Source organism: Bufo bufo, chromosome 6 (assembly GCF_905171765.1).
Source record: "Bufo bufo chromosome 6, aBufBuf1.1, whole genome shotgun sequence".
NCBI classification, from domain to species: Eukaryota; Metazoa; Chordata; class Amphibia; order Anura; family Bufonidae; genus Bufo; species Bufo bufo.
Window position 1 is genome coordinate 14,905,691 of NC_053394.1, and position 72,089 is coordinate 14,977,779.

Genomic DNA, 72,089 nt, shown 5'->3' on the forward strand with positions numbered 1-72,089 from the left:
GTCACCCACCAATCGAACAGATGATTTTTAAAAATTTCGGTCCTTGTCACCTATGCAGAGCAGGGGTTTATTCACAGCAAAAATGGTAAAATGTCACCCAAGAATGTAACAGAAAAATTTGTGAAATGTATTTACTTGTCTACTAGGTAGAGCAGGGGTCTATCACAGCCAAAAATTGGTGAATGTAACCCGAAAATGTAACAGACAAATTAGTGAAATTTGTTTACCTGTCTACTAGGTAGAGCAGGGGTATATCACAGCCAAAAATTTGTGAATTTCACCCGAAAATGTAACAGACAAATTAGTGAAATTTGTTTACCTGTCTACTAGGTAAAGCAGGGGTATATCACAGCCAAAAATTTGTGAATTTCACCCGAAAATGTAACAGACAAATTAGTGAAATTTGTTTACCTGTCTACTAGGTAGAGCAGGGGTATATCACAGCCAAAAAATGGTGAATGTCACCCAAAAATGTAACAGACAAATTAGTGAAATTTGTTTACCTGTCTACTAGGTAGAGCAGGGGTATATCACAGCCAAAAATTTGTGAATTTCACCCGAAAATGTAACAGACAAATTAGTGAAATTTGTTTACCTGTCTACTAGGTAAAGCAGGGGTATATCACAGCCAAAAATTTGTGAATTTCACCCGAAAATGTAACAGACAAATTAGTGAAATTTGTTTACCTGTCTACTAGGTAGAGCAGAGGTATATCACAGCCAAAAATTGGTGAATGTCACCCAAAAATGTAACAGACAAATTAGTGAAATTTGTTTGCCTGTTTACTAGGTAGAGCAGGGGTATATCACAGCCAAAAATTGGTGAATTGCACCCGAAAATGTAACAGACAAATTAGTGAAATTTGTTTACCTGTCAACTAGGTAGACCAGGGGTATATCACAGCCAAAAACTGGTGAATGTCACCCGACTAGGGATGAGCGAACCCGAACTGTATAGTTCGGGTTCGTACCGAATTTTGGGGTGTCCGTGACACGGACCCGAACCCGAACATTTTCGTAAAAGTCCGGGTTCGGGTTCGGTGTTCGGCGCTTTCTTGGCGCTTTTTGAAAGGCTGCAAAGCAGCCAATCAACAAGCGTCATACTACTTGCCCCAAGAGGCCATCACAGCCTTGCCTACTATTGGCATGGCTGTGATTGGCCAGTGCACCATGTGACCCAGCCTCTATTTAAGCTGGAGTCACGTAGCGCCGCACGTCACTCTGCTATGATCAGTATAGGGAGAGGTTGCAGCTGCGACATTAGGGCGAGATTAGGCAGATTAACTCCTCCAAAAGACTTCATTCTGTGATCGATCTGCAGCTGTGGATCATTGAAGTGCTATTATTGACTTGCTCACTTTTTTGAGGCTGCCCAGAGCGTTTTTAGATCACTTTTTTTCTGGGGTGATCGGCGGCCATTTTGTGACTTGTGGTGCGCCAGCACGAGCTATCACCAAATGTATTTAACCATCGATAGTGTGGTTATTTTGTGCTATATCCTACATCAGCTGCAGGCTGAGCCTGTGTCACCGAAGTGCATTTAACCATCAACAGTCTGGTTATTTTTTGGCCATATACTACATCAGCTGCAGGCTGAGCCTGTGTCACCGAATTGCATTTAACCATCAACAATCTGGTTATTTTTTGGCCATATATTACATCAGGGGCAAGTTGAGCCTGTCACCCAGCGCCTAAAAAATAGACCTGACATTTCTATTCAACCAAATCTGCACAGTTTTAGCTGGTCAAGTTATTTGTAGTGACCGTCAAAGCAGACTTTTTGTTCTGGGTTGAAAAAGCATTCCCAAATTTGCCATTCTGAAAATAACTAGTTTATGGTATTTCAGGCCTACTTGAAATCTATCCCAAAAAGAAAATCTTCCATTAAAGTTATTGATAGTATCATTCAGAAAAACCTAAGACACACGCTAGCGTGCTGATAGAAGTGTCATTCTGTGATTAAACCTATAACTGTCACACAGCGCAAAAAAAAACAGGTCTCACATCTCTATTCAACCAAATCTGCACAGTTTTAGCTGGTCAAGTTATTTGTAGTGACCGTCAAAGCAGACTTTTTGTTCTGGGTTAAAAAAGCATTCCCAAATTTGCCATTCTCAAAATTGTGGTGAACGGGAACAATGAGGAAAACATCTAATAAGGGACGCGGACGCAGACGTGGACATGGTCGTGGTGGTGTTAGTGGACCCTCTGGTGCTGGGAGAGGACGTGGCCGTTCTGCCACAGCCACACGTCCTAGTGAACCAACTACCTCAGGTCCCAGTAGCCGCCAGAATTTACAGGGATATTTGGTGGGGCCCAATGCCGTTCTAAGGATGGTAAGGCCTGAGCAGGTACAGGCATTAGTCAATTGGGTGGACGACAGTGCATCCAGCACGTTCACATTATCTCCCACCCAGTCTTCTGCAGAAAGCGCACAGATGGCGCATGAAAATCAAGCCCATCAGTCTGTCACATCACCCCCATGCATATCAGGGAAACTGTCTGAGCCTCAAGTTATGCAGCAGTCTCTTATGCTGTTTGAAGACTCTGCTGCCAGGGTTTTCCAAGGGCATCCACCTAGCCCTTCACCAGGGGTGGAAGAGATAGAATGCACTAACGCACAACCACTTATGTTTCCTGATGATGAGGACATGGGAATACCACCTCAGCACGTCTCTGATGATGACGAAACACAGGTGCCAACTGCTGCGTCTTTCTGCAGTGTGCAGACTGAACAGGAGGTCAGGGGTCAAGACTGGGTGGAAGACGATGCAGGGGACGATGAGGTCCTAGACCCCACATGGAATGAAGGTCATGCCACTGACTTTCACAGTTCGGAGGAAGAGGCAGTGGTGAGACCGAGCCAACAGCGTAGCAAAAGAGGGAGCAGTGGGCAAAATCAGAACACCCGCCACCAAGAGACTCCGCCTGCTACTGACCGCCGCCATCTGGGACCGAGCACCCCAAAGGCAGCTTCAAGGAGTTCCCTGGCATGGCACTTCTTCAAACAATGTGCTGACGACAAGACCCGAATGGTTTGCACGCTGTGCCATCAGAGCCTGAAGCGAGGCATTAACGTTCTGAACCTTAGCACAACCTGCATGACCAGGCACCTGCATGCAAAGCATGAACTGCAGTGGAGTAAACACCTTAAAAACAAGGAAGTCACTCAGGCTCCCCCTGCAACCTCTTCTGCTGCTGCCGCCTCGGCCTCTTCTGCTGCTGCCGCCGCCTCGGCCTCTTCTGCTGCTGCTGCCGCCGCCTCGGCCTCTTCCTCTGCCTCTGGAGGAACGTTGGCACCTGCCGCCCAGCAAACATGGGATGTACCACCAACACCACCACCTGCGTCACCAAGCATCTCAACCAGGTCACACGGCAGCGTTCAGCTCTCCATCTCACAAACATTTGAGAGAAAGCGTAAATTCCCACCTAGCCACCCTCGATCCCTGGCCCTGAATGCCAGCATTTCTCAACTACTGGCCTATGAAATGCTGTCATTTAGGCTGGTGGACACACACAGCTTCAAACAGGAGGAGACCAATGTGGTACTCAGCAGAAGTGGCCCAAATCATTAAAAATAAAAAGCTAGCATTTTGTAATTATAAAAAAAGCCAGAGCAATGAACATAAGGAAATCTACAAGATTAGGCAGAGAGAGGCCAAGCAAGTTATAAGAACTTCTAAAGCGCAGGCAGAAGAAAAACTAGCTCAGTCTATGAAAAAAGGGGATAAGACATTCTTCAGATATATAAATGAAAAAAGGAAATTAAAACAAGGAATAACTAAATTAAAAACAAAGGACGGAAGGTATGTAGAAGAGAATAAAGGGCTAGCCGACTGCCTTAATGAATACTTCTGTTCAGTTTTTACAAAAGAAAAAGGAGAAGGACCTCCACTAGAAAGAATGACTATTAAATCGTTTGATGCATGTATCTTTACAGAGGAAGATGCTCTAAGTTTGCTGTCTAAGGTGAAGACAGATAAGTCACAGGGGCCTGATGAGATACACCCAAAATTATTAAAAGAGCTTAGTGGTGAGCTGGCAAAACCGTTAACAGATTTATTTAACCAATCATTAATAACAGGAGTCGTCCCGGAAGATTGGAAATTGGCAAATGTCGTGCCCATTCACAAGAAAGGTAGTAGGGAGGAATCGAGCAACTATAGACCAGTGAGTCTGACATCAATAGTAGGCAAATTAATGGAAACCCTATTAAAGGATAGGATTGTGGAACATCTAAAATCCCATGGATTGCAAGATGAAAAACAACATGGGTTTACTTCAGGGAGATCATGTCAAACAAATCTTATAGATTTTTTTGACTGGGTGAATAAAATAATAGACGGTGGAGGTGCAGTAGACATCGCATATCTAGATTTTAGTAAGGCTTTTGACACTGTCCCACATAGAAGACTTATCAATAAACTGCATTCATTGAGCATGGACTCCCATATTGTTGAGTGGATTAGGCAGTGGCTGAGTGACAGACAACAGAGGGTTGTAGTCAATGGAGAACATTCAAAACAAGGTAATGTTACCAGTGGGGTTCCACAGGGATCTGTACTGGGACCGATTTTGTTTAATATCTTCATAAGTGATATTGCAAAAGGCCTCGCTGGTAAGGTTTGTCTTTTTGCTGATGACACAAAGATATGTAACAGGGTTGATGTTCCTGGAGGGAAACGCCAAATGGAAAAGGATTTAGGAAAACTAGAAGAATGGTCAGAACTCTGGAAACTGAAATTTAATGTGGATAAGTGCAAGATAATGCACCTGGGGCGTAAAAACCCAAGGGCAGAATATAGAATATTTGACACAGTCCTGACCTCAGTATCTGAGGAAAGGGATTTAGGAGTAATTATTTCAGAAGACTTAAAGGTGGGAAGACAATGTAATAGAGCAGCAGGAAATGCCAGCAGAATGCTTGGATGTATAGGGAGAGGTATAAGCAGTAGAAAGAGTGAAGTGCTTATGCCGCTGTACAGAACACTGGTGAGACCTCACTTGGAGTATTGTGCGCAGTACTGGAGGCCATATCTCCAGAAGGATATAGATACTCTAGAGAGAGTTCAGAGAAGAGCTACTAAACTAGTACATGGATTGCGGGATGAAACTTACCAGGAAAGGTTAAAGGACCTTAATATGTATAGCTTGGAAGAAAGAAGAGACATAGGGGATATGATAGAAACTTTTAAATACATAAAGGGAATCAACTCGGTAAAGGAAGAGAGCATATTTAAAAGAAGAAAAACTACCACAAGAGGACACAGTTTTAAATTAGAGGGGCAAAGGTTTAAAAGTAATATAAGGAAGTATTACTTTACTGAGAGAGTAGTGGATGCATGGAATAGCCTTCCTGCAGAAGTGGTAGCTGCAAATACAGTGAAGGGGTTTAAGCATGCATGGGATAGGCATATGGCTATCCTTCATATAAGATAGGGCCGGGGGCTATCCATAGTATTCAGTATATTGGGCAGACTAGATGGGCCAAATGGTTCTTATCTGCCGACACATTCTATGTTTCTATGTTTCTATGTCACTTGCTGTCCCACAGTATGTTGTTCCCAGCCGCCACTACTTCTCTAAGAGAGCCGTGTCTTCCCTGCACAAACAAGTGTCCGATAAAATCAAGTGTGCACTGCGCAACGCCATCTGTGGCAAGGTCCACCTAACCACAGATACGTGGACCAGTAAGCACGGCCAGGGACGCTATATCTCCCTAACTGCACACTGGGTAAATGTAGTGGTGGCTGGGCCCCAGGCGGAGAGCTATTTGGCGCACGTCCTTCCGCCGCCAAGGATCGCAGGGCAATATTCTTTGCCTCCTGTCTCCTCCTCCTCCTACTCGGCTTCCTCCTCTTCTTCCACCTGCTCATCCAGTCAGCCACACACCTTCACCCCCAACTTCAGCACAGCACGGGGTAAACGTCAGCAGGCCATTCTGAAACTCATATGTTTGGGGGACAGGCCCCACACCGCACAGGAGTTGTGGCGGGGTATAGAACAACAGACCGACGAGTGGTTGCTGCCGGTGAGCCTCAAGCCCGGCCTGGTGGTGTGCGATAATGGGCGAAATCTCGTTGCAACTCTGGGACTAGCCGGTTTGACGCACATCCCTTGCCTGGCGCATGTGCTGAATTTGGTGGTGCAGAAGTTCATTCGCAACTACCCCGACATGTCAGAGCTGCTGCATAAAGTGAGGGGCCGTCTGTTCGCGCTTCTGGCGTTCACACCCTGCCGCTGCTCGCCTGTCTGCGCTACAGCGTAACTTCGGCCTTCCCACTCACCGCCTCATATGCGACGTGCCCACCAGGTGGAACTCCACCTTGCATATGCTGGACAGACTGTGCGAGCAGCAGCAGGCCATAGTGGAGTTTCAGCTGCAGCACGCACGGGTCAGTCGCACTGCGGATCAGACCCACTTCACCACCAATGACTGGGCCTCCATGCGAGACCTGTGTGCCCTGTTGCGCTGTTTCGACTACTCCACCAACATGGCCAGTGGCGATGACGCCGTTATCAGCGTTACAATACCACTTCTATGTCTCCTTGAGAAAACACTTAGGGCGATGATGGAAGAGGAGGTGGCCCAGGAGGAAGAGGAGGAAGAGGGGTCATTTTTAGCACTTTCAGGCCAGTCTCTTCAAAGTGACTCAGAGGGAGGTTTTTTGCAACACCAGAGGCCAGGTACAAATGTGGCCAGACAGGGCCCAATACTGGAGGACGAGGAGGACGAGGATGAGGAGGAGGTGGAGGAGGATGAGGATGAAGCATGTTCACAGCGGGGTGGCACCCAAAGCAGCTCGGGCCCATCACTGGTGCGTGGCTGGGGGGAAACACAGGACGATGACGATACGCCTCCCACAGAGGACAGCTTGTCCTTACCTCTGGGCAGCCTGGCACACATGAGCGACTACATGCTGCAGTGCCTGCGCAACGACAGCAGAGTTGCCCACATTTTAACGTGTGCAGACTACTGGGTTGCCACCCTGCTGGATCCCCGGTACAAAGACAATGTGCCCACCTTACTTCCTACACTGGAGCGTGATAGGAAGATGCGCGAGTACAAGCGCACGTTGGTAGACGCGCTACTGAGAGCATTCCCAAATGTCACAGGGGAACCAGTGGAAGCCCAAGGCGAAGGCAGAGGAGGAGCAAGAGGTCGCCAACGCAGCTGTGTCACGGCCAGCTCCTCTGAGGGCAGGGTTAGCATGGCAGAGATGTGGAAAAGTTTTGTCACCACGCCACAGCTAACTGCACCACCTCCTGATACGGAACGTGTTAGCAGGAGGCAACATTTCTCTAACATGGTGGAACAGTACCTGTGCACACCCCTCCACGTACTGACTGATGGTTCGGCCCCATTCAACTTCTGGGTCTCCAAATTGTCCACGTGGCCAGAGCTAGCCTTTTATGCCTTGGAGGTGCTGGCCTGCCCGGCGGCCAGCGTTTTCTCTGAACGTGTATTCAGCACGGCAGGGGGCGTCATTACAGACAAACGCAGCCGCCTGTCTACAGCCAATGTGGACAAGCTGACGTTCATAAAAATGAACCAGGCATGGATCCCACAGGACCTGTCCATCCCTTGTGCAGATTAGATATTAACTACCTCCTCTTAACAATATATTATTCTACTCCAGGGCACTTCCTCATTCAATACTATTTTTAATTTCATTTTACCATTATATTGTGGGGCAACCCAAAGTTGAATGAACCTCTCCTCTGTCTGGGTGCCGGGGCCTAAATGTGTGACAGTGGCCTGTTCCAGTGGTGGGTGACGTGAAGCCTGATTCTCTGCTATGACATGAATACAGATTCTGCGCTGACATAAGGCCAGATTCTCTGTTACGGGACCTCTCTCCTCTGCCTGGGTGCCTGGGCCTAAATGTGTGACAGTGGCCTGTTCCAGTGGTGGGTGACGTGAAGCCTGATTCTCTGCTATGACATGAAGACAGATTCTGCGCTGACATAAGGCCAGATTCTCTGTTACGGGACCGCTCTCCTCTGTCTGGGTGCCGGGGCCTAAATGTGTGACAGTGGCCTGTTCCAGTGGTGGGTGACGTGAAGCCTGATTCTCTGCTATGACATGAATACAGATTCTGCGCTGACATAAGGCCAGATTCTCTGTTACGGGACCTCTCTCCTCTGCCTGGGTGCCTGGGCCTAAATGTGTGACAGTGGCCTGTTCCAGTGGTGGGTGACGTGAAGCCTGATTCTCTGCTATGACATGAAGACAGATTCTGCGCTGACATAAGGCCAGATTCTCTGTTACGGGACCGCTCTCCTCTGTCTGGGTGCCGAGGCCTAAATGTGTGACAGTGGCCTGTTCCAGTGGTGGGTGACGTGAAGCCTGATTCTCTGCTATGACATGAATACAGATTCTGCGCTGACATAAGGCCAGATTCTCTGTTACGGGACCTCTCTCCTCTGTCTGGGTGCCAGGGCCTAAATGTGTGACAGTGGCCTGTTCCAGTGGTGGGTGACGTGAAGCCTGATTCTCTGCTATGACATGAATACAGATTCTGCGCTGACATAAGGCCAGATTCTCTGTTACGGGACCTCTCTCCTCTGCCTGGGTGCCTGGGCCTAAATGTGTGACAGTGGCCTGTTCCAGTGGTGGGTGACGTGAAGCCTGATTCTCTGCTATGACATGAAAACAGATTCTGCGCTGACATAAGGCCAGATTCTCTGTTACGGGACCTCTCTCCTCTGCCTGGGTGCCTGGGCCTAAATGTGTGACAGTGGCCTGTTCCAGTGGTGGGTGACGTGAAGCTTGATTCTCTGCTATGACATGAAGACAGATTCTGCGCTGACATAAGGCCAGATTCTCTGTTACGGGACCGCTCTCCTCTGTCTGGGTGCCGGGGCCTAAATGTGTGACAGTGGCCTGTTCCAGTGGTGGGTGACGTGAAGCCTGATTCTCTGCTATGACATGAAGACAGATTCTGCGCTGACATAAGGCCAGATTCTCTGTTACGGGACCTCTCTCCTCTGTCTGGGTGCCTGGGCCTAAATGTGTGACAGTGGCCTGTTCCAGTGGTGGGTGACGTGAAGCCTGATTCTCTGCTATGACATGAATACAGATTCTGCGCTGATATAAGGCCAGATTCTCTGTTACGGGACCTCTCTCCTCTGCCTGGGTGCCTGGGCCTAAATGTGTGACAGTGGCCTGTTCCAGTGGTGGGTGACGTGAAGCCTGATTCTCTACTATGACATGAATACAGATTCTGCGCTGACATAAGGCCAGATTCTCTGTTACGGGACCTCTCTCCTCTGCCTGGGTGCCGGGGCCTAAATGTGTGACAGTGGCCTGTTCCAGTGGTGGGTGACGTGAAGCTTGATTCTCTGCTATGACATGAAGACAGATTCTGCGCTGACATAAGGCCAGATTCTCTGTTACGGGACCTCTCTCCTCTGCCTGGGTGCCTGGGCCTAAATGTGTGACAGTGGCCTGTTCCAGTGGTGGCTGACGTGAAGCCTGATTCTCTGCTATGACATGAAGACAGATTCTGCGCTGACATAAGGCCAGATTCTCTGTTACGGGACCGCTCTCCTCTGTCTGGGTGCCGGGGCCTAAATGTGTGACAGTGGCCTGTTCCAGTGGTGGGTGACGTGAAGCCTGATTCTCTGCTATGACATGAATACAGATTCTGCGCTGACATAAGGCCAGATTCTCTGTTACGGGACCTCTCTCCTCTGCCTGGGTGCCTGGGCCTAAATGTGTGACAATGGCCTGTTCCAGTGGTGGGTGACGTGATGCTTGATTCTCTGCTATGACATGAAGACAGATTCTGTGCTGACATAAGGCCAGATTCTCTGTTACAGGACCTCTCTCCTCTGTCTGGGTGCCGGGGCCTAAATGTGTGACAGTGGCCTGTTCCAGTGGTGGGTGACGTGAAGCTTGATTCTCTGCTATGACATGAAGACAGATTCTGCGCTGACATAAGGCCAGATTCTCTGTTACGGGACCGCTCTCCTCTGTCTGGGTGCCGGGGCCTAAATGTGTGACAGTGGCCTCTTCCAGTGGTGGGTGACATGAAGCCAGATTCTCTGCTATGGCATGAAGAGACTGATTCTCTGCTGACATGAAGCCAGATTCTTTGCTATGGCATGAAGAGACTGATTCTCTGCTGACGTGAAGCCAGATTCTCTGCTATGGGACCTCTGTCCAATTGATATTGGTTCATTTTTATTTTTTTAATTTTTATTTTAATTCATTTCCCTATCCACATTTGTTTGCAGGGGATTTACCTACATGTTGCTGCCTTTTGCAGCCCTCTAGGTCTTTCCTGGGCTGTTTTACAGCCTTTTTAGTTCCCAAAAGTTCGGGTCCCCAATGACTTCAATGGGGTTCGGGTTCGGGACGAAGTTCGGATCGAGTTCGGATCCCGAACCCGAACATTTCCGGGAAGTTCGGCCGAACTTCTCGAACCCGAACATTCAGGTGTTCGCTCAACTCTACACCCGACAATGTAACAGAAAAATTTGTGAAATTTATTAACCTGTCTACTAGGTAGAGCAGGGGTATATCACAGCCAAAAATTGGTGAATTTCAGCCAAAAATGTAACAGACAAATTAGCAAAATTTCTTTACCTGTCTACTAGGTAGAGCAGGGGTATATCACAGCCAAAAATTGGTGAATTTCACCCGAAAATGTAACAGACAAATTAGTGAAATAACATAAAAAAAATAAAAATCCGTACAAATAAAAAAATAATAATCTGGATGTATGAGGTGGAGTTCCATATGGAGTAGGAGGTTGAGGAGGCGGGGGACATAGCGGTGTAGGTGGAAGCGGTGGTGGAGGAGGACGAGGTAGCCAACACTGGTTTTTGGTTTTAATTTTATTTATTTTTTATTAGGGTACACCCCAAAAGAGTGGGAAATATCAAAAATACAACAACAATGAGCAATTGCGCTGCAGTATAACAATGGCTGGGTAAGGCTGATATACATGTCTATTCTGCACAAGGCATGGACAAGTCCTGAGGGATCCATGCCTGGTTCATTTTAATGAACGTGAGCTTGTCCACATTGGCTGTGGACAGGCGGCTGCGTCTGTCTGTAATGACGCCCCCTGCCGTGCTAAACACACGTTCAGATAATACACTGGCTGCAGGGCAGGCCAGCACTTCCAAGGCGTAAAGGGCAAGCTCAGGCTATGGGTCCAATTTGGAGACCCAGAAGTTGAAGGGGGCAGACCCGTCATTCAGTACGTGTAGGCGTGTGCACACATACTGCTCCACCATGTTGGTGAAATGCTGCCTCCTGCTAAGACGTTCCTGGTGGTGCTGGTTGTTGTGGCATGCTGACAAAGCTTTTCCACATTTCGGCCATGCTAACCCTGCCTTCTGAGGTGCTGGCGGTGCCCCAGCTGCGTTGGCGACCTCTTCCTGGTCCTCTGCCTTCGCCTTGTGCTTCCACTGTGCCCCCGCTGTCAGGTGGGAATGCCACCAGCAGCGCGTCTACCAGCGTGCGCTTGTACTCGCGCATCTTCCTATCACGCTCCAGTGAGGGAATTAAGGACGGTACATTGTCCTTGTAACAGGGATCCAGCAGGGTGGCCACCCAGTAATCAGCACAAGTTAGAATGTGGGCAACTCGGCGGTCATTGCGGAGATACTGCAGCATGTAATCGCATGTGTGCCAGGCTGCCCAGAAGCAACGACAAGCTGTCCTCTGTGGGAGGTGTATCGTCTGTGTCCTCTGTATCCCCCCAGCCACGCACCAGTGATGGCCATGAGCTGGTCTGGGCGCCACCCTGCTGTGAACACGGTTCCTCCTCCTCATCCTCCACCTCATCATCCTCCAGAACTGTGCCTTGGCTGGACAATTGTGTACCTGGCGTTTGTGGGTGCAGGAACCCACCCTCGGAGCCACTTGTGAATGACTGACCTGAAACCCTATGAAATGATCCCTCTTCCTCCTCCTCCTCTTGTGCCACATCCTCTTCCATCATCGCCAGAAGTGTTTTTTCAAGGAGGCATAGAAGTGGGATAGTAACTCCAGATAGATCGGTTCTGTCGCCTACTCGCACCTGAGGAAGGTGTTTCACTTGTGCGTGTAGCTGGCACAGATCAACCACATTCTCTCCCTGCAACAGGAGCTCCACCAGCAGCACCCTGACTGGGGCCACGTCCCTTTTTCAACACTCTCCTTATTCTCCGCAAATTTATGATTTTGACCAAAATGGGTGTTTTTTTTTTTATAACAGAAGATAACAGCAGTATCTAACGCGTGTATTTCACACTGACAAATGCAGAAAAGGATGCAAATTGAGTATTTTTCCCAAAATGGGTGTTTTTTTTATAACAAAAGATAACAGCAGTATCTAACAAGTGTATTTCACACTGATAGATGCAGCAAAGGATGCAAATTTAGTATTTTGCCCAAAATGTGTTTTTTTTTAAACCCAGAAAATTATTGCATTATTTCAAGCTTAAATTTCACACTGACAAATGCTGCATAGGCCCCAGATGTAGGGTATTGCCAAAAATGGGTGCTTTATTAAACACAGAAAATTATTGCTGTATTTCAAGCTTGTATTTAAAAAAGACAGATGCTGCAAACGCCGCAAAATTAGGATTTTGCCCTAAATGGGTGTTGACAGAATGTGACAGCAGTATCTAACGCTTTTATTTCACACTGACAGATGCAGAAAGGGCTGTAAAATTTAGTATTTAACAATGACAAATGCTGCAAAGGCCCCAGATGTACGGTCTTGCCAAAAATGGGTGATTTTTTTTAAACTCCGAATATTATTGCAGTATTTCAAGCTTCTATTGGACTGTCACAAATGCACATATGCTTTGCTGATGCACTGAACTTGCATAAAATGGCCGCCGCCACCCACCTAACAGACGGATAAAAGTTATTTTTCTGTGTCACTGGGCTCAGGGCAGGGTACAAAGATTGTGCACTGCACCCACACAACTAAATCTATGTAGATCGCTGAGTTCAGTTGGTGTTCTGATTTAAAGATTCTGTCCTATTCTCTCCCTCATAGCAGCAGCATCCTATCCCTACACTAATCAGAGCAGAGTGACGTGCAGCGCTGCGTGACTCCAGCTTATATAGAGGCTGCCATTAGTAGGCATGGCTATGATAGCTTCTAAGGGCACACAAGTTAAACACTTGTTGAATGGCTGCCCTGCAGCCTTTCAAAGAGCACCATTAAATCGCCGACCAACAAACACGAACTTTTACTGAATAGTTCGGGTTCGGGGTCCAAAAATCCTAAAGTTCGGTACGAACCTGAACTTTACAGTTCGGGTTCGCTCAACCTTATTGTGTCATTTTTAAGGTGCAGTGAACGCCACTAGCTGTCGTACCCCAACAATCAGTTATTAATCCCCTATCCTCTCCCCTTTAAGCATTATGATTTCCTTAGGATAGTCTGGTGATTCCACCTGAATAAATTTCAGGAGCTCTAAAGATGGCAGACAGTCATTAAGTGGTTAAATGCAGGTGAGCTCCCGGGTCTGAGCCGTTGATTTACATTAGTAGATCACCTCAATGCAACCAGATTATTCGGAAGTCTAGAAATCCCACACACTTCCACGGTCTCGATTGCCGTGTGCTGTCAAGCCAACCCAAGACGTCCTTGACCTTAAAAAAAGCATCGTCCTTAAACAGAAAAGAGAAAAAAAAAGAGAACAGTGTTTATCCCTCAAGAAATGTGCGAGCAATTCTCTTAATGTCAAGATATAAATAGGGCGCAGTATAAGCTGACAACCATTTTAGCCTCCGAGGCAGACTGCAGACACCTTGACCTCCAAGAAAAAGTGTCTGCAATTTCCAGAACTCTTCCAAAGTAACAGCCACCCAGTAATAAAAGACAAGACGTCTGCTAAATGATACAGTACAATGCATACAATGGGATAGGTGGAGGGAATTTTGGAAAGGTAAGAGTTAACTTCTACCCTACATGAGCCTCTTCCAAGGTTCCTGAATCCTTGGTTGGAAATTTCTTTTAGACGATGTTGGTGGAATTGTATGGAAAAGAGACAAGATGTCTATGCACATAGTGGCGTGTATGGATCCATTGAACCATACTATGGATAATAGACATTGTGTGTGCCTATGCATGGGACTGTCTTCTACCCTAAAAGGTACAATTCTAGGGGAAAATACCCTGGCATGTGAAGGAACATGGGCATTTTTTTTTCAATGAATGAGAAAAAAAAAATCTCCATATGAAATTGGAAGCAGATAGAGATAGAGTATGGCTCCATAGACTTCCAGGGGGGCCGGGAGTCAGGGAGACATTTATCAAGCCTTGGGTGCCAATGTTATGTTGCAAATTTTGGCACATGCCATTTTTGTAAAAAAAAAAATGCTAATTTTTGGTTATTTGATATATGGCTCTTGGTGGGCAGCAACGTGGGTGTGGGTAGCTAGACATGGATTATCAAATGTGACCTTTTAAGATGTCTCAAAAAGGCATAATTTTACTCCAGTAAATGGGCGATGGAGTGATATCTCTAGAGAAGGCCTGGAGCCTGTTTGCTTTGTCATAAAATCATCATTAAAGCAGCTGGGAGCAGAAGATGTAAAAAAAAAAACACATTAGGGCAAATCTGGATTTGAACTCCCGCCATTCAAAAAATGTCCCTCCTCTCTGTCGAGCAGCTACCAAACTTTTTAAAGATTGTATCAAATATAAACCATCCTTACCTGAAAAAGGTCCCCTTGCTGCATCCCACTGCAATGCGGCAGTACGCTGCAAAAAGAGGTCAAAAATGCACTTTTTAAATCATAAATGCATTCCTGTATTTTTATGCAAAGAGTTAATAGGCCATTGTCTCCCTCTCTCTATGTAGAGATGAGGAGTTAGACCAGTATGTGTGAGTGAATCTATGACTATACAGAGGACATTAGGTGTCAGAGCCAAGAGAAAACACTAGGCCAGAAATAGGTACCGACCAGAAAAAGGCCAAAAAGAGCTTTATATACTTGGAAAAGCATTTCATTGTTAGAAGGAGGTGTGAGTAGAAGCCCTGTGGAGATAAACTGCTCAGCAAAAGCTTCTAGAGTTCACAGCAAACATTGTCCAGTAGTGTAAAGTCTTTGGGCCTTGAACAGGCTTACAAAAGGGACAAAAAACTGGAGATGTCCACTATACTACATTGTGCAGAGGAAACCTGTAATAACTTTAACTGTGAGTACAGCAACCTGTACAAAAGGTGCAGAGAATAGTCTGCTGTTGGAGTCCACCCTGTGGTTGCATCTTACAACAGAAAGTGTTGCACCCTGATTTCTGAATGCCTATGCAAGATTCAGCTAGAAAAGTGCAATGTGAGGAAAATTACTTAAATAGATGTTTTGGTGTATTAACTTCCTTTGCATCCATGTAATCTGTAAGATCTGTGGAGTGCACTTGTGTAACATCTACCAGTCCATGCATGCTAGGAACTGTGACTGATGTACTTGATTATTCAGTAAAGATTTGTTCTATAGCAAATCTACCTCATCATTGTGTCCTCCACAGCTTCATGGGACCCTGACTTGCACCTCACAATTCCTCCCCATCAAGGACACCCTAAACCAACACTAGGCAAAAGAACCCCAAGTCCAACGTATGTCCCAATGGGAAGAAAGGGGTGCCCTTCCCATTACTGCACGGCCCTGGGGAGCATCAGAGTGAGTAATAACTAAGACCACCATTCATGCTGCTATCACTCCTATTCTCTCCTCTGCTCTCCTATCCTGGCCTCGCTGCACCCTGACAATGCCCTTCAAAGCTGGAGAAAACAATGAGCTGCCCATGTAATGCAGGAACGGGATGTGCCCTGCGGGTGGAATGTTGCACTTTAAAGCAGCAATCTGTTTAATAGAGGGGCTCCTGAGTGGGGGCTCTTCACCTTTTATATCCATTTTTTTTTTTTACACTTACCCTCAAATAAATTGAAAATGACCAGAACAAGAAGACCCCTAAATAGAGATCCCCCAATTCAATATTTAACAGCCATTGGGATACTTGGGCAAACTGATTTCCAAATTTGAGGTTTGCTTTGGCAAAAGTTATGAGATTAATTGGTGAACTGATTCACTAACTGGAGCAGCAAACTAGGCGAATTGGGAAAATGCTGAAACAGGAACGTTGCTTCATTCCTTGCTCCACTGAGGTTGGGGTTTCAGAATGTTCCCCACCACCCTTGGTCTACAGTATCATGTTCAGCAGGCTGGTTGTTGGATGGACAACTAATCATTTCATTGTCCTCTGCTGCACGTTTCTTTACTAATCCCTAGTGCAACAGTAAAATATTTAAATGCTAAAAATTACACCCTCCTTCCTCAATGCCGCCCTAGGTGACTGCCTTTTCCACCTACCCCTCATCCATCCCCTGGCTCATCAATACTCACTAGTCATCATTCCTAACTGACGAAGGTAAGTTTTAGTTTGCAGCCCCAAATATATGGTAGCAGTAAAACACTGGCAAATGGGAAAAACAGGAACAGTTATCGATCCATATAAACTCCACAGGAAAAAAAGTAAACCAATTTATCATGAGGAACTTCTCCAAAAACTTGAGGATAATGTTTTTTCTATATGTTTTTGCTTTTTTTAAGTATACTTCATGTAGAGTAACATGTCCTTCCTGTTTTTTTTTTCATATATAAAATTTTTTACTATCTAGTTTTTTCGACCATCCTGAAAAGGTCATTTTTCCTTTAGAGTCAGAAGAAATTTCTACCTGCCCTGAGGGAAAGAAGGGCACACTGTAGATAAAAGTGAGACAGCACCAAATGAACAAAACCCACTCACATTTTGTAACAGGTCTGGAATAATAGTGGTGTATAGTTTCAAGAGCGGGAAGTAAATGAGCCCTTGGGAATTACCTGAATTTCTGCATTGAAATGTGTTCTGATTATCATCTAGGTCACAGTTATAGACAGACACAATGTGACATACAATCAGATGTACAGTTCATGTCTTTTATTGACCACATTGGGTAATCATTCACAATGCATAAGTTAGCACTTGAGGTTAATAACTTGTAGATCTGCTTAAGCATCAATCACCTCCACCAAAGATTTTCTGTAACTGTATGTAATGACTGTAGATAGGGACAGACCAGGATAGTGAGTCCTTGAACTAGAACCCAGCCCACTCTGCCTACTTGCCCTAAACAGAAGATCCGCCACTGGACGACAGTCCCTACACTAATATTAGTGCAGGACAAACAACAACACACAAGACGGATAAACACAAAAGCAGAATCATACGCAATGGGTCGGAAGCAGATGGGCTACACAGTGCCAAAACGTGAGACAGAGGAGGTTAAGGAAAACGACCTGAGGTCTGAAGTATGGAATATCAAGAAGCAAATCAGGAATAGGGAACCAGGAACAATTCTAGAGAGGAAGGGGGTACTGGTTTCTGACAGTGATTTTGTTTAACTCCCTGTATTAAATGCAAGGGCGTAATCCATCTTTTTTTTTTCAACAAAGAAGAACCCAGCTCCCATAACAGACGGTCGAATATGTCCCTAATTGAGACTATCTTGAATATAGGCTTTTAGTTCCTGTAAGATAATAGATTCTGCCTTTAGGATGCTTAGCACCAGGAACATGTTCAATAGCACAATCATATTCACGATGTGGGGGCAAGATCTCGGAGGCCTTTTTAGAGAAAACATCCTGAAAACCCTTAATGTATTCGGGTAATTGACCTTTTTCAATTTCAATGGATAGACAACGATGAGAACATTAAGGCCCCATTTAACTAAATCCACAGCACTCCAATTAAAGACAGGACCATGTGCTCTCAACCAAGGTAATCCCAAAATAACATCAACAAACTTCTCATGATATACAAAGAACTTATTTCAGAATAAATAGAACCAACGGTCATGATTAATTCAGGAGTCACATACTCAATAAAGCCTCCGGCCAAAGGAGTTGTATTCACCCCAGAGATCGGAATAGATTCAGTTAGTCTAAGAAAATCTATTCTCAAACTTGACACAAAATCAAAATTAACAAAACTAGCTGCAGCCCCAGAATACACAAAAGCTAAACCAGAAACAGACCTTCCTTGTGAAGACAGATTAACAGGCAGCAGAACCCTGACAGTCATTTTGGGAAATACCTGTGTGTCTCAATGACCTCCTGGATCATCACTCAGATGTTGAAGTTTTCTGACTTTGGCCTAGTAGGGCAGGATCGCATGGGTTCCTCAGACTCATCCAGTGCCTTGGACACTGAAACTTGAGAGAAAGAGGAAAAGGAAGAAGACAAATGCAAAGACAGGCTGTTCATGCTAATATTCTCTTAAACGTTAATCTATACGGATAACTAAGAACATAGGCTCATCTAGAGACCCAGGAGTTGGATAGCTGACTAAAAGGTCCTTAAAGAGGACCTTTCATGGGTCCAGACATTATGAAATAAGTAGGGGGTTGTGTAGGGCATGATTCATGGATGTAATATCGCTTACTAGTGTATCTGTCTGGCGCTCCGTTCCCCCGCTGTGCCCCCCATTCACTTTGCCTGCCTGATTGTCATGGAAGGTGAGGGAAGGAAAGCAAACCAAACATAACTAACAGGTAACAAAACACCAGGCTAGGCCCCACAGCTAAGTAACAGGGAAAGGTCACCACCTGACAAACCCTAAGCCTTTCCCTGTCTGCTAACCACATGAACAAATCCCAATGGTAGAAGTGTTCATGTACTGGAACCTAATACCTGCTGCAACTGAAACAAACCCTAGGCTAGGGAGCAGGCGATATGACAACCAGTTCCTTGCAAGAGATAAAGGAACCAGTGTCTTCCTAAGGCCTAGCCAGGAAATACAACAAAAGGGAAGAAAAGAGGACTTATCTCAAGACGGACTGGGAGCAGGAGATCCACCAAGCACCAGCAGAGAACTTCAGAAGAAACTATAAACCGCAAGGGCTATAGTGAGAGGCGGAGAAAAAAAGCATCACTAACTAACAAATGAGCAGAACCTGTGAGGAGGTGGGATCCTGCCCAACACCACAACAAAGCAATCTGTCAGATAGGCCCACGTGCCGCAAGTCTGACAGATCTTCTCAAATCACTTGCAGGGCAGGGCATGACACTGATATGCCAATGAATAGCATCGGTACAGGGAGGAGGAGACTGCCCTGTTTCTCAATGGGCGTCTCCTTCTCCCTGGCTGTAGCGCAAAAAACTCGCCTTCTCCAATATCGCGGCATCTGAGGGGTAAAATGACGGGGGCGGCACTATCGCAGCTCCCTGTCATTGCATCCACTACTTACAATACAATGCGCTTCGTGACAAAGTAATTAGTCACAAAGCGATTTTTTTGTAAAGTTTGACGAATTAGCCCAATTGCACTTTTGAAAACTTCTTTAAAAGGACAGAGCAGCAGCAAGATTACCCTAACGAGACTCATGCTGTTGAATTCTCTTGGCTAAATCCTATACCAATTGAGCAAAACCCTCCACCTGAGTGGCTAACACTGCCAGGACATCCATATCAAAAACAGTGCAAGAACTGGATATATTTTTTTCGGCCAGTGATAATGTAATGACTGTAGATAGAAACAGATGAGGGAAATGAGTCCCTGAACTAGAACCTAGCCCGCTTTCCCTATCTACTTGCAGTATAAGACCTAAATAGTAGAACCGCAACTGGATGACAGTCTCTACACTAAGTGTAGGACAAACAGAAAAGCAGAGCCTTAATGGGTCAAAACCAGATGGGCTACGCAGTGCCAAAAAGTGAGATAGAGAAGGGTCAGGAAAGCAAGACGAGGTCCAAAGAACGGGATATCAAGCAGCAAATCACGAATAGGGAACCAGGAACAATGCTAGTGAGCCAAATAGGACTATCACTGGCAATAGTTACATGATAGGGGATTTACATAGAGAGCCAGGCCCTCGGACCAGAACCTGATTGGTTTGGTGACCTGACTCTCCCATAGGTCAGAAACCAAACACAAAAGGTAATTGGGAAGCTGTATTGTCATTCAGCACACTGCTCATCTCCCCAGTGCATCCATACTGAGGGGAGAAAGCAGAGAATTGCATCCTGTAACTTAGGGTCATGCCGAAGCTGAGGATTGCTCCGCTGGTAAGTTTATTACACTGCAAATACAATTTCCCCAACACTGATGAGGAATTTTGGACTATTCATGCCTGCAAACCACAATGCTCCCTCCACCAGTCTCAAACCACAATGCTCCGTCCACCAGCCTCAAACCACAATGCTCCGTCCACCAGCCTCAAACCGCAATGCTCCCTCCACCAGCCTCGAACCACAATGCTCCGTCCACCAGCCTCAAACCACAATGCTCCCTCCACCAGCCTCAAACTACAATGCTCCATCCACCAGCCTCAAACCACAATGATCCCTCCACCAGCCTCAAACACAATGATCCCTCCACCAGCCTCAAACCACAATGATCCCTCCACCAGCCTCAAACCACAATGCTCCGTCCACGAGCCTCAAACCACAATGCTCCCTCCACCAGCCTCAAACCACAATGATCCCTCCACCAGCCTCAAACCACAATGCTCCGTCCACGAGCCTCAAACCACAATGCTCCGTCCACGAGCCTCAAACCACAACACTCCGTCCACCAGCCTCAAACCACAATGCTCCGTCCACCAGCCTCAAACCACAATGCTCCGTCCACCAGCCTCAAACCACAATGCTCCCTCCACCAGCCTCAAACCACAATGATCCCTCCACCAACCTCAAACCACAATGATCCCTCCACCAGCCTCAAACCACAACGCTCCGTCCACCAGCCTCAAACCACAATGCTCCCTCCACCAGCCTCAAACCACAATGCTCCGTCCACGAGCCTCAGACCAAAATGATCCCTCCACCAGCCTCAAACCACAATGCTCCCTCCACCAGCCTCAAACCACAATGCTATGTCCACCAGCCTCAGATCACAATGATCCCTCCACCAGCCTCAAACCACAATGCTCCGTCCACCAGCCTCAAACCACAATGATCCCTCCTCCAGCCTCAACCACGACGACCCTTCCACCAGCCTCAAACCACAATTCTCCCTTCACCAGCCTCAAACCATGATGCTTACCCCTCCAGCCTCAAACCACAATGCTCCCTCCACCAACCTCAAACTACGATGCTCTGTCCTCCAGCCCCAAACCATAATACTCCCTCCACCAGTCTCAAACCACAATGCTCTCTCCACTAGCCTCGAACTATGATGCTTTCCCCTCCAGCCTCAAACCATAATGCTCCCTTCACCAGCCTCCAACTATGATGCTCCCTCCACCAGCCTCCAACTATGATGCTCCCTCCACCAGCCTCCAACTATGATGCTCCCTCCACCAGCCTCAACACACAATACTCCCTCCACCATCCTCAAACCATGATGCTTCTTCTACCAGCTCCAAACGATGATGCTCCCTTCACAATGCTTCCAGTTTGCGCAGAGGTTTACCCCTTGCAGCTCATCTCAAATTTTCCTGAGACTACATGGATGCCCCATAATGACTCTGGGAAACTGTTCTATAAAAAAAATGAAACAGAACTGTAACTTTTTAGTATGAATGTACAGTACAACTGCAATTTTGTTCCTTTTAGCGACATCATTTGAGTGCATTTTCAGAAACTTTTGAGCAGCATTTTGCTATTATGTCTATTAACATTAATATATTTCAAAAGCCACAAGCGGCTCATCGTTGCGTGCAGTACTGGCTCTACCTAAACTAGATGTCAGCTGGAAAAACAAAAAGGATTTTTTTTAAACACTGGCTAGAAATGTAATATATTTGCTTTACTTTAATCCCTGCCCATTACCAGGTTTCTACTAATGGAATATGTGTGAGAGGCCATAACCCTAAACTCCAAATAAAAGAATTACAGTCCTCTCACGTTGAACATGGTGTCTGAGCTGCAGATTGATATATACTGGTAGTTTTATGGGAAAGGATTCAGGATAATTTATAATTTATTCATTTAATTTCCTGCTCATTCTGGGCTTTGAAGTCCAGGAGGTGGTCCTATCAGTGATTGACATCCTTCCCACTATGACTGTGTATACACAGATAGCTGTCAATCACTTATAGGACCGCCTCCTATGATCAGGGAGCTGTATATGCAGAGTGTACAGCTCCCTAATCATAGACTAGTTGTAACAATTCATTTTGAGCTATAATTATTATAAATGTGGAGATTGCAACAAGTTACATTCAGGGACATCAGTGAAGTATTTATTATCAATTAACTGTGCTGCTATATAAAACGGACACTTACTATTCCGGATACAACATTGATACAAGACAGCCAGTTGAATTGAGCGGGTATAAGGACGTTGCTATACTATAAACTGGACGCATATGTGTTATGTGATCGCAAGGCAGCATAATATTATTATTTATACACAGAGCACTGCTTTACAGATATCCATTTTAAAAAAACATTCATTTGCTTTTCCATTTAAGATCTAAACATATGATTCTTTGAATTCAAAAACTTTTTTTCATTATCTAAACCATATTGTCCAATCCATACGTGCAAATCATGGACTTTTAAGAATGGAACATATATTGTGTGCACACACCTACCCAATATATATTTGAATTATTGATAGGGGGTTATTATTCTCATGCTTTTCCTCAATTTTATTATTATATTTTTTTATTTTTACCTTTGATGTTTTTTGTATATATATTATTTGTTTATTTATTTTTTTTGGCTTTTATTAATTGGCTTTTATTACTAATATATATATTGAATAAATATTTTTATGTCCATATATGTGGTACATTTCCTTGCAACAACCAGATATCTGAGTGCCCTCCACACCACTTGTTTTCTCCAATACTGTTATATATACAGTACAGACCAAAAGTTTGGACACACCTTCTCATTCAAAGAGTTTTCTTTATTTTCATGACTATGAAGGCATCAAAACTATGAATTAACACATGTGGAAATATATACATAACAAACAAGTGTGAAACAACTGAAAATATGTCATATTCTAGGTTCTTCAAAGTAGCCACCTTTTGCTTTGATTACTGCTTTGCACACTCTTGGCATTCTCTTGATGAGCTTCAAGAGGTAGTCCCCTGAAATGGTCTTCCAACAGTCTTGAAGGAGTTCCCAGAGATGCTTAGCACTTGTTGGCCCTTTTGCCTTCATTCTGCGGTCCAGCTCACCCCAAACCATCTCGATTGGGTTCAGGTCCGGTGACTGTGGAGGCCAGCACCCCATGACTCTCCTTCATGGTCAAATAGCCCTTACTTTCAAAGTTTTCCCAATTTTTCGGCTGACTGACTGACCTTCATTTCTTAAAGTAATGATGGCCACTCGTTTTTCTTTACTTAGCTGCTTTTTTCTTGCCATAATACAAATTCTAACAGTCTATTCAGTAGGACTATCAGCTGTGTATCCACCTGACTTCTCCTCAAAGCAACTGATGGTCCCAACCCCATTTATAAGGCAAGAAATACCACTTATTAAACCTGACAGGGCACACCTGTGAAGTGAAAACCATTTCAGGGGACTACCTCTTGAAGCTCATCAAGAGAATGCCAAGAGTGTGCAAAGCAGTAATCAAAGCAAAAGGTGGCTACTTTGAAGAACCTAGAATATGACATATGTTCAGTTGTTTCACACTTGTTTGTTATGTATATAATTCCACATGTGTTAATTCATAGTTTTGATGCCTTCAGTGTGAATCTACAATTTTCATAGTCATGAAAATAAAGAAAACTCTTTGAATGAGAAGGTGTGTCCAAACTTTTGGTCTGTACTGTATATATTTTTTCTTCTTAAATATATATATAATTTTTTATTAATAGAAATTGTCTCCCATGCGAGGGCCTTTGGAAATGACAAGATGTCAGGTGCAGAACGTAATGGCTAATTTTCATTTCCCTGCTTCTGCTCCTCTTATACCTGTCAACAGAAAATAGCACCTTGCAAATGACTCAAAGGAGCAGGGAAATCAAGGCTTGTCGTTGCCATAATCCCAGCAACAAGTTGTCAACATGTTGAGATAATTTCCGAGAGAAAAAAAAAGAAAATGCAATTTTCTGGTTTATTCACCAGAGGTTTAACTTAAAGATAAGAAAAAAAATACAAAGAAAAAAAAAAAAGAATAAAATATTGGCAGATAAATGGTGATAAAAGAAATCAGTGCAGTTGAGTTGATACAAATGTGTTTTTGAGTTGCCATCGATATTCTTCAGGATAGAAGATGATAATACGAAGGCTGTTAGATGTCCTACATCTGCGTAGAACACTTTCTCAGAGATGACATTATGTTTGATTAGAAAATAGCTCAGCAAGCAGCACTCTTCCCTCAAATCAACAGACAATATGAAAGAACCTGATGGATCAGGGCTGGATTGGGCATTGGTTCTACATCAGACATCTCGGGTTATGACATCATGAGGCCAGCTGCTGGCAGATAGGGAGTCCACTTGGGGCATGGATGTCACGGTCCCTCAGGTTACTAATGTCAGGAAATCAAGGAGATTGGCTGAGCATGTTGGAATCTAACAGCCTCCTTGATTTATCTTGATTCAGTGTTCATAGGGTTAATGACCACTTCCCTTTTCTCAGCTGTTGCTCAGTGGTCATCACTTCTACCCTTTATAGTCTCACCCCACCATTCTGACTATGCAGTTGATAGCTTCATTTGGGTTTGGCTGAGCTGGTGTGAGATCCTCTATGGTGTTCCTGTTATTCCATCTCTACAGAAGTTAAGTGTCGCGTTTCTTTGTATTTGTTATATTCCCTGTTGTTGTATCTGGGCCTGAGACAGAGACTTCCATTCGTCCATCTGGGGAGGAATGGGTTGTCTCTGGTCCTATACTTATTCCAGGGCATTATAGGGAAATCAGGGCCTAGGTATCCTGCTTATGAATATTCCTACCTTCAAGGTCTATTCATATTGATAGGTAGTCAGGGCCCGGATTAGGGTTGTCTAGGAGGTGACCTGTTTCTTCCCTAGTTTCCAGTCCCAGTTATTGTTCCCCTTCCCTCCTGTGTTTTCAGTGTGGAGTTTCCCCTCACACTGATTGTGACATTATCTACCGCCTAATAAACCGCCATTTCGTTCAGGTCAGTGCAGCTATGGATCCTATGTCTGTACTGGTCGAACAGCTGCAGAGACTGTCTTTGGAGGTAGCTGACCTCCGTGCGACAGTCTTACGGATTCAGAGACCACAGGCGGCTGGTTCCGATGGTGGGTACCAGGCCTGCCCTGAACCTAAGGTTGCCCTCCCGGACAGATTTTCTGGGGGTAGTGAAAATTTCATTCGGTTCAGGGAATCGTGTTAGTTGTACTTTAAGCTACGTCCATACTTTTCTGGGGATGAGTGTCAACGTGTGGGTGTGATCATTTCTTCGTTTAAGGATGATGCACAGTCTTGGGCTTTTTCTCTGCCGACCGGATCACCGTCCCTCCAGTCAGTAGATTAATGTTTTAGAGCCTTGGGTCTTATTTATGATGACCCGGATCGGATCTCTCAGGCTGAGACCAAGTTACGTGGTTTACGGCAGGGAGAAAGCTCCGTGGAAATCTATTGGGCTACGGATGCGGAGTGGAATGATCCTGCTCTCCGTAGCCAGTTCTGACAGGGTCTATCTGAGAGGCTGCCAGACGCGTTGGCCTTTCATGAAAAACCTGAGTCATTGGAAGCAGCCAAGTCTATTCTGTACGTCTGGATAGACGCCTAAGGGGGAGATCTAAGGGTCCTCATCCTCAGGACGTACTGTCAAATAAGGTGGCGGCTTCCTTTGACACTTATGGTAAAGAGGCACCTGTGGTTATGCCTTGTGAGAAACCTATGCAGTTGGGGGGAGCTACTCCTGGGACTGCTGGTAAGAGCTCTGGTCATATGAAGAGAGTCTGTTTTTGTTGTGGAAAGAAGGGACATTTCGTAAATATTTGTCCGTACATTCAGCATCAAGGTGTAAACAAAAACAAAAAAAACGCTTATTCCCCAAATTACTATTGGTGGTGTGGGTGGGGAGCAAGAAAACTTACTTTTGTCATTTACTGGTAGTACCCGATTTCTCCTGTCTGCCGAGGTGGAGCTAGAGTCCAAAACTGTGGAAATCGAGGTATTTATCGTGGGGCAGGGGTTAACCTGATTGATGGACAGTTTGTTCGTATTCATGGGTTGACTACTAGTGCACTAGAGAGAAGCATTTCTGTCTCTGCAATTGATTCTGCACCTCTTACCCAAAAATGCCTGTCCCAGGTGGTAAATGACATCCATTTAAGAGTGGGTGATTTCCATCAGGAATCTGTCTCGTGTTATGTGTTGGAGGGTTTGCCTGCTCTGATGGTTTTGGGTTTACCATAGTTAAGCAAACATAACCCTAACATTGACTTGCAGGTGAGACAGATTCTCGATTGGAGTGATTTTTGCATGGACAATTATCTTAATGCGTCTTTCTCTATGGTCACCACTAAAACTGTACCCTCGTTCATTTCCGAATTTTCTGATGTGTTTTCTGAGAGTGGTAACCAGGAGTTACACCCGCATCGGGAGTATGATTGTCCCGTCAATCTTATTCCTGGAGGTAAACTGCACAAATCTTGGTTGTATAATCTTTTGGATCCCGAAAGAAAGGCTATGCGAGAGTATATCACCGAGAGCTTGGCGAAGGGTCATATCAGACCATCCAAATCCCCGGTGGCTGCTCCTGGGTTGTTCTTTGTAAAAAAAAAAAAGATGGTACCTTTAGACCATGTCTGGACTTCCGTGAGCTCAACCGTATTACCGTCCGTGATCCTTACCCCCTTCCATTGATTCAGTATTTGTTTAGTCAGATTGTCCGTGCCAAGGTGTTCTCTAAATTGGATCTGAGGGGGTCATATAATCTGGTAAGGATCAGGGAGGGGGATGAGTGGACGACCGCATTTAATACCCCTGAGGGTCATTTTGAAAACCTGGTCATGCCCTTTAAACGACCCTCCAGCGGTTTTTGAACACTTTATCAATGACATCTTTAATCATCTGGTGAGGAGATTTGTTGTTGAGTATCTGGATGACATACTAATTTATTCTCCAGACATGGAGACTCATCAGGATCATGTGAGACAAGTGTTACTGATCCTAAGAGAGAATAAATCGTATGCGAAGATGGAAAAAATGTGTTTTTGCTGTTCAGGAAGTGCAATTCCTGGGTTACCTGCTCTCACCCTCAGGTTTTCGTATGGAACCTGAGAAAGCCCGTGCGGTGATAATCGACCCGAAAATCTGAAAGCGCTTATGCGGTTTTTGGGATTCACCAACTACTACCGTTAATTCATCTTGAACTATTCAACTGTGGTTAAACCTTTAACAGACATGACTAGGAAGGGGGTCGATTTCTCTGTTTGGTCTGAGGCGACATTACAAGCCTTTTCTGCTCTGAAGGAATGTTTTGCTTCAGCCCCTATTCTGGTTCAACCGGACGTGTCTCAGCCATTTATTGTAGAGGTTGACGCATCCGAGGTAGGGGTGGGAGCAGTTTTGTTGCAAGGTCCTTCACCTAGTAAATGTTGCCCATGTACTTTTTTCTCTAAAAAAACTCTCGACTGCCAAAATAAATTACGACGTGGGTAAAAGGTAACTGCTGGCCATTAAGTTGGCTTTTGAAGAATGGCGCCATTGGTTGGAAGGAGCAATTCATCCTATTATGGTAATTGTGACAATGGAAAAATGGGCGAGCACTCATACACTTGGCAACCAAATTGACATATGCAGAAAATATTTATTATTAAATCCCCATAAAATTCAAGTAATAAAAATAATAAAAACAGTGTATTATAGCAATGACATACAAAAACTACAATCGCATAAACTATAGTAGATATAATAGTATAGTCGATATTGTATTGAATGCTAAAATATATGATAATAAAATATTCGATACTAGTCTATAGTCGATAAATTCACTGATATAAATCACACACCAAAAACTTCAAGTATTGTCCAGGTCTTATATATGCTGTTATTGTGAAGGGGGAGGTAATTCCTCTGTGAATCTATCTCAGATTGGGAAAATTAGTGTCACTTTAAATATTGTAGGTGTATTTCCCCTGGGAACGTAGTGTATTCATAAAATGTCCACAGGAATCCTGATAATGTTGGAATAAAAAGTCTCTTATGGTATTTCCTTTTAAAGTCGAGGTAAACTTTAAATCGGTATTTGGCTTACCGTCTGGGGTCTGCTGTCTCCCTGTTGCTTGAGTGGAGCTTTAAATGTCTGCCGGCTTAGTTGATCGCTCCTTCCAACAAGCTGGTTCAAATTTCGCGGGAGTTCCAAAGATCGCGGGAGTTGACACTCTGTTCCGCAATTTCCTTCGGTGCAGCTTTTCGACGATAAAAGTAGCTGTTCCTTTACTGTAAATTTTTTTCTTTCTCTGTATGGCCATACAGTTTTATCGGAGGCTTCTCAATACAGGTACATCACTTGTTTCACCAAGTGATGTACCTGTAAAAACAAGTGATGTACCGGTATTGAGAAGCCTCAAATTTTTTACAGGACAATACTTGAAGTTTTTGGTGTGTGATTTATATCAGTGAATTTATCGACTATAGACTAGTATCGAATATTTTATTATCATATATTTTAGCATTCAATACAATATCGACTATACTATTATATCTACTATAGTTTATGTGATTGTAGTTTTTGTATGTCATTGCTATAATACACTGTTTTTATTATTTTTATTACTTGAATTTAATGGGGATTTAATAATAAATATTTTCTGCATATGTCAATTTGGTTGCCAAGTGTATGAGTGCTCGCTCATTTTTCCATTGTTACATTTACTTTTTAACAGAGGGTGGGCCGATTCCCTCTATATGAGCTTGCAGCACCACCCTGTAACTACTAAGGAGTGAGCCACTACAACCCACTACTATTTTCTATTACGGTAATTACTGATCACAAAAATCAGGCTTACCTTGAGTCGGCTAAACGACTGAATCCAAGGCAGGCCAGATGGTCGCTGTTTTTCACCAGCTTTAGCTTCATTGTCACCTACTGCCCTGGGATTAAAAACGTCAATGCTTTATCGCGCAGCTTTCCTGGGTGGGGGGTGATTCTAAAGATCCTAGTCCTATTTTGTCTGAAGGGATAGTTATATCCGTCCTATATCCTGATCTTGAGGCTAAGGTGTTGGAGGCCCAAGAGGATGCACCGGTTATATGTGCCATATTCTCAAACCAACCACCCAATCCCCTCTAGCATTAAAGACATACAGTATTCTACTTGCTTACATACAGGACTATACCAGAACACAAACCTCTTACATCCAGTCACTCCCAGGTGATGTCTCCTTTAATGTAACTGTTCTCGTTCCTCTTCTCCATTTGGCCTTGACATTTTCCAGGTGCATCTTGTCTCTACAGAGTTTGACACAAAGACATCTTTGGTTCCTCCCTTTTCTTCCCCTTCCTGGTACACAATAGTGTTATCTGCTACCCCCAATACTGTGCATGCTGTGCTCCCCAATGCCACCAAATAATATACTGCAGAGGTAACAGTACCACACATATAGTGCCTCCATAGTAATATAAAAATCCCAACAATTATAAATTTTCTCTCCCAGAGTGTCCTCATTAGTAATATCCCCTACAAAGCCCCAAATAATGATAATGCTCCCCAAGAGTGCCCCATTAGTAGTAGTGCCCTCCATAGATCTGCAGTAGTTAAAATACTACAGTGCTCCCAGGAGTTAAAATGGCTGCTGTAGTGCCTCCAGTAGTTAAAATACCCCTGCTCCCTGTGGTGCCTTAGTAGTTCCAATCACCCCTATATATACAGTAAGTCTGAACATGACAGAGAAAGTTTTCAGAGAGAAGTTATCTGAAAATCCCTTCATACTAACAATATTGCGCTAGTGAATCCGGTCCAGAGCCCGGAGTAAGTTCCTTTATTTTTCTTTGCCGAAGTACCAGAGGCTGACTCTTCTACCATTAATTTTTTCAGTCATCTGCTTGTACGAAAGGATTGTTGAGCCAGTCATTTGCAACCAGTATTCCAGATGTCCTACTTCTGTTGTCTCTCCTATCAGCTCTGAGAGCCGGACTGTGCAGATGGAAGGAAGGCCGTCCCAGCAGAAGTGGATAGGTAGACACAGGCAGAACATACAGGGACATTTTCTCCAAATGAAGCTCCAAGGGCTCAGTACTGGATGGTTTCAGAAACAGCCTTTTCATTGACTGAGGTAACCACCAAGGGCATCTCCAGGTGCTAGACAGGTATACTGCATAGGCCTGCTGCAGAAAATTTCCTGCCAAGCCAGAAAGGCCTGAACAGTAAACCATGTACCACCACAAGACAAAAATACAGGTAAAGTCAACTTTAGAGAGAGCTGATCTTCAACTAGAGCCATTTCTTCTATGGTCCCAAAGCTTGAGAGCTCCGCCTTGCGAGAAGAAGTGCAGACAAGCATAGCTCATTGGAGTGCCTATGCACATGCTTATTTTCAAGCAATATAAGTCTATCCGCGTTCATAGGTTCTGGTCAGGGGCGGGCTGGGCCGGGGGGCAGGGAGGCAATTGCCCCCCAGGCCGCCCTAAATAAACGGCCGCTGGGCCGCACGTCTTTAAAAATAATAATCTTTTAAAAAAAATAATTTATTCTTTAGGGCCGCACTGCCGATCACCACAGGCGGCGCAGCCCTGGATGTAATTGCGGCCGTGCTGTGTGCTGTGGGGCAGGGGAGGGAGAGGCGTGTCCCTCCCCTGTTCTTCTGATAGGCCGCAGGCACTAATGCCTGCAGCCTATCAGAGGCCGGCTCAGGCGGCGCGGTGACGTCATCATCGCGCCACCTGAGCCGGGCAGCACAAAGCAGGGACACAAGCCGGAAGAGGCTGCATCGCTGCTGATGGTCTGGAAGTAAGTATTAGTGTTTTTTTTTTTTTCTTTGCGGGGGGCTGGCTCTATGGGGGGGGGGCTTGCATTAATCTATAGGGGGATCTGGCACTATGGGGGGGTCTGGCACTATGGGGGGGATCTGGCACTATGGGGGGGGGTCTGGCACTATAGGGGGGATCTGGCACTATAGGGGGGGCTTGCACTATGGGGGAGCTTGCACTATAGGGGGGGCTGGCACTATGGGGGGGATCTGGCACTATGGGGGGGATCTGGCACTATAGGGGGATCTGGCACTATGGGGGGGATCTGACACTATGGGGGATCTGGCACTATGGGGGGAGCTGGCACTATGGGGGGATCTGGCACTATGGGGGGAGCTGGCACTATAGGGGGAGCTGGCACTATAGGGGGGCTGGCACTCTAGGGGGAGCTGGCACTCTAGGGGGAGCTGGCACTATAGGGGGGCTGGCACTATGGGGGAGCTGGCACTATGGGGGGGCTGGCACTATAGGGGGAGCTGGCACTATGGGGGGCTGGCACTATGGGGGGGCTGACACTATACGGGGGCTGGCACTATGGGGGGGAGCTGGCACTATGGGGGAGCTGGCACTATGGGGGGGGCTGGCACTATGGGGGGGAGCTGGCACTATGAGGGGAGCTGGCACTATGAGGGCATTTCTTACTGGCACATTATGGGAGGGCACCATGGGGGAGAGGAGCACTATGGGGGTATCTAAGGGCTCTAAAGGGGCATTTTTTTTAATTATTGTCACATTCTGGGGGGCACTATAGGGGAGGGCAGCCCTATGGGGCATCTGGTGTTACTATAGGGGCATTATTTGGGGGCACTATGGGGAAGTGGGGGCTCTAAAGGGGCCTTTTGTATTGGAACATTATGGGGGGCACTATGGCATTTGGTGGCACTAAGGGGGCATTTTTTACTGGCACATTATGGAAGGCACTATAGGGGAGAGCGGCACTATGGGGCATTATTTGGGGGCACTATGGGGGAGTGGAGCACTATTGGGGCATATGGTGGCACTAAGAAGGGGCATTTTTTTTTACTGGCACATTGTGGGGGAGAGGAGCACTATAGGGGCATCTGCTGGGGGCACTAAGGGGCATTTTTTTACTGGCATATTATGGGGGACACTATGGGGAAGGGGGAGAGGAGCAGTATGAGGGCATTTACTGGGGCACTATATAGGGGTATTTTATACTGGCATACATTATGGGGACATTAGCTCAACTGCAGGCACTAAGCGGGGGTATTTCATGTACTGTCATATTATAGGGAAAATTAGTACTACTAGGGGGTATTATGGGGAGCTTTACTACTATTGGGGGGCTATGAGGAACATGATTACTAGGGCACTATAGGGGCATTATTACTACTAAGTGAGCTCTGGCAGAGAATTATTTCTATTGGTGGGATTTTGGGGAGCACTGTTACTTTGGGGGCACCCTGGCATAGTATCAGCTTAGCACAATTATTTTTGGGGGACATTATCTTTATACTATTAGTGTCAATAATTGTTTAAGGGGGCACTATCTGTGTGGTAGTAGTATTTCCAGGGGGACTGTCAATGTGTTCATGTGGGTGGATATTTTACTCACAAAATCCATCAGATTGTCATGTGTTCGACTTTGGGCTAGTCCTGAGGGTGTTATACTGGTGGTCCCATGGTATTCACCCTTTAACCCCTATATAGGTAGCTACCTCTTGGAGTGGTCCCAGTGTGCTTGGCTTGGCCCTTGGGGATCACGGACACCACTTCAACACTTTGGCCGGGGGCTCGGCAGAGCTGATGTTGTGTTTTATCCTAATGAGAAAGATTTCGATTTTCCTAATGAGAAAGATTTAGACAAAGGATTTTGAGAGATTTAGGCCCCTGTCACCCAGGCACAGCAGGGGTTTATATACGCCAAAAATGGTAAAATGTCACCCGACAATTGAAAATAAGAATTTTTTCAATTTAGGGCACTAAAATAGTCCTAAAATAGTCCTTGGCTAGAGGGATGTAAAAGGCAGTAAAATGTGCTTAAGAGCATGGCAACTGCTGTGCAAACAAATGTGGATAGGGAAATAACTTAAAATGAAATAAAATAACTAAAAATTACAAATTATTAACCTGCAACTCAGAGAAGGAGGTGGATATGGAGTCGGAGGTTGAGGAGGCGGTGAATGTGGTGTTGTAGGTGGAGGCAGCAATGGAGGAGGAGGAGGTAGCCAACAATGTTTTTTTTAATTTTTTTATTGGGGAAGGTAGCCCCCAAAATATTGGGACAAATAAAAAAAAAGAAAACAAAGAATCATTGCACTTCACTTGAGTACAAGAATGTATGTTTGATGGTGGTATAAATGTCTATTCTGCACAAGGTACAGACAAGTGTTGTGGGATCCAGGCCTGGTTCATAGAAACATAGAAACATAGAATGTGTCGGCAGATAAGAACCATTTGGCCCATCCAGTCTGCCCAATATACTAAATACTATGGATAGCCCCTGGCCCTATCTTATATGAAGGATGGCCTTATGCCTATCCCATGCATGCTTAAATTTTAATGAACGTGAGCTTGTCCACGTTGGCTGTGGACAGGCGGCTGCGCTTGTCTGTGATGACGCCTCCTGCCGTGCTAAACACACGTTCAGATAATACACTGGCTGCAGGGCAGGCCAGCACCTCCAAGGCGTAAAGGGCAAGCTCAGGCCATGTGGACAATTTGGAGACCCAGAAGTTGAAGGGGGCAGACCCGTCATTCAGTACGTGTAGGCGTGTGCACACATACTGCTCCACCATGTTGGTGAAATGCTGCCTCCGACTAAGTTGTTCCATATCAGCTGGTGGTGCTGGTTGTTGGGGCGTGCTGACAAAGCTTTTCCACATTTTGGCCATGCTAACCCTCCATTCTGAGGTGCTGGCGGTGCCCCAGCTGCGTTGGCGACCTCTTCCTCATCCTCTGCCTTCGCCTTGTGCTTCCACTGTGCCCCCATGAATGCCACCAGCAGCGCGTCTACCAGCGCGCACTTGTACTCGCGCATCTTACGATCACGCTCCAGTGACAGAATTAAGGACGGTACGTTGTCCTTGTAACGGGGATCCAGCAGAGTGGCCACCCAGTAATCAGCACAAGTTAGAATGTGGGCAACTCGGCGGTCGTTGCGGAGACACTGCAGCATGTAATCGCTCATGTGTGCCAGGCTTCCCAGAGGCAACGAAAAGCTGTCCTCTGTGGAAAGTGTATCGTTTGTGTCCTCTGTATCCCCCCATCCACGCACCAGTGATGGCCATGAGCTGGTCTGGGTGCCACCCTGTTGTGAACATGGTTCCTCCTCCTCCATCTCCTCATCCTCCACCTCGTCATCCTCCAGAACTGTGCCCTGGCTGGACAATTGTGTACCTGGCATTTGTGGGTGCAGGAACCCACCCTCGGAGCCACTTGGGAATGACTGGCCGGAAACCCTACGAAATGATCCCTCTTCCTCCTCCTCCTGTGCCACATCCTCTTCCATCATCGCCATGAGCGTTTTTTCATGGAGGCATAGAAGTGGGATAGTAACGCTGAGAACGGCGTTATCGCCACTGGCCATGTTGGTGGAGTACTCGAAACAGCGCAACAAGGAACACAGGTCTCGCATGAGGCCCAGTCATTGGTGGTGAAGTGGTGCTGTTCCGCTGAGCGACTCACCTGTGCGTGCTGCAGCTGAAACTCCACTATGGCCTGCTGCTGCTCGCACAGTCTGTCCAGCATGTGCAAGGTCGCATATGAGGCGGTGAGCGGGAAGGCTGAAGTTACGCTACAGCACTGACAGGCGAGCAGCAGCAGGGTGAGAATGCAGAAAGCGCGCACAGACGGCCCGCACTTTATGCAGCAGCTCTGACATATCGGGGTAATTTTTAGGGAATCTCTGCACCACCATATTCAGCACATTCGCCAGGCAAGGGATGTGCGTCAAACCGGCTAGGCCCAGAGCTGCTACGAGATTTCGTCCATTATCGCACACCACCAGGCCGGGCTTGAGGCTGACTGGCACAAACCACTCGTCGGTCTGTTGTTCGAGGCCCGTCCACAGCTCCTGTGTGGTGTGGGGTTTGTCACCCAAACAGATAAGTTTTAAAACTGCCTGCTGTCGTTTACCCCTGGCTGTGCTGAAGTTGGTGGTGAAGGTGTTACGCTGACCGGATGAGGAGCTGGTAGATGATGAGGAAGCGGAGTAGGAGGAGGAAGCAACAGGAGGCAAACTGCGGCACCCTGCAATCCTCAGTGGTGGAAGGACATGTGCCAAACTGCTATTCGTCTCAGGCCCAGCCGCCACTGCATTTACCCAGTGTGCTGTTATGGAGATATAATGGCCCTGACCGTGCTTACTGGTCCACGTATCCGTAGTCAGGTGCACCTTGCCACAGATGGCGTTGCGCAGTGCACACCTGATTTTGTCCCCTACTTGGTTGTGCAGGGAAGGGATGGCTCGCCTTGAAAAGTAGTGGCGGCTGGGCACGACGTACTGTGGGACAGCCACCGCCATAAGGCCTTTAAAACTATCCGTCTCCACCAGACGGAATGACAGCATTTCAAAGGCCAGTAATTTAGAAATGCTGGCATTCAGGGCTATGGATCGCGGGTGGGTAGGGGGGTACTTCCTCTTCCTCTCCAGAGTTTGGGAGATGGAGAGCTGAACCCTGCAATGTGACATTGTGGAGATGCTTGGTGACCCAGGTGTTGGTGTTGCTGGCAGATCCTCTGTTTGTGGGGTGGCAGGTGGCACTGTCACTCCAGAGGTGGATGAAGAGGCCGAGACTGCAGCAGAAGAGGAAGCAGGAGGAGCCAGAGAACATTCTTGGTGTCTACTCCACTGCAGCTCATGCTTTGCACTTAGATGCCTGGTCATGCAGGTTGTGCTCAGGTTGAGAACGTTTATGCCTCGCTTCAGCCTCTGATTGCACAGCGTGCAAACCACTCGTGTCTTGTCGTCAGCACAACCCAATCTACTATCGCCTGTACTTGTTCTGGCCTCACCATTCTTAGAGCAGCATTAGGCCCGACCAAATACCGCTGCAGGTTCTGTCGCCTACTCGCACCTGAGGAAGGGGTTTCACTTGTGCATGTAGCTGGCACAGATCGACCACGTCCTCTCCCTGCAACAGGAGCTCCACCAGCAGCACCACGACCTGGGCCACGTCACTTATTTGACGCTCTCCTCATATTTTTTTAATTTAGGATCTTGCCCTAAATGGGTGTTTAATTAATAGTAGAAAAGAACAACAGTGTGTAAAGGGTGTATCTCACACGGCCTGAACCAGACTAGGCCTCAATTAAAGATTTCTTTGCACAAAATGGCTGTATTTGAAATGCCTGATTCACACCCCTGTATGTAGAGGGTGTATCTCACACGGCCTGAACCAGTGTAGGTGTGAATTCAATATTGGTGCACCAAATGGCGGTATTTAAAATCTCTGAATGTAACCCAAATGTATTAAGGGTGTATCTCACAATGACATCTGCATCAAAGGCTGCCAACTACATTTTTGGAGCCCAAACGACTGTTTGTTTAACAACTGAATTTGACAGCAGTATATAAGCCTGTAATTTCACACGTGCTGATGCTGCAAGGCCTGAAAATAGTGTTTTTTATCAAATAAGTGTGTTTTTCAAACCCTAGAAAATGATGGGTGTATTTCTAGCTTAAATTGCACACTGACTAATCCAGATGTTGTAGTTTGCCCAAAAAAAATTATGATTTGCAATGTCCCAAAAGCTCAGATGCAGTGCTGGTGCACTGAGCTTGCATAAAATGGCCGCCGCGGCCGCTCACCTAACTAACAGAATTCTAAAAGTTCGTATTTTTGGTCAATGGGCTCAGGGCAGGGTAAAACCATTGTGCCCGGCACCCACACAACTATTTCTCTGTAGATCGCTGAGTTAGATTCTCTCCTATTCTCTCCCTGAAATCACAAGTCCAGCAGCATCCTCTCCCTACACTGATCAGAGCAGAGTGACGTGCGGCGCTACGTGACTCCAGCTTATATAGAGCCTGGGTCACATGCTGCTCTGGCCAATCACAGCCATTCCATTAGTAGGCATAGCTGTGATGGCTTCTTGGGGCAAGTAGTATGACGCTTGTTGATTGGCTGCTGTGCAGCCTTTCAAAAAGCGCCAAGAAAGCGCCGAACACCGAACCCGAACTTTTACGAAAATGTTCGGGTTCGGGTCCGGGGTCCAAAAATCCTAAAGTTCGGGTTCGCTCAACCTATTTAACATCTGTCGTGGGTAAACTGTTTGAATGTTTTCTAAGAGATCTTGGAGGATCTCAATAAAAATAATCCAATAACGCCATATCAGCATGGCTTCGTGAGGGATCGGTCATGTCAAACTAATTTAATCAGTTTCTATGAGGAGGTAAGTTGTAGACTTGACAGCGGCGAATCAATGGATGTCGTATATCTGGACTTCTCCAAAGCATTTGACACTGTACCACATAAAAGGTTAGTATATAAAATGAGAATGCTCGGACTGGGAGAAAACGTCTGTATGTGGGTAAGTAACTGGCTGAGGGATAGAAAACAGAGGGTGGTTATTAACGGTACATACTCAGATTGGGTCACTGTCACTAGTGGGGTACCTCAGGGGTCAGTATTATGGGGTCACTGTCACTAGTGGGGTACCTCAGGGGTCAGTATTATGGGGTCACTGTCACTAGTGGGGTACCTCAGGGGTCAGTATTATGGGGTCACTGTCACTAGTGGGGTACCTCAGGGGTCAGTATTATGGGGTCACTGTCACTAGTGGGGTACCTCAGGGGTCAGTATTATGGGGTCACTGGCACTAGTGGGGTACCTCTGGGGTCAGTATTATGGGGTCACTGTCACTAGTGGGGTACCTCAGGGGTCAGTATTATGGGGTCACTGTCACTAGTGGGGTACCTCTGGGGTCAGTATTATGGGGTCACTGTCACTAGTGGGGTACCTCAGGGGTCAGTATTGGGCCCTATTCTCTTCAATATATTTATTAATGATCTTGTAGAAGGCTTACATTGTAAAGTATCAATTTTTGCAGATAACACTAAACTGTGTAAAGTAATTGACATGGATGAGGACAGTATACTGTGTATATACTACAGAGGACAGTATACTGTATATATATATACTACAGAGGACAGTATACTGTATATACACTACAGAGGACAGTATACTGTATATATATACTACAGAGGAGAATATACTATATATATACTACAGAGGACAGTATACAATATATATACTACAGAGGACAGTATACTGTATATATACTACAGAGGACAGTATACTATATATATACTACAGAGGACAGTATACTGTATATATACTACAGAGGACAGTATACTGTATATATACTACAGAGGGTAGTATATTGTGTATATATATATCTACTACAGAGGGATCTGGATAGATTGGAGGCTTGGGCAGATAAGTGGCAGATGAGGTTTAACACTGACAAATGTAAAGTTATGCACATGGGAAGGAATAATGCAAGTCACCCGTACATACTAAATGGTAAAACACTGGGTAACACTGACATGGAAAAGGACCTAGGAATCTTAGTTAACAGCAAACTAAGCTGTAGAAACCAGTGTCAGGCAGCTGCTGCCAAGGCCGATAAGATAATGGGTTGCATCAGAAGGGGCATAGATGCCCGTGATAAGAATATAGTCCTAACACTTTACACATCACTAGTCAGACCACACATGGAGGACTGTGTACAGTTCTGGGCTCCTGTAAACAAGGCAGACATAGCAGAGCTGGAGAGGGTCCAGAGGAGGGCAACTAAAGTAATAACTGGAATTGGGGACTACAGGACCCTGAAAGATTATCAACATTAGGGTTATTCACGTTAGAAAAAAGACGACTGAGGGGAGATCTAATTACTATGTATAAATATATCAGGGGTCAGTACAAAGATCTCTCCCATCATCTATTTATCCCCAGGACTGTGACGAGGGGACATCCTCTGCGTCTGGAGGAAAGAAGGTTTGTACACAAACATAGAAGAGGATTCTTTACGGTAAGAACAGTGAAGCTAGCCGTTCCCAATACATAGAGGCACACGACAGGGATGTCCTTTATCCCCTTTGATATTTGCATTGGTGATGGAACCTCTGTTGTGTCTCTTAAATAGTTGTAGTCGTATAGAGGGCTGGAACATCGCGGGATAACTGAGAAGTTATCCTTATACGCAGATTATATGCTGGTATATTTGGGAGACACAAGTGGGTCGCTGGAGGCGCTTCTGGAAGTAGTGAATGAATATGGTGGATTTTCTGGTCTGAGTGTTAACTGGGCTAAATCAGTGCTGTATCTAGTAGACGGAGGGGACACCAGTCTCTTCTAGATCCAAGTTCTATTTTACGAATATTCTAAAAGACGAAGTTAGAGCAATATTATGAATATTAGTAAAATACACATATAGACTGTAATTTAGCTAATATGACTTTTTTTTTTGTCAAATTTTTTTGGCCTTCAGTTTTGGAAAATATGTACACTATTAAAAAAAATTACTATAGAACTATATTAGCTAAATTGCAGTCTATGTGTATTTTACGAATATTCGCTATATTGATATAATATTCGTAATATTCTAAAAGACGAAGTTATAGCAATAGAGCAAATAAATTCGTTATTTAGAATATTCGTCTTTTTTTTTTGGTGGTGGATCAATTTAAATATCTGGGAATTATCATACATAAAGATATACAGCAATTTATCCCACTTAATATTTCACCGACCATGGAATACATCAACCAAAAACTAAAGGCATGGTAAACCCTCCCTCTGTCACTGGTGGGACGTATCTACATTTTTAAAATGATAATTCTACCCAAATTACTATATGTATATAGTTGTCCTACAGAAACCTCATTTTGTGGCAATTGACAAACTACTAACTCCATTCCTCTGGACTAACACGAAACCTAGATTGGCTAGGGAAACTCTAAAAGCGCCATACACTCGGGGTGGCTTGGCTCTACCAAACATGTATAGATATTACTGTGCTGTTCAGGTGACGTATGCAAGCTGGTGGGTACTCCTTGGATCATATGAGGCTCTGACAAATTTTCTGTACAGAATGGGTAAATATCCAGTTGAACACCTCACCTCTAACATGACTGCCGTAATAAAAATATGGAAAGAACATGTGTGGGTTTGGGGTAATAGGGGAGGTGGAGAGGGATGGTCCCCTGTGTTGCCATTGTGGAGGAATGTAAAATTACCGGAACTAGATTCACTTCCCGATTTAGAGTTTTGGCCAAAACATAGAATTAAATATTTGACTCAGTTGTTCTCCGAAGGAGTTTTTAAAACCTTTCCTGAGTTAAAAGAGGAGTTCGGCCTAGCAAGGAATAGCCTGTTTAGATATTTTCAATTGAGACATGCCTGTGCAGAGCAATTTGGTAGTGGTAGGATCAAGATAGAATATGGAGAGATTGAAAAAAATTGCTAGACACAAAAATCTATGTAAACCAGTATCCTCCTTCTACTCAGTACTCATGTCCCAATTGGCCTCTCCGCTGACAAATTTTGGCAAATTGGCAAAGTGGGTGAAGGATATCCCTAGACTAGAAGACAGGCATGAAAGAGAGCTCAAGTATAACTGGAGGAGTACAGTCATCAGTGCTAGGGATCAGTTGATACAGGGGAAGTGGTTGCACAGAGTCTATTTGACTCCAGTCAGGCTGGAACGAATGCGTCAACTTAATAGTTCTGTATGTTCTAGATGTAATAGAGCGACTGGCACTCTAATGCACATGATCTGGGAATGTCCAAAAATTGCGGAATTCTGGTTAGCAATTCATGAGTTTTTGAACTTGAAACTGGGATTGCCGGCGGTATGCTCCCCTGAAAATAGTCTGTTAGGACATGTGGATGATCTGTTGCAAACCAAATACTCTAAAAAACTATATCGACTTCTAATGTTCTATGCTAGGGAGTCTATCCTATTGGAAGCCCCCGAAAGCCCCCTCAATCCAACATTGGATGCAACTTACAGATGAAGCATTACCAATGTATAAAAGGACATATTTGGCTAGAAATAATCCTGAGAGATTTGACAAAATATGGGGACTGTGGTTGACTGCTAGAACGCCGGTGGTCTAAAGGAATGCGGGAGCCCGGCGGCGCTGCGGGGGTGTGTATGAGAGAGTCAATGATATTAAAATGTATAAGATAATTATTATGAAGCAACGGCGAAAAGGCAGCCCGGAAGGAATCACACTGCCAGACTTTTATGACATCTGTTCAATGTGCCAAACCGTTGCCAACATGTTTCACTGAATTGTGTGAATCTGGTTCTTTGAACTGTTCTAAATGTTTATTTCTTAAAATGCCAAATAAAAAAATAAAAAATAAAAAAAGCAGTGAAATTATGGAGCTCTCTGCCTGAGGAGGTGGTGATGGTGAGTACAATAAAGGAATTCAAGAGGGGCCTGGATGTATTTCTGGAGGGTAATAATATTACAGGCTATAGCTACTAGTGTTGTGCTCGAATATTCGAATACCGAATATTAATCGCGAATATCGTAACTTCGTAAATTCGCGAATATTACAAATATAGTGCTATATATTCGTAATATCGAATTTTCGTCATTTTTTAACATCTGAAAATATGATTCCTCCCTGCTTCTTTCTTGTGGGTCAATAAGCCGTCGGCCCACAAGCAACTTAATCAGGGGGAATCATGTTTTCATATGGAAAATAAAATTACCAATATTCTAAAAAACGAATACATAGCAATATAGTGAATATATTCGTTATTTAGAATTTTCGCATTATTTTTTTCCTATCTGTACAGTTGTTCGCATACTCCTCCCCAACAAGCGTCCCCGTCACCATGGGAACGCCTGTGGGTTAGAAAATACCATCGGATCTGTGTTTTCCCTGAGAGCTTGAAAACTCAGATCCGATGGTATTTTCTCACCCACAGGCGTTCCCATGGTTACGGGGACGCTTGTCGGGGAGCAGTATGCCAAAGTGCAATAACAGTACACATTGGGGAAAAAAAAGACGAATATTCTAAATAACGAATTTATTCGCTCTATTGCTATAACTTCGTCTTTTAGAATATGACGAATATTCTAAAAAACAAAGTTATAGCAATATAGCGAATATTTGTAAAATACACATAGACTGCAATTTAGCTAATATAGTGCTATAGTAATTTTTTTTATAGTGTACATATTTTCCAAAACTGAATTTCAGAAAAGGCAAAAAAAATTGGACAAAAAAAAAATAAAGATTATAGCACTATATTAGCTAAATTACAGTATATATGTGTATTTTACTAATATTCGTAATATTGCTCTAACTTCGTCTTTTAGAATATTCGTAATATTCTAAAAGACGAAGTTATAGCTATATATAGAATATTCGTAAAATACACATATTAGCCTAGCCATAGTCATAGGAACGTTGCCTTATACTGTCAAAAGAAAAATCGCAATACGCGAATAATTAAATCGTATATTATTCGCGATAAATGGAATAATGACTAATATAAGACAAATATTCAATTGAATATTCGCGAAATCGAATATGGCACCTCCCGCTCATCACTAATAGCTACTAGAGAGGGGTCGTTGATCCAGGGAGTTATTCTGATGCCTGATTGGAGTCGGGAAGGAATTTTTTATTCCCCTAAAGTGGGGAAAATTGGCTTCTACCTCACAGTTTTTTTTTGCCTTCCTCTGGATCAACTTGCAGGATAACAGGCCGAACTGGATGGACAAATGTCTTTTTTTGGCCTTTTAAACTATGTTACTATGAGAAAAATTTACTTCTATCTCATGGGAATTTTTGCTTTCCCTAGGATCATCTTAGCAAGATATTAAATTAAACTAGATGTGCAACAAGCTCAAGAGGAGCTGTTGCAGAGGATGAGAGTGGTAGTGGCCCTGATAAGGTGTTGTGTCATGGTGTACTCCCTCATCCTGTTGTTCCTTGGGGATTTGTGCAATGTACAGGTGGTTTGAAGAATCAGGCCAAAAGTAAAAGTATAACAGTCTATCTTTACTTAGTAGAAAATAGAACTTGAGACACATCCAGCAGTAATAAGTACAAAGTGAAGTTTCTGGCATCAGATGAGGAGGTATTGTGGCTGGTTGGATGGCAATTTAATGGCACTTGCAGAGACTTGTGTATAATGGTGTCCACTGTGATACAGGCTTGATGTCAGTCTGCCCTGGTGGTTGTTCTTGGTAATGAGTGTCTGAGCCGTAGTCCTTCACCTGCAGTAGTGTCTGTAAAGCTGTTATTTGGCTGATCACTCTGCTGTCTTGACACACTCATTTCTGGAAGCAGTGTTCTGATACACTGAAGATAGTGGTGAGATAGTGATGTAGGTCTCACAGGAGAATTTGATAGGGTTCCTTAGAGAGGGAGCGCTGCCATATGCTTCCTCTCGCTTCAGTATCTGCTCAGAAACTCCCCCTCCTGACATGCAGTAGGACCAGCCCACTCCTACCAAGAGTGAGTGGTTAGCCTTGTTCCTACCAACCATTCCTGCTCTGCTAGAATGTACGGCCAATACATAACATATACATAACAATACATAATACACAATAAAATAACAGCAATTGCAGATACCCCTAAAGTACTGTAGGTGGACATTGTCTGTTCTTAGCCTTCCAACCATGTTACTATACCACTTCACTATATTACTATGTCACTGCTGTGTGTTACTATGTAACTACTGTATGTTACTATGTAACTACTGTATGTTACTATGTAACTACTGTATGTTACTATGTAACTACTGTATGTTACTATGTCACTGTTGCATGTTACTATGTCACTACTGTATATTACTATGTCACTACTGTATATTACTATGTCACTACTGTATATTACTATGTCAGGATTATACATTACTATGTCACTTTTGTGTTACCATGTCACTGCTGTATGTTACTATGTTACTTTTGTATCTTATCATATCACTACTTTATGTTACTATGTATAATACCAACAATCTTTGTCCTTCACGTGCACAGCTGGTGAGAACATACAGCATATTTGGGCAGAAACCTATGGGGCTCATAGCAATCTAGGTAAATTTGCTTTTGGGGAGCACTCTGAATTTTTGATCCAAGAGCCCACATACAGCGAAATGTGGACCTATCCATATGTACTGGCAAAGCCAATACCAGAATTGGATTATGTCAGGGATTATAATTAGAGATGAGCGAATTTCTCAAAAATTAGATTCGGCCGGTTTGCCGAATTTTCCGAAAAAGTTTGTTTCAATCCAAATTTATTCGTGAATCGCGTTAGAAAACGTCTATTTCCTGGCTGCAGAGAGCCTTTATAGTGGTGTAGAACACTGTGCCTTGCAGTAACACGCATAGGGAGTCTGCTGTGGTAGTGAAATAATACTGAAATGATGACAGGCGTCGCTCTTAGAATCACTGCACACTTCACTTATTTGGGCCACGGGCCAAAACTGACCAAATAACTCAGCATCAAATGGAGGCGACAGAGTGGCACACTGATAGTGTGGAGGTGGCAGTGGCATCAGGAGGCCACAGAGTGGCACAGTGACTGAGTGTGGAGGTGGCGGCAGCAGCAGCATCAGGAGGAAGCCATGGGGTGGCACAATCACAGTGTGGAGGTGACAGCAACAGCATAAGGAGGCCACAGAGTGGCACAATGACAGAGCGTGGAGGTGGCAGCAGCAGCATCAGGAGACCTGAGTGGTGAGGTGGCAGCAGCATCAGGATACCACAGAGTGACCCATGGATAGAGTGGGGAGGTGGGTGACAATACCAGTACCAGCTGAAGATGGTGGATGAAAGAAGGAGCACTTGGCATCAGATGTGTGGCATCAGGTGGGTGGCAGCATCAGAATAGTAGCTGAGGGTGTGCACTATGGATGATCTAGTCTGATGCATCAGGCATTGGTGGGTGGAAATCCTGGCTGATCCACGCCTGATTCATCTTCACAAAGGTCAGTCTCTCCACATTTTGGGTGGACAGGCGAGTTCTTCTTGGGGTAACCATGGCCCCCGCAGCACTAAACACCCGCTCTGATGCCACACTACTGGCCGGGCAGTAAAGCTTTTCCAGGGCAAACTCTGCCAGTTGTGGCCAGAAATCCAGTTTGACTGCCCAGTATTCCAGCGGCTCTTTAATGTGGGGTGGCAGGGTGCTGTCCAAGTATGCCACCACCTGCTTGTTGAGGTTCTGCTCCAGGTCTACTTCCTGCTGCTGGTGAGTAGTTTCTTCAGTAGGCGGGTAAAGAAAGCTGCTCATCAGCGACTCTAGACTCAAGTTGAGGCTGAAGGAGCTGGTACTGCTCCTACCCCCCACCCTGCCACAGCAGTCAAGGCAGAGGAACCTGAACACAAAGGGCCCCCCGGTCAGACCTGCAAGAGGATGGACGATGGTACAGATAAGCAGCAGCCAACTGACTACATAGGATGTCTCTATAGTAGTTCAGTTTGTCCTCCCTCTCAGCAGGTGTGAAAAAAGGCCCCCATTTTGGACCGGTAGCGAGGGTCCAACAAGGTGGAGAGCCAGAAGTCATCCATCTGCCGAATGGTGACAATTCAGTTGTCACTACGCAAGCAAGTGAGCATGCAGCGGGCCTTTTGTTCAAGTGACTCTGAGGGACTCAGTCCCTGCCCCATCTCCACTGCATACTGCCACGGTGTGTCTGGGTCCTCTGTCTCGTCTTCCTCATCTGGCTGCTCCTGCTCCTCCTCTCCGGTCACCTGTGTAGAAAAACCACCTATTTTGCTACATATAGCTTGTGCTCCAATGTCCTCCTCCTTCAGTCCAGCCCCCACAGGGCTTATGTGGCCATAGGATCTAGGCGCCACATCTCCAGTGCCCTGACCAGACAGATTTACCAGCATCTGTTCCAAGACATGAAGCAGTGGAATGACGTTGTTCATCCCGTAGTCCTGGCGACTGACAAATAACCTGGCCTCCTCAAAGGGCCTGAGCAAACGGCAGGTGTCACGCATGAGCTGCCACTGGCTAACATCGAAGTTACACAGGGGAGTACTCCTGTCCATTTGGATCATCAAGAAATCGTTCATGGCATTTCTCTGTTCGTATAGTCGGTCCAACATATGGAGGGTGAAATTCCAACGTGTGGAAACATCGCATATCAGCCTATGTTGGAGGATGCCGTTCTGCCGCTGCAGCTCAAGGAGGGTGTGCTTTGCAGTGTACGAGTGGTTGAAGTGCATGCAAAGTTTCCTGGCCATTTTTCGGATATCTTGCAGATGGGTGGAAGACTTCAGGAACCACTTGACAACCAGATTGAACACGTGTGCCATGCATGGCGCATGGCTCAGCCTTTCTTAACGCAGCGCCAACATGTTCTTCCCGTTGTCGGTCACCATGGTTCCAATTTTTAGTTGTCGCTGAGAAAGCCAGCAGTCGATTTCTTTCTGAAGTACACAGAGCAGTTCCTCCCCTGTGTGACTCAGTTCGCCAAGGCAAAAGAGGTGCAGAACAGCGTGACACCGCCGTGCCCTGCACATGTGGTATGCTGGAGGGGCACTGTGAATTGTCCCTGCAGTGGAGGCTGAGGACAAGGTGGAGGATGAGGAGGCAGAGGCGGACATTGTAGCAGGACCAACGGCGTGAGAACGTGGGAGCAGAAGCGGTGTCACCTGGCCAAGTTGCTGGTGAGGCTGTGCAGGAACCACATTCACCGTAAAGGACATGTATTGTCCCTGACCGTAGTTACAGCTCCACACGTCGGCGCTGCCGTGCACTTTGGCAGACACCAACAGGCTCTAGGACTGGCCCACCTTCTGTTCTACATATTTGTGCAGGGCTGTTACTGCCTTTTTGGCAAAGAAATGATGGCTTGGGACTCTCCACCTCGGCTCGGCATAAGCCATCAGTTCTCTGAAAGGTAAAGAGTCCACCACTTGGAAAGGGAGGGACTGCAGCACCAGCAACCTGGACAGGAGCACATTCAGCGTCAGCACCGTTGGATGAGTGCACGCATACTGTTGTCTCTTGGCAATCGCTTCAGGTGATCGATTGCTGACGGAATGACTGACGAGGAGTAGGAGGAGGAGCACGAGCATTAGGAACAGCAAATGATGGGAATGACAGACAGCTCCTTTCAGCTGAGGTGGTGGAGCCTTGACTGCCTGAAATCGGGTGCATGCCACTGGGTGATGCAGCGTTGCTGCGGCAGGCTGGACCACTACATCGGAGCCACAGTTCTCCCAGGCCACTTTATGGTGACACTGCATATGTTGAAGCAGGGCAGTGGTGCCAACATTGGCACACCCGGTCACGCTTAATCTTCTTCCCACAGATTCTACAAATGGCCATGTTCATCTCCTCCAGGGGCTTAACAAAAAACTGCCACACCGCTGAGTAGGTGATTTTACCCCCAACACTCCGCACTGACTGACTGCTACTGCCGCTGCTTCCGTGAACCCCTGCACCACTACTTTCCGGGCAGGTAGGGTCCTGCGAAGCGGGTGGTCTACCTTGGGCACGTTTGGCTCCCTACCTCCATGTGCTGCCACCCTGCTAATTTCCGGCCACGCTAGCGACTTGCTGGCTCTGCCGCTGCCTCACTCGCAAGCTGACACCCTCTTGATGATGATGATGATGATGAAGCCCCTTTGTAACCCGGCTCCCAAGTGCGATCAGCTACATCATCATCATCATCCGCTACTGTCTGCACGTCACTGATGTCCCCCACAACGGTCTCTGAGCCAGGAGCCTGACCGCTCGCAACACCAGCTCCAACGCCACTCTCCCAATCACTACTTGCCTGCCTAGTGGAGGAAGCGGCGGATGTCTCCTCCAGATCTTGGCTGTCCAGTAGCTGCTGACTGTCCTCTAGTAGCTCGTCCTCGCTGTATAGTGGGGCTGAGCCCACAGCATATAATACTTCTATGGCTGAGGGAACAGAAAAGGACAGAGGCATGTTGGGGACAGGTGAGGGCACAGGGCCTGCTCCCAGGCCATGCCAACTAAGGGTTGTGTCTGATGAACCCACCGACTCTTGGCTGGGGGTGTCTGATGTCATTTGGGCTAATAAGCCCTTTATTTTTCCCACTAATACACGCCAAAGAAGGCTTTAGAACATATAACTGCACAAGGGCAAATAAGACGTAGAAATATTTCCTTGTAATAAACCCTGTTAATGGCCGTATCACGCAGCACTTGCACCCCAATAACAAGAACGGTTTGCTGGAATTACGGAGCTGTATAATGGCAATTTGGATCCGCAGTCAGTGCAGCAAGGTGTAATAGGATTGTTCCTATTACCCAGGCTGTAACCTCCCCGACTGAACCCTGTTCTACATAAATACTGTGGAATAGTTCCTCCCTATCCTTTCCCTAAACTTCTATTGAGCAAAATAAAAGTTTTAAACTCTTTCCTATCACTGTCCCTAGCGCCTGCTGACTACTCTCCCTGCACTAAGTACACTGGAAAATGGCAGAATCCAAGATGGCTGAGGCTATTTATAGGGCCGTGACATCACAGGGCTGGCTGGCTGCTGATTGGCTGCATGCATGGCATTGTGGGTGATCCGCCTTCCCAGAGTTCCTTGCTCTATGCAGCTCCTTGCAGCCATTTTAGGAAAAATTGTTATTCGTTACCGCGAAGTGTGAGGAAATTTGGATTTGGTGCAAATCGAATTTTTCCAAAATTTGCTCCTCTCTAGTTATATTTTTTTTAAGAAACTGCACCACTTGTGCCCATAGTCTATCTTTCTTCTCTAAGGAGGAATCCAGAATCCCCGACAATTACAGGGGTGCAAATAAATTCCCATGGGAAAGGGAAACATGGTCCACGATTATGTATTAAGTAGTAAAACACTGTATAAACTAAAAAATAACTGGGGGTGTCAGTGACAATAAACTTTAACAACCAATGCCAGGCAGCTGCCTTCAAGGCAAAATAATAGGATGTGTCGCAAGGGGCTGAGATGCTTAGAATTTTCCCCCCTAATATGAGGCAATTGGCGACCACCTGCTGTATCTGTGCTACCGCAAGTCCACCGTGCTGGCGGAAGTCCGTTCGGACCCCATTCGCTATAATGGGGGCGGGACGGGGGTCCGGCCGCAGCACGGCAAACGGACAAAAACCGCAGCGTGCTGTAGCACGGTGGACTTGCGGTAGCACGGATCCAGCAGGCTGTTCCCCCACCGGAAAAGGCTACCGTAGGTGTGAAAGTAGCCTTAGCAAGAAGTAAGACGTAACGGGAGGATCAGACTATGTGCAACCCTAGAGACGCATAGGTCTGCAGAGGCGCTGCATACACAAAATGAAAGAGAGAGTTTAAGCTATGAATAAATTGCTTCAATCCCTGCATTAGAATAATCGTTGCAAAAGTTTACATGTCCGTCCACATATGCTTATTGGCGTGATTAACCCTTTCCTCCCGACTAGCGCTGATCTTCTTTTTAGTGTCTTTTCCAGCCCTTCTCTTTCGGAAGCATCGAAGGAGTCGATATTCAAGCCTTATTTTCTCTCTCCTTCCCTTGGCCCGCTCCGTTGCTGTCAGAGATATTTTCGCTGGCTTGTTGGCAGCTCGCTGACTCATAGATGGCAGCCGTTTCTGTCGCGCGTGCCACTCTTGTCTATTTTCGGAACACGCACGTGCGGGCAGCGCTTCTCGCGGTAGAATGCAATCCTGCAGCACAAAGGCGCAAACAAAGTGAATGACTGACGAGACAATGGGAAATAAAGAGAATATGAAGGCACATGTAAATAAGCTGCTCGTTAGGATTTTGTGGAAACGGTGGGAGGGGGGGGGGGGGGGGGGGGGGAAATCACTTTTCTTTACAGAACCAAATGTACCAGAATAATTATGAATATTTCATGGTAAAATACCATTAAGCAGAAATCATTGCTCGTCGCTGTGAATTTTTCCGCTGTTCGCTGTAGTTGTTGAAATATTTATTTTTAGATCTACGCGGAGGCTTTGTTCTTGCTGAAAAAGAGGAAATCAGTTTTACATTTAATATTTTTAGATCATCTTATAATTATTGACAATGTGCTCGTTGATAGGAAGATGTGCGCGAGTCGCTGCCGCCCTGTAACCTTTGCTATATTAAGTCAAAACACAAAACTCTCACCTTTTTTTTTAACTCCAGGCAGTGTGAAAGAAAGGCCATGAACACATTTGACTAGAAAGTTATTTTTTCACTTTAGTGGTGACCTTGAATAAAAAAAAAGTTGCACTAAGTTTTATGCTGCAATTTTTTTTTTATTTTTTAATTTTTAAATTTTTAATTTTTTTTCCCCCTTTACAACACAGTTAGAAACAACCGGAAATTTTGACAATGTCGGGTCTGAATGCATCAAAGCAAGTTCTGCCAACATAGCGAGTATAATGCATTGTATATCACATTAAACGAAAAATAGAATACGAATGCTATACATAATCCATCTATAAAAAAACGGACAAACTTCCTATTCTGTTCCACATTGCGTTGAGCTCAGATCCCCCAGCGTCTATCCAAACGATTTATGCTGCAATCTTCATTCCTTCGTTCATTTTCCGACCCTCTGCTATACAGTTTACAGCCTACTCCCAGTTTCAAGCTTTTCTTGTAGTTGAGTCTCTTCCAGAAATAAGCATTGGATGTAAGGTCTGTGCATCCAGGATGCTGCTATCTTGGCTAGCTCTCCCCCTTCCTCCTCTGCGGAGTGTGCAGTGCAGTGTCTGTAGGGAGTGTGGGGATAACTTGTCCATACTGTGTATTTTTATTTTTTTCCGGTTAAAACAGGCCTGTGTGACGAGGAATATATTTTATGTGTGAGGGATGGTGATTCCTTAATGCTTATGCCCCAGAACTTGCCCACTTTGCTGGGAAGCAGCTACAGATCCCCTGTTCGTTGAAGAGTAGGGGGTGGCTAAACCACGTGAGAATGCCCGGGCACAGGGACAATGTATAAACCCTGTTATTCTATTCTGCTGGATCCTGTGTAGGAGCTGTAATCTGTTGGTCTGTGGACCATGTTTTGCTTGACTCCCTAGTCTGTCTATCTGCCATCTGACCTGACCTGTGCCTGTTATCCTGCTTCGTTCATCTGCCTTTGTTCACAGGAATGGCTGTGAGCTCTTCTAGAGTTAGAAACGATTCATTTTGAATTATCGGTGTAAAACTTTATTTACCCTGTGGGTGCGCTGTAGGGAAAAAGAACACTTACTGTCAAGTTTCCCCACAGATTATAGCCGATTGCTGGGGGTCCAAACAGGGCACAGTTTGTGGTCAACTTAATCTAATAATTTGAATGTTAAGCCCTGATTTATGGATAATATCTCCTTCCCCCATTTATCTGAAGCTCAGTGCAAAAATATCACAAAGTCCAAATACATTAGAGTCATTCTGAAACAGAACACATCCCAGCAGCTCTGCAGGAGGCAGCACGTCAGCGCAGCTGCTCTCCCCTCATGGGCATCGGCTGCCAGCAGTCAGAATTAAAAGCTGCAGAAATTCTTCAGACAAATCCCAGAAAATAAACCTCAGAGAATGGGGGTGGGAAGGTGAGGCAATCCTCTCTATAGACGAAGCCATTATGCGGTGTACTGAGGCTGGAATTTAAATGGTTAATCTGTAAAGCATGATACAAGGGAATCTATCCAATCAGGATTTAGTTCTTATTATTTTTCCAATCATTTTATCTTTTTTTTATTTTTATAAAAATACTATTTAGCCATATGTATCACATGACTGGATTTAAAGGAACCCTCTGGACAAAACGGATACATTGTGGCTACATCTGAGTTCTGGCCAGTGGCGTAGCTAGAAATGACTGGGCCCCACAGCAAATTTTTGAATGGGGCTCCATCCCCCAGTAATTTTTTAGAGACCCCTTCCTTTCATGCCACCCCCATTCCTGTGGCTAGTAAAGATCGCTCTCTCAGACCAGGATCGGCAGCTGCTCCATCCGTTTCCTACACTGTCTATACTGTCACTGTATCTAATTTAATTGTGTAATACTGTTGAGGGGGCCCTGGCCAAATCTTTTAGTTCTCCTCCTGGATGGGCCCCTTCTGGGTCAGGGCCCCAAAGCAGCTGCTTCCCCTATAGCTACGCCCCTGGTTCTGGCATAATTTTCACCAAACAAAATTTTTTGACTACTTTGTGAAGCAAGTCATTCAGGAAGAATAAATTACAGTGTCTTGCAGGAAAGGGGCCATTCTTGACATTTGCTACTTTGCAGTATAATTTTAGAACAAACATCTGTTGCAAAATAAGTCAATTAATAGGTGGTATAAAGTTAGACAAAACTCTATGCACCAAATGTATCATTTATTATGGTCACTGTGATGAGTTTGGTGCATCCTTACACTTCCTGTCTACATTTCAGTCATTTCCAGGGCTCCGACTCCCATAGTCCACCAGGGAAGATGTTTCTGGCCACTTATAAAAAGCGATATAATACATGGACATGCGGGTCCACCAGTCATTGCAATACCCCATTCTGGCTAATAGAGGGGGGTATTCCCTTTAACGTTTATGATGACCATGTGCTCTGATGTAGGGGGTTGCTGTCTTCAGACAATCCCTTTAATGACTTTGTTTGCCACCTTTGAAGCTGCTCCAGCTCTGCTACATCTTCCTCTTGACCGGCTGCCTATGCTGCACATTATACTCCAGTAACTGCTACCATCCGCTTTTTCAGCTGTGAAACATGTAACTAAATAAGGAAATAAATAATCTAAAACTAAACAACAAAGTCAGGACACAGGTCATGTCGGGTCAGACGAGTGCCCCTCACAGCCCCTTGTGAACCGGAATGTCAGGAAAGTGGAAACCACAGATGAGGTCGATATGTTCTTCAGTGTGAATGTCTGGAAACCAGACTTAAGATGTTTTGTAAATGGCACTTGTGATGCAGGCTCTGAGTGAACTGATTGAAAACAAAGAGAATACTGTTCAAGTACCTGGGAAGGTTTATCAGTACAGAAAATATAGACCCGGAACCTGCACTTACAAAACCTTAGATTAGATTGAACTCCTTAAAGTGTAAAGCTGAGTTTTCAAAAAAGTTTACACAATGGCTGTGCTTCTTTTTACATTCATAACTGTTCAGGAATAGTTTTTTTTTTGTCTTTTTAAGCCTAATTATTCCCCTCTTCAACTGCACAGCTAGATGCATTTCTCTCACAAGCAGGGGCATCTCCCTCCTGTGAAATCTGCCAGCACTAAGCTGCTTTGACGTCCTTTCCCTTACTTCCCATTATGTTTGTGTAGCTCTGTAGCTCACAGAACAGATAAGGAGGGATAAATCCCACTTACAGAAAGGCAGGAGGCTCCGACGATGTTCAGAAGCAGTGTTTTTTTAAATCAGGATCTCAGCTAGCTCTGACACGCTTCCACCTTCTCTCAGCCTTCTTTTGTGTCTCTGTTACTAGGGACGCAACTTGCCTGACACTTGGCAGTGGACTGCAACTTATACGGAAGCGAGACCCCTGGTGGCCATGACTACAGCTTTTTGAAGGTGGATGTAGGCAAATTTTTTAAATGAAGTGATTTGCAAATGTGCTTTTTACACTATTCCCTATTAAATTACATATTGTGTGTGAAAATACATTGACTCTTTAAAACATAAAGGAGGAAAAAACCCTAAGGGAATGCTGCTTTTATCAAAATCTTTGAAAATCTGAACAAATTAATTTCTAAATACACTTTTATAGGGGTCGGACCTGAACTTTTTTAATACAGAGCTTCAAATCCTCTGCATACGCCTAGAGTGAAAATGATAAAATACCCTGCTTATAGTGACCACTAGGTGGAGTTCAAGAGCTTACTGTATACTATACTATCACTGAGGTCTGAAGTCACCACTCGAAGGATCTCTAGAGCTTACTACACACTGTGCTATTATTACAACATGCAGCCACCACTAGGGGGAGCTCTAGAACTTACTATAAATGTTATTTTTGTGGCATGCAGCCACCACTAGGGGGAGTTCAGGAACTTACTGCATACTGTCTTATTAATGAGGCCTGCAGTCACCGCTAGTGGAGTTCAGGAGATTACAGTATACTGTGTGATTAGTGAGGTCTGTGGCTACCATTATCTGAATGCATGCTATACTATTATTGTGTGCAATGCTTCATCAGTATATAGTAAGCACCTGAGCTCCCCCTAGTGGTGGCTGCAGGCAGACAGAATGTTATAATAGGTATGCAGGGGATTTGGAGCTCTGGATCAGAAAAAATATGGATATGCAAACGCTATATACATATATGAAGAAATGAATTAGCACAGATTGGTTCTATAAGATTGGAAATTTACTTTAGAAAAGGTATTTTGAATACCTAATTAGGGGAAGGGGGTCGCACATTCAGAAATGTCCTCAATTAGCTGGAGCAGAAAGAGCAACTCTAAAATCTGCTGTCACTGCTAGTAATGAACGGCAGGGGCAATATTCTGTAGAACATTTTGTAGAATATTCGTCATACATTCGCAAATTCACGAATTCGAGATTATATTCTTGATTGCAAAAATCGGCACTGTATAATTCACGTAATGCGCGCAAAATACCTGCGCGGGATAGGCAACTTTTCTATTGGTTGCTAGGGCTGTTGCTAAGCTGTGACAAAGCTTTCTCATTGGCCCACAAGCTAGAAGAAGGGAGGGATGATCACCTGACGTGTACTGTGTAAAAAAAAAAAGAATATTCGTCATTACGGATATATAACACTATATTCTAAATTTTCGCGAATTCTCGAAGTGCCGATGTTCGCGATACAAATTCTCTTTTCGAATATTCGCGCTCAACACTAGTCACTGCTATCGCTTGTAGTTTTGTGAATTACATCAGACAGAATGTGTCTGAATCATGACTGAACAACAAACTGGCAACGTACGGATAGTCTTCACCCCGTGTTTTTTTACTGATGCTACTAATTTTCCTCCTTGTAGTTGAACCAAGAATTTTGCTAATCATTTATTTCTGCTCCTTCCTTCAGGAGTCCGGAGATTGCAGAATGCATGTGGCATGCTGCACGCTGCTGCACAGAGCGCAGTCTCCAGCCTCTCCTGTGCACATGACCTGAATCTGTTATTCCAGGATCCTGCTCACAGTTTGTAATAATTTCTATAACTAGAGCTTTGGTTGTCTGTCCGCGCCTCCCTATGTGATGCCTGGGCAAGGCATCATGGGACATCTCATTACAAGAGCTGCCGTCTACAGACAGTGGTTTCTACAATAAGGATACCAGGAAAAATGTGTATTTTTCTCTTCCTTGAAACAAGTTACGAGAGGCATTGGGGAAATAGAAGAGTGCTTTTTACGTACAGCATGCAATATATTCGGAATTAGTTTTACTTAGTAAATCTCCATATTGTTGACTTGGTTGAGTCCAGTCTACGATCTTGTGTCCTCGGGGCACATAAAATGATTCCTTTAGTGTTAGGCTTTATTGGACCTGAGCATAAAAGCTGCAGAGCAGGAAGAGTCGGTGATATGGTACCATCTCATTATAGAACCAGGACGATCTGGGATGTGTAATGTGACAATATTTCCCGTAACGGCCCTTACTTTTATTGTATGGCTTCACTACGCCCCTTTATGCTATTCTTACAGCTGAGTGATAAATCTACAAGTGCCGGTTTTGCATTTAATGATTTGTTTCTAGGACACGGCAGGAGGAAAATAATTCTGATTCTTCCTCAGATTGCTGCTTTTTCCCATGTTGAAATAGATGGAGATCTAAGAATGCTCTTCGCAAGGGAATGTAGACTTTTGCAACCAATTTTATTGCTCAAATGGATTTAAAACAATTAAGCAATTTTGAAACAGTCTTGCTTAAAAATCTACTACAGTTGTGTGTATACAGTGGTGCTTGAAAGTTTGTGACCCCCTTCAGAATTTTTTATATTTCTGCATAAATTTCAGAGAAAATTACATCTGTGTTGTGTCGGGGGTGTGGATCCGCCGTCTCTCTTGAACAGATTTGGCTTTGGGTTACTTCCAAGGGCATTAACTAAGTGGCCCTCCTTGTTTTCACCCTTTAACCCCCTATACAGGGATCTGGACTCCGCTGCAGGGGAATCACTAGGCCACGACCTCTCGGAGTAGTTTCTGTTCAAGTGATTGCTTACCTAGGGGGTCAAGAGACAATGGTACAGAGCACAAGGCAGGGGTGTAATTCTAATTCACAGGGCTCCATAGCAAAGTAAAATGGGGCCCCCACCACCTAGTGTAAGAAAATAAAACAGCAGCATAAATAGCAACAATTAAAAGTATGTTTTATAGCACCATAAATCAGAACACCCGTATTATAGCAAAAGCCTCCATATTGTTATTCCTCACAAAAAGGTACAATGTTTTCTTGCACCTGATAGGCCCCTAGCCTCAACCTCTGGGCCCCATAGAAAGTGCTATGGCAATTGTTATGCCCATGGCACCAGAGGATCAGGCAGAACGTAGTCAGGGACAGGCCTAGGTCAGGGCAGGCAGAATACGTGGAATCCAGCCTTTGAGGATCAGACCAGGATCAGAATGGAATTCGGCAGAGGTCAGGTCAGGTAGTGAAAGCTAAAATCCAGGAAGCAAGCATAAGTCAATACACAGGTACACTAACTAATACAGAAGACCTTTGCAGGAACTTTACGAACTGGAACCTATTGCTCAGGCACACTATCACAGGGGGAGATGCCTAAACTACCCAGGTTGATCAAAGGTGCACACACATACACAAAGAGGTCCTTGAAGAGTCAGAGGAAGTGTGCTTGCCCTATAAGCAGAGCAAAGACGTGCTGGCAGAGTGCAAGCCTCAGCCTGCAAAGAAGGTGAGCAGTGCTGCTCCAGTGGCGGGCCTCCACAGCAGCAGAAGGGGGCAGGAATGGGCTGCCTGAAGACCAGGCAGGGAGCAGGAGAACAGAGGGGCTGCCACCATAACAATCAGATTTTCAGACAAGTTCTAAAAGTAAATAAGGTTTAATATTTATTGACGAAAATGATCCACTATCATGTCTGTGAGCGGCAAGAGTATGTGTTCCTTTAGGATTAGCAGATGATTTGAAGATGAAATCAGAGTCAGGTGTTTTCAATCAATGGGATGACAATTAGGTGTGAGGGGCAAACCTGTTTTATGTAAAGAACAGGGATCTATCAAAGTCTGATCCTCACAATACATGTTTGTGGAAGTGTATCATGATATGAACAAAGGAGATTTCTGAGGACCTCAGAAGAAGAGTTGTTGATGCTCATCAAGCTGGAAAAGGTTATAAAACCATCTCTAAAAAGTGTGGACCAATCCACTGTCAGATCGCCTGTGTACAAATGGAGTAAATTCAAGGCCACTATTACCCTCCCCAGGACCTGTCCACTAATAAAGATCACAAGAGCAATGCGTGTAAGAGTTCACAAGGTCACATTAACTAACTACCATTAGGAGGAGACTGAACATCAATGGTGTGCATGGTAGCATTGCAAGGAGAAAGTTGCTGCTCTCCAAAAAGAAAATTGCTGCCCATCTGCAGTTTGCTAAAAAAAAATCACTGGGCGAGCCATAAGGCTATAAACAATGTTTTATGAATGGATGAGACCAAAATATAACTTTTTGGTTTAAAAGAGAAGCATTCTGTTTGGATAAAGGAAAACCCTGCATCCAGCATAAAAACCTCATCCCATCTGTGGCACACAGTGGTGATAGCATCATGGTTTGGGCCTGGTCTGCTGCATCTGGACCAGGACAGCTTGTCACCATTGATGAAACAATGAATTCTGAATTATACCAGCAAATTCTAAATGAAAATGTTAGGACGTCTGTCCGTGAGCTGAATCTCAAGAGTATGTGGGTCATGCAAAATAATTATCCTGAGCACACAAGTCCTTCTACCAAAGAATGGTCAAAGAAGAAGAAAGTGAAAGTCCTGTAATGGCCAAGGCAAAGTCCAAGAGGAAGCAGAAAGAAAAAGGTAGTTAACGACTGCAGGGTCAGACTACACAGGCATTGTTTGTAGTCTGTAACCATAGTGACTGCAGGGTCACACTACACAGGCATTGTTTGTAGTCTGTAACCGTGGTGACACATAGCTCGGCACGGGAACTGTATACAGGAAACAGTAGATTATTCATAGAGGCTATTTGAAAACTTTCTGGTTGGTATTTTTGGATGCCATTTAGATCTTAAAGAGGTATTTTAAATAATTTGTAAAAATTTGCACCTACGTTACTGATAACATAAATATGTCTTCATAAGGTTTTGAACAGGAGGAAATATTCAACATGGTGTAAAGCAGTGAGTCTATAATATTGCTATTTTACGTTAATTTCTGCCAATTATATACCATTATCAGAATCTCTGCTTGCTGACTGTGAATGTAAACATCCTTGTTCACATCCAGAGGCTAAAGACCAGCACACAGATGAGGATTTGTTACAATTGTACATAAACCTTGGAAACAAAACCTTCTACTTGCACTGATACAATATAGCAAACTATCAGGATGGGAGAGATTTCCACTGCTGACACCTCCAGGAGCATAGTCTAGACTGGATAACATGGTAACAAACCCTCAGCTGTGAGTAGTGTTAGACCAGGACGAGTTTTACAGCTTCTGGATGGAAACCTGAATGGTTTTTATTCACTGACTGATAAGTGATGAAGGAAATTGTAAAACTCCTCTTTGTACAGTGGTTTCGCCTGCTCCTTTAAATGACTACTGCATTTGACAGGGATGTGGGCTACGAGGCGGAGAGCTACGGCAGTTCTTGTAAAGCCTATTTCTTTCCTGCAGTCTGTGTAGATGCATTGGGTCACGTTTTATGCCGTCTTCTGTTTTCTCCAGCCATGAAAAGTTTAATAACAGCCATATTTTATGTCCCAACTTTCTCCAATGTACAAACTATATTTTGAAATTGGCAGGAGATACAAACAGCAAAGATCCCTTCTGTTCCTCAGCGGCGTGGACTTTATAAGCCGTAAATGATGGATCGTTCCCTGTACCTTTAGTAAATCTCAGAGATATTCCTCTTATAGCCGCCGGGGGAGGGGAGTTCTTGTCGGAGAGCAGCCATGGGTTTAGTGGCACCAGTTTACAGATGGGAAGACTGATTGGTCTACGCTCGTTACTGGGTTTGATGTGTATCTTTATGTCAAGGCTGCAGCTATAGATGTAGCACTGCCTGCTGATGATAATTATATGGCTGCACCCTGTCATACATACATGACTAAGGACTGAAAAAGACGCACCCAATTGTAATGGCCGGTAGAAGAGTAAATTGTTCTTAATTATGCTGAAGACAATTCTTAATTACATTGACTGGATGTTTGGGGTTGTCCTGCTGCCAGGGGCGTCGTTAGGTCAAAACATGTTTTGTCCAGTGCCCCGAATGCAGGGCCGGCGGGGGCCCCCAGCCTGCGGCACCGCCTCCGAGCTAATTTATTCACTTCACTTGCCTCTGTGTAATCTCGCACTGGCAGAGGCATCGTCGAGCAAAGTGCGCATGCGCCGTTTTCCAGCGCACCTCGTTCGACGATGCCTCTGCCAGTGCGCCTGTGCGAGATTACACAGAGGCAAGTGAAGTGAATAAATTAGCTAGGAGGGAGCGCTGGGCGGGGAGGGGATCTGTGGATGACACTTATGGGGGATCTGTGGATGACACTGATGGGGGATCTGTGGATGACACTGATGGGGAATCTGTGGATGACACTGATGGGGGATCTGTGGATGACACTGATGGGGGATCTGTGGATGACACTGATGGGGGATCTGTGGATGACACTGATGGGGGATCTGTGGATGACACTGATGGGGGATCTGTGGATGACACTGATGGGGGATCTGTGGATGACACTGATGGGGGATCTGTGGATGACACTGATGGGGATCTGTGGATGACACTGGTGGGGATCTGTGGATGACACTGATGGGGGATCTGTGGATGACACTGATGGGGGATCTGTGGATGACACTGATGGGGGATCTGTGGATGGCACTGATGGGAGATCTGTTGATGGCACTGATGGGGGATCTGTGGATGACACTGATGGGAGATCTGTGGATGACACTGATGGGGGATCTGTGGATGGCACTGATGGGGGATCTGTGGATGACACTGATGGGGCATCTGTGGATGACACTGATGGACATCTGTGGATGACACTGATGGGGCATCTGTGGATGACACTGATGGGGGATCTGTGGATGACACTGATGGGGGATCTGTGGATGACACTGATGGGGGATCTGTGGATGACACTGTTATGGATGGGGTTGCCCAGACGGCTAGGCCCTTCACTGTAGTTATTAACCCCATTCAGCAGTCCCCCATTCACTGAAGGGCGGGGAGGGGATCTGTGGATGACACTTATGGGGGATCTGTGGATGACACTGATGGGGGATCTGTGGATGACACTGATGGGGATCTGTGGATGACACTGATGGGGGATCTGTGGATGACACTGATGGGGGATCTGTGGATGACACTGATGGGGGATCTGTGGATGACACTGATGGGGATCTGTGGATGACACTGGTGGGGATCTGTGGATGACACTGATGGGGGATCTGTGGATGACACTGATGGGGGATCTGTGGATGACACTGATGGGGGATCTGTGGATGGCACTGATGGGAGATCTGTTGATGGCACTGATGGGGGATCTGTGGATGACACTGATGTGGGATCTGTGGATGACACTGATGGGGGATCTGTGGATGACACTGATGGGGAATCTGTGGATGACACTGATGGGGGATCTGTGGATGACACTGATGGGAGATCTGTGGATGGCACTGATGGGGGATCTGTGGATGACACTGATGGGGGATCTGTGGATGACACTGATGGGGGATCTGTGGATGACACTGATGGGGGATCTGTGGATGACACTGATGGGGGATCTGTGGATGACACTGATGGGGGATCTGTGGATGACACTGATGGGAGATCTGTGGATGGCACTGATGGGGGATCTGTGGATGACACTGATGGGGCATCTGTGGATGACACTGATGGACATCTGTGGATGACACTGATGGGGCATCTGTGGATGACACTGATGGGGGATCTGTGGATGACACTGATGGGGGATCTGTGGATGACACTGATGGGGGATCTGTGGATGACACTGTTATGGATGGGGTTGCCCAGACGGCTAGGCCCTTCACTGTAGTTATTAACCCCATTCAGCAGTCCCCCATTCACTGAAGGGGGGACTGCTGAAAGGGGTTAATAACTACTGTGAAGGCCCCCCCGGTGGTGATGAGGGTGTGGATTCATGGGGTGGGGGCGTGGCTTCATGCGGGCTCGTGCCACGAATCTCTTCAGACTTTAGCAACGCCCCTGCCTGCTGCAAAATAAGATCCACTCAGCTGTCTCCCTGATGATACTGTATGATGGATAAGTATCTTCCTGTATTTCTTAGTACTGAGGACACCATGAATCCTGACCAAAGTCCCAACTCCATTTTCTGCAGCAGGACTACCACCCAAAACATCCAGCCAATGTCATCAAGAACTATCTTCAGTGTAAAGAACAAGTAGGAGCCCTGAAGTAATGATGTGGCCCCATAGAGCCCAGATCTCCACATCACCCAGTCTGCCTGGGATTATATGATTAGATAGAAGGATCTGAGAAAGCCTACATCCACAGTTTACCAAGATGTTTGGAACAACCTCCCTGCTGAGTTCCTTCAAAAACTATTCCTAGAAGAAGGCAAAGGGCGGTTACCCAAATATTGATTGGAATGAGTTCTCTCTCTTCTTTATTCACCTTGCATTTTGTTAATTGATAAAATTCTAAACTATTAAAACTTCTGTTTTTGAAAGCATTTTAACTTTGCAGCATTTTTTCCACACCCACCTAAAACTTTTGCACAGTACTGTATACAAATATATATATATATATATATATATATATATATATACAGTACAGACCAAAAGTTTGGACACACCTTCTCATTCAAAGAGTTTTCTTAATTTTCATGACTATGAAGGCATCAAAACTATGAATTAACACATGTGGAATTATATACATAACAAACAAGTGTGAAACAACAGAAAATATGTCATATTCTAGGTTCTTCAAAGTAGCCACCTTTTGCTTTGATTACTGCTTTGCACACTCTTGGCATTCTCTTGATGAGCTTCAAGAGGTAGTCCCCTGAAATGGTCTTCCAACAGTCTTGAAGGAGTTCCCAGAGATGCTTAGCACTTGTTGGCCCTTTTGCCTTCACTCTGCGGTCCAGCTCACCCCAAACCATCTCGATTGGGTTCAGGTCCGGTGACTGTGGAGGCCAGGTCATCTGGCGCAGCACCCCATCACTCTCCTTCATGGCCAAATAGCCCTTACTTTCAAAGTTTTCCCAATTTCTCGGCTGACTGACCTTCATTTCTTAAAGTAATGATGGCCACTCGTTTTTCTTTACTTAGCTGCTTTTTTCTTGCCATAATACAAATTCTAACAGTCTATTCAGTAGGACTATCAGCTGTGTATCCACCTGACTTCTCCTCAACGCAAATGATGGTCCCAACCCCATTTATAAGGCAAGAAATCCCACTTATTAAACCTGACAGAGCACACCTGTGAAGTGAAAACCATTTCAGGGGACTACCTCTTGAAGCTCATCAAGAGAATGGCAAGAGTGTGCAAAGCAGTAATCAAAGCAAAAGGTGGCTACTTTGAAGAACCTAGAATATGACATATTTTCAGTTGTTTCACACTTGTTTGTTATGTATATAATTCCACATGTGTTAATTCATAGTTTTGATACCTTCAGTGTGAATCTACAATTTTCATAGTCATGAAAATAAAGAAAACTCTTTGAATGAGAAGGTGTGTCCAAACTTTTGGTCTGTACTGTATATTCATAGAAAATCAACGCAGCACTCTTCTTGTGTCTTTATTCACACATGTGACACAAAATAGGCAACGTTTCAATCCCCTTCCGAGATCCTTCTCAAGCCAAGTGCACAGACCAACAGCATGCTGGCATCTAAATACATATCCAGCTTTTCAATACATGTGTACAACATCATTTAATCAAGTGATTGCAATTAGTGACAGCTGATACAAAATCAAGTGTTTTTTTTTTTCAAAAAAATCGATCCATTCCATTCCACTATTTCCAGTATCTTCTTGTATTGTGATCTTGGTATATATTCTCATACATCTATATATATATAAAGTGCTTGTGCCAATAAGCTGTAGCTTCACATCGAAATATACATAAACAATCACATATTGTCAAAAGTGCAAGTGCATTTTAAAATCACAATAAAATCACTTTGGCTATAATAAATTCATCAGTTCATCAGGATAGAGAGACGCGTGCTGCAATTAAATGCAATTCATCCAACCTGCTGTTTTTTTGAAAAAACGCATGGTGTGAACACCATCCAACTGCAGGGTACAAATTATTATTATTATTTTTATTTATTTATATCAACGCTCATGCCGATGCTGTCTCTTGAGGTGCGGACCAGTCCGCACAGTACTCTAGTAGTGTGAGATCAAGTAGCGCCTAAATTGCGCATAAGATGACCATTTCTCCCCCCAGGAAAAAATTATTTGGAATCATCTTCTATTCTCATATTATAATAAATTATATCTTTCTATTGCACTACACCTCAACGCACTAATAATTCATGTGCAGTCACTCATCCACATCGCATAGACAACGCTTCCCCACAAACAAACGCATGCTTGAGAGTCGGTGTGAATTACCGTCAATACCCGCATGCGGCATTGTGTATACATCCCGTTTAAATCAAGTGTCGCATAAAAAAATTTTTTTGCCCAGATTTATCATCCTGCAGGACGCCTCTCTCATCCCATGAAACTCCATATCTGTAATACAGAAAAAATATCATTTTTTTGCAAAAATTCATAACTGGTCTATACATTCAATGTAATAATGTGTCCGGCGATCATGCAATCGGGAGCCAATACCCTCTATCTCATACCCACTGTAACACGATAATCTATATTTAAACCGTGAGGTTTCAATGTACCAAGGCGATGTATCCATTTTAATTCACATTTCTTCAAAAGAGTAGTTCTATCCCCCCCTCTTTTTAACACATTAATTCTTTCTAAAATTGCAAATTTCTGATCTTTTTCCTTATGCTGTTTGTCCGAAAAATGTTTAGCCACAGGCAGATCTTTCCTTTTATCTCTAATCGACTGTCGATGGTTATTAAGTCCCGCCTTGATATCACACGTAATCTCCCCTACATAGAGTAAGTGACATGGGCACCATAAAACGTTTACTACCCACGACGAATCACAAGTCAAATATTCTTTAATCTCAAAACGTTCCCCAGTCTCCGGATGTGTGAATTCCCTACCCCTCTGCAGATACTTGCAATTCACACACCGCAGACAGTTGGATGGTGTTCACACCATGCGTTTTTTCAAAAAAACAGCAGGTTGGATGAATTGCATTTAATTGCAGCACGCGTCTCTCTATCCTGATGAACTGATGAATTTATTATAGCCAAAGTGATTTTATTGTGATTTTAAAATGCACTTGCACTTTTGATAATATGTGATTGTTTATGTATATTTCGATGTGAAGCTACAGCTTATTGGCACAAGCACTTTATATATATATAGATGTATGAGAATATATACCAAGATCACAATACAAGAAGATACTGGAAATAGTGGAATGGAATGGATCGATTTTTTTGAAAAAAAACCACTTGCTTTTGTATCAGCTGTCACTAATTGCAATCACTTGATTAAATGATGTTGTACACATGTATTGAAAAGCTGGATATGTATTTAGATGCCAGCATGCTGTTGGTCTGTGCACTTGGCTTGAGAAGGATCCCGAAAGGGGATTGAAACGTTGCCTATTTTGTGTCACATGTGTGAATAAAGACTCTGCGTTTTTTTACAAGAAGAGTGCTGCGTTGATTTTCTATGAATATACAAGCCTGTTGTCAAAGGCGAGACGCTTGCACCGGATAATCTCTAAAGTGAGTGCTGCCGGAATTCACATACTATACATACATATATATATATGTGTGTGTTGAGCGAGCACCAAAGTGCTTGTGTGCTCGAGTAGAACACTTAGTGATGCTCGAGTGCTCTACCGAGCACAATGGAAGTCAATGGGAGAACCCGAGCATTAAACCAGGTACCCCCCCTGCTCTGAAGAGGGGAGGGTGTCGGTACTCTAGTTCGGCTTAGGAGTCCCTTCTCTGACTTGATATATAGCTACCTCCATATATGGAGTCAGTGCTTGGGGACACCCCAGTTAAGTTAAATCAAATTTAGCCTGTATTTCATAAAAGTTTCCACTGGGATTCAAACTCATGACCTTCTGTATTAGAGGCAAGGCACTTAACCACTCAACTATAATAGCTGCATAGCCAGTTACTTAAAAAGATTTAATATGAGACTTCTACTGTACTGTACTTCTACTGAGACCTATACAGTAGAAGTCTCATATTTTTATTTATTTTTTTGTGACTGGCTATGCATTTTATTTATAGTGTAGTGGTTAAAGTTGTGGGCTGTGATGCAGAAGCTGTGAGTTCAAATCCTGTCACAAACTTTTTCAGAAATAGAGGCTAAAATTAATTTAAACATATGTATATATATATATATATATATATATATATAAGTTTTTAGCCATAATATATTTAAATATATTATTATATATTTAGAATATATAATGTATTATAATATATGTAAATATATTATGGCTAAAACATCAGTAGTAGTTTCCCACATATTATGCTTTCATATATATCAGAAGTATGATTTTATCTATCTATATATAGATAGATAAATATATATATTTTTTCTAGTAATTACACATTTATTTTGTGCCATACATTTTTTAAAATTACCAAAAATAAAATAAAATATATAAATCTAATTTAACCTATATTTCTGAAAAAGTTTGTGATGGGATTTGAACTCACAGCTTCTGCATCATAGCACAGAACTTTAACCACTACATTATATAGCTGCATAGCCAGTCCATAAAAATGAAAAAAATATGAGACTTCTACTGCATAGGTCTCAGTAGAAGTACAGTACAGTAGAAGTCAATTTTTTTTTTTATATAGCTGAGTGGTTAAGTGCCTTGCCGCTAATGCAAAAGCTTGTGAGTTCAAATCCCAGCAGAAACGTTTCTGAAATACAGGCTAGATTAGATTTAAATACACTGGGGTGTCCCCAAGCACTGACTCCATATATGGACATAGCTCTATATGGAGTCAGAGCAGGGACTCTAAGCCGCGGACTCACACTGAGGGACTCCCTCATTGTACAGCGATCTTCTGCATAGAAATAGAGGCTAAATTAGATTTAAATACACTGGTTTGAGCACACGTGGTGTTCGGCTGAACTCCGCGATGCGTCGAGCATAGTGATGCTTGAGCCGAACTGGTGTTTGGCCAAGCATGCTCGCTCAACAATTATATATATATATATATATATATATCCATAGAAAAGGTTAGGCAGCACTCCTTCACATGCAGTAAATGGTTGTACGGTGCCCGCGGTAGTCCCTCGATACAGGACGGATAAACAACAAAGAAAGTCCGCAGCACTCCTTGAAGTAAAAAATGTGCAGTTTATTCACACATGTCAGAAAATTGACAACTTTTCGGTTCTCTCACAGAACCTTTCTAAAGTCAGAGAAAGGTTCTGTGAGAGAACCGAAACGTTGTCAATTTTCTGACATGTGTGAATAAACTTCACATTTTTTACTTCAAGGAGTGCTGCGGACTTTCTTTGTTGTTATTTATATATATATATATATATATATATTAGTGTTGAGCGAATCAAAGTTAACGAATTGGATGGAAAAATTTGATTCGCCGAAAAGCCGAATTTCCTTGTGCTTCGTGGTAATGAATCAATTTTCCCTGAAATGGCAGTAAAAATGTAAAAAAAAAATCATACTTACCCCATCCATTTTAGCTTGAAGAGGCTGCTGTGGGCATCTTACTTGAAGATCCTACGCAAAATCTTGTGTGCAGTGACATATGACATTACCACGCCATCCGATGTGATGACGTCATCACGTGCTGCACAAGATTTCTCGTTGGAACTTCAAGTAAGATGGCCACGGTGGCGCTCAAATGGATGCGGTAAGTACAATTTAATATATTATATATTTTTTATGCACAACCACTAAAATGCTTTTAGAATGAACTCAGATGCCGCAATCAGCAATGAACGCGGCATCTGAGGGGTTCAATGACAGGGGGTGGCGCGGTAGCCGTTCCCTGTCATTGCCCCTGCTACTTACAAAAAAAGTAGTTCATCACGAAGCAAATTTTTTAGTAAAGTTCGGCGAAGTCACTGAATCGAATTTTTAAGAAATGCGCTTATCTCTAATATATATAGGACATATAACACTTTAGTCGTGTACAAAAAGGAAAACTTTGATTGACAGCTGCTCAAAATAATAGCCAAGATCAGAGAAACATTCACTCCTGACCATTTGACTCTTTTAGCGCTATGATTGATGTAGATGGAAATGCTATCATATGGAGGGGGCTACCTGTGTTAGCGGTGTCCATTTATATACAGCAGCCCCGGGCACAACTATAGCCCTCAGGGCTGTTCTATGATAATGCCTGCCACACTTGGTCTAACAGCTTCTGGTGCATTTTATTATGGAAAGGCATAATGCTCTGTAATCCTTTTTGTGATAAACAGCCTGGACATCAGGCTGATACATTGTAACAGACTATCGGGACAGAGGAGAGATTGCTATGATGTGTCTACCTCACTGAGGATTGTAATTAGTTTGTTACAATGTATCAGTCTGGAGTCCAGGAATGTTTATGTCTAGATGATACAATTGTATCCACTTAGCTGAGCGCAGAACTAGCTAGGGCTCTTTCACACTTGCGTTCTTGTCTTCCGGCATAGAGTTCCGTCGTCGGGGCTCTATGCCGGAAGAATCCTGATCAGTTTTATCCTATGCATTCTGAATGGAGAGAAATCCGTTCAGGATGCATCAGGATGTTTTCAGTTCCGGACCGGAACGTTTTTTGGCCGGAGAAAATACCGCAACATGCTGCGCTTTTTGCTCCGGCCAAAAATCCTGAAGACTTGCCGCAAGGCCGGATCCGGAATTAATGCCCATTGAAAGGCATTGATCCGGATCCGGCCTTAAGCTAAACGTCGTTTCGGCGCTTTACCGGATCCGACGTTTAGCTTTTTCTGAATGGTTACCATGGCTGCCAAGACGCTAAAGTCCTGGCAGCCATGGTAAAGTGTAGTGGGGAGCGGGGGAGCGGTATACTTACCGTCCGTGCGGCTCCCCGGGCGCTCCAGAGTGACGTCAGGGCGCCCCACGCGCATGGATGACGTGATCGCATGGACACGTCATCCATGCGCATGGGGCGCTCTGACGTCATTCTGGAGCTCCCCACTACTACTATGGCAACCAGGACTTTAATAGCGTCCTGGCTGCCATAGTAACACTGAACGCATTTTGAAGACGGATCCGTCTTCAAATGCTTTCAGTTCACTTGCGTTTTTCCAGATCCGGCGTGTAATTCCGGCAAATGGAGTGCACGACGGATCCGGACAACGCAAGTGTGAAAGAGGCCTAAATACTGTACAGGATCACTGCTTCTCAATGGATACAAGATCATTCAAGATCATTCACTGACAGCAAACAGAGGTCTAAAAATGGTGAAAAAATGCAAACATAAAGGGGGTAATTTTTGACCAAATATACGCCATATAATTGGTGCAGATTTTGTCACAAAGGTGATTTGCGGCAAATCTGCTACTTCTTCCCCTTGTACGCCAGTACCAAAAAGGAGGTGTGGTGTGGGCGGGCGGGCCGGTCTCATTAATCATTTTACATGGCAGAAAATTATCTAAATCTACGACTTTAAGGCTGTTGTACGCCGGCGGGGGATGCGCCTAAGTTATGTTGAGGCCCATCAAGGCACATCAAGCGCCAGTGAAAGGGGATTAAGACTGCATCTAAAGTGGTCTTCATAAATGACCCTAAAAGTCTATTAGAAAGATGTACAGTATAGTGTTCATATAGAGCTTTATTCTAATGAAACATAAAAGTGTATCCCCCCCCCCCCCAGGTGCTTTTTCTCTATAGATGTCTAACTTGATAAATTATTCGATTGTGCTTGCCAATTGCCACCACTAGGGGATGCTCACTCCATACAGATTTACACCGCTGTTATTGAATTCAATAAATTCACATAAATCTGTATGCAACCCCCAGGAGTCCCAGTGAATAGCGGGAGTAGTCTATGCAGACCTTTGCACACCATGGACCCCATAGCAGTTGTTTGCTGTATGGTATGGACACCATGATGATGACCTTATATAATAAACTTTTAAATAGGTAGTCTCTTTATGACAACCCCTGTCTATATATCCTAAAGGGTATAGATATCACAGAGGAAGGTCCCTGAATAAGCAGCTCTTGTAGACTTAGCCCAGGTAATGCTACAGTTGTAGAATAGGCTTGTCTGGATTAGACAACCCCTTTAAGAGCACAGTTTTGACATACCATCTATTCAGAGCTCTTCTATAGGCAAAAAACAAAAAGGTTATTATAAGAGCAATGAGTTGTGTCCCTAAGAGAGTAAATGTGTGAAGCTAAGTGGTACATATCATCAGGGTAAGGCAGCAGAACAAGCAATCAGTGGCTGTTGGTTCTACTATAGTTCCTCCATACTCTGGCTTTGGGGACTATGTGGACAGTTCACACTTGCTGACTAGTGATGGCCCGAATAGTTCGCCGGCGGATAGTTCCCGGCAAACATAGCTTGTTCGCGTTCGCCGCGGCGGGCGAACATATGCGATGTTCGATCCGCCCCCTATACATCATCATTGAGTAAACTTTGACCCTGTACCTCACAGTCAGCAGACACATTCCAGCCAATCAGCAGCAGACCCTCCCTCCCAGACCCTCCCTCCTCCCGGACAGCATCCATTTTAGATTTATTCGGAATCTGCATTCTCAGTGAGAGGAGGGACAGTGTAGCTGCTGCTGCTGATTTAATAGGGAAAGCGTTAGCTAGGGCAGTGTTCTGTGTCCACAGACTCATCTGCTGTAAGGACAGCGTCCCGACAGCACCCCAAAAAGCCCTTTTCAGGGCTGGTACATCAGTCTGCTGCTTTTTTTTATATATATATATTGCAGTTGCCTGCCCGTGTGTGAGAGGCTGCAGGCTCAGTCACAGACTGTACTGTGTGCACACCATTCATACAGGGGGTGACAGAAAATACCTCGCAGATAAAAAAATTCTATTTAATATTTTTCTGTGATCTAATCCCATTTGCAAGCCCGTGTGTGTCAGGCCCACACAGACTGTATTGTGGCCACTGGCTAGTGGCTAGGCCTCCACTTATACCGTTACAGGGTGTCACTCACTCACAAATACCTCGCAGATAAAAAAAAATTCTATTTAATATTTTTCTGTGATATAATCCCAGTTGCAAGCCAGTGTGTGTCAGGCCCACACAGACTGTACTGTGCCCACTGCCCACCACTTATATAGGGTGGCACAGTACCTTGCACGCATAGTAATACTTATCTAATAAAAAATGACAGGCAGAGGCAGGCCACGCCGCAGGGGCCCTCGTGATCGTGGTGCTGTGATTTCCACTGGCCCTGGAATAATGCCCAGTGTTCAGAAGCCACGTACCCTGAACCCAAAAAATTCTGAGAAAATAGTTGACTGGCTTACACAGGACACCCAATCTTCAACAGCTTCCGCTAAGAACCTTGACGCACCATCCTCCTCCAGCTCAGCTTTGGTCACCTGCTCTCAAGTTACCACTCTCCCGCCCGCCGCCACCACCACCACCACAGCCACCACAGCCGCTTCACTTGATCCCTCAGAGGATTTATTTACACATCAGTTGGATGAAATTAGTGATGCGCAACCATTATTGCCAGAGGATGGAGATAACAGGGATATGTCTCAGTCAGGCAGCATTACACACATGGACGTACAGTGTGATGATGATGATGATGTTGTACCCGCTGCTGCTTCCTTTGCTGAGGTGTTAGATACAAGTGAAGTGGTTGATGATGACGATGTGTCCGTGGATGTCACGTGGGTGCCTGCTCGAGGAGAAGAAGAAGAGGGGGAAAGTTCAGAAGGGGAGACAGAGAGAAGGAGGAGACGAGTTGGAAGCAAGGGGAGGTCGCAAGGAGCTGGTGGCACAGTCAGACAGCATGTATCGGCATCCGGGGTCAGCCAGACAGCACGCCAATCAACGCATGCTGTTGCCACCACCAGAATGCCGTCATTGCAAAGCTCAGCAGTGTGGCATTTTTTTTGTGTGTCTGCCTCTGACAACAGCGATGCCGTTTGCAACCTGTGCCAAAAGAAACTGAGTCGTGGGAAATCCAGCACCCACCTAGGTACAACTGCTTTGCGAAGGCACATGATCGCACATTACAAACGCCTATGGGATCAACACATGATGACGAGTAGAAGCAGCACACAACCTCAAAGCCACCCTCCTCCTCCTGGTCCAGCATCTTCAGCCACGTCAACCACTGCTGTCCTCCTTGCCCCCTCTCAACCACCCGCCACTCCGCCTCTCACCTTCAGCAGTTCCTGCTCATCTGCCCACAGTCAGGTGTCTGTAAAGGAAATGTTTGAGCGTAGGAAGCCAATGTCACAGAGTCACCCCCTTGCCCAGCGTCTGACAGCTGGCTTGACGGAACTCTTAGCCCGCCAGCTTTTACCATACCAGCTGGTGGAGTCTGAGGCCTTCAAAAAATGTGTCGCTATTGGGACACCACAGTGGAAGGTACCCGGACTAAATTTATTTTCAAAAAAGGCAATCCCAAACCTCTACTCAGTGATTGAAAAGGAAGTCATGGCATCTCTGGCATACAGTGTTGGGGCAAGGGTCCATCTGACCACTGATATCTGGTCTGCAAAGCACGGTCAGGGCAGGTATATCACCTACACTGCGTATTGGGTCAACCTGCTGACGGCTGACAAGCATGGAATGCGTGGCTCTGCAGCGGAGTTGGTGACACAGCCACGACTTGCAGGCAGGCCTACTGCCACCTCCTCTACTCCTCCTACTCCATCCTCTTCCATAACCTCCTCGGCTGAGTCCTCTTCTGCTGCGGCGTCTGGCTGCACATCAACTGAATCCCCCCAGCTCCCCAGGGGCTATTCCACATCCCGGATACGACAGTGTCACGCTGTCTTGGGGTTGACTTGCCTGATCACACTGGACCAGCACTCCTGTCCGCCCTGAACGCACAGGTGGATCAGTGGCTGACCCCGCACCAACTGGAGATCGGCAAAGTGGTGTGTGACAATGGAAGCAATTTGTTGGCGGCATTG